The sequence below is a fragment of the Pleurodeles waltl genome, chromosome 11 (genome assembly GCF_031143425.1).
Source record: "Pleurodeles waltl isolate 20211129_DDA chromosome 11, aPleWal1.hap1.20221129, whole genome shotgun sequence".
NCBI lineage: Eukaryota > Metazoa > Chordata > Amphibia > Caudata > Salamandridae > Pleurodeles > Pleurodeles waltl.
In genome coordinates, this window is record NC_090450.1 from 306189871 (window position 1) to 306261959 (window position 72089).

The following is a 72089-nucleotide window of genomic DNA, read 5'->3' on the forward strand; positions in this document are numbered from 1 at the left end:
GCGGACGCAACCGCTGTGCAGCCTGTCATAGGTTAACATTGCTGGCTATGGCGGGCTTAGGCCCATGGCGATAACCGCCGACGGTGACAGTCCTGTACGTGGTGCCTATGACTGTCATTTTCTGCAGTCTTGTCCACTTGACTCCTGGCACTGATGCTAGCAAAATCTTTACTACGTGAGCTGCTGTGTACTGCCTCTGGGAGTCATCATGCCACGTCCTGCAGGTGATAGGGCCCCTGTTCTCACACACGAAGAGCTGGAAAAGCTAGTGGAGGAGGTCCTACCCCTGTATGAACAGCTACATTGGGCACCAGAGGTACAGGTGAGTCCAATGCCCCAGCCATGTGTGATTGGAGTTGTGTGTGAGACAGTGAGGTGGTCATGTGAGCTGTTGCTGCTATAGATGCATAAATGTGGCATACCGCACAGGCGTGTGGGCCAGGAGGATGGGTATGTGTGCCCACTTGCTGTTACAGTTGTGCTGTGTCAACTACTGTTGTTATGATGCATGTGTACATGACTTTCTCCTTTTATCTGTGTTATCCATGCAGATGAACGCCCATTAGAAGAAAGGGATCTGGTGTGCCATCGCCAGGCAAGTGCGGACCCTGGGGGTCCACAGCCTGTGGAACACCCATTCTTGCAAGAGGTGGGAGGGCCTGAGACGCTGGGCCTGGAAAACTATGGAGACCCAGCTGGGGATGTCCTCCCAATGAGGCACCGTGACCACTCTAATGGCCCACATTTTGGCAGTGGCCTACCCTGTGGTGGATGGGTGTTTGAGGACAGCATAGCAGCCACAAGGAGGTGAGTACTAACTGTTACGTGCCACTTGGCTCTGGTTGAATGCTGTTTGCTGTCTGACTGTACCTTCAGTGATGATGTAGTAGCAGACGGATGTTTCTAGACTAGCGGTAATCAATTGGTACCACCTTGCCAGTGTATGAGATGTAGAGCAGCCATCATGGTTTGCTATGTGTGAGTTTTGGAATCATGTTTCTTGACATCATTCTGATTGCATGTGGAAATGCTCAATGGCACATGTGCTGCACATCCTGCCCTTCCAATGCATGTGAGCTGGTGTTTCACCATACCCTTTTAACCTATGCTGGAACATCCCTCTGCATATGTCAGTCAGTGGCTCTAAGGTGTCTGACCACTCCCATTTGTGTGGATCGCCTGTTGTACCAACAGGTTAAGTCACTTATTTGGTACAGGCTCTGAACATTACCTTTTTACTGGTAAAGGTCTGGACTTCATGTGAGTCTGCCATCTCATGTACAACAAAGATCTGACCTGTCTCAGCCCGTACATATCTGTGCTTGTCATTAACTCCATTGTCCATTTATCTCCATTCAATGAGGTAAGTGAAGTTAGCAACAAAGGGACATTCTACTTTGGGGTTATACTTTGGGTACTCGTAATAGAATTGTATTTCCATGTGATTGACATGTGGGCATTTCATCTCGTTCCCAATGGGAGGGTGATAGAGAATATTAGTGGTTTGCCAGAGTCAGCGTCATACAATATGTGATGTCAATGGTATGTGTGGAAATGGCCTACCAATTCCTTTGTAACCTTGGTAATATGCTGCCTACATCAAGTCTCAATGGTTAATTGGGAGCACACCATGTGGAGTAGATCAATCTATGTTACTTTTGGCCAGCTGACGTATCCATTCAGATGAGGAATATGTATTGAATCACTTATGTGAACATGAAGTAATGGTCTGGCTGTACCACTATTTAGAAAGCAGGTATGAGTTGTAATGGAAGTATTTAATGCAATGTAATTCATGTGTACGTCATTTCTGTGTGACATTTATGTAGTCTGGTGTTAGGTACATTTAATCACATGTCAGGTATGATGTGAGTGATTTAGGTGTACTTATGTTGCCAAGTCTAGGAACTTTGACTGCATGTTAGGTGGAATGGTAGGTGGATTATGATGTCTTTGGTGGCTGCCTGGTGCGTAGTTGTTGTGACACTACACTTTGTGATTGGCTATGAATGTGTAATGGGTGATATGTAGGCCATTGTAGCTTGACATGCAAAAATGAACTGATGTGATGTATCTGTGTTTGGTGTGTGCTGATATTCCTCTGTGATTGTGTGAATGTCATGCCATGGCTGTTCTCCAGACATGTTTTCTACACAGCAGTTGTCACCTGAATGGGAGGGCCTCTTGCTGTGGCTTGATCTGTTCAGGTACCCCTGTTGACATATATGTGTTGGGGTCAGTCAGCAATGTGATATGTATGGCATGTGCTGTGTGGGATGTGAATCGGGTACTCTGCACTTTCAAGGGACATCAGTATTTGAGATGCACTGATCAGGTGTAGTTTCAGGACATGCATAATGTGTTGGGATCATTCACCTGCCCTTCTAATTGGTGATAGGAGTATGGAGAGATAGGATCTGGAATATGCATAATATATCTACTTCTGCAAAGGCATGAGTAGCAAGTAGACATGACTTTACAGGCTTCCAGATGGATTAATCCAGTTGTGCTATCTACTCTAAATTTGATGTGGGTAAGAGGGATGACCTGAAGGGGGGGATAGTATTAACATGATGTGACATGGGGTAGGATATGTATAATGCCAACTGAGATAGCCTAGCTTGGACCTGTTCACCTGCAGTACTGCATGTTTCCATGTGTGTATGTAAGGAATGTAATGACCCTTTCTCTCCCGCTCTGTCTCTGCCTCACTCACTCTCTATTTGCCTGCATTGGCAGGTGAAGGAGACATGGCACAGGTGAGTGGGGATGCTGCTGGTCACAATACCCGGAGTGCTGTGACCAGCGGCATCGAAGGACCCATTTGCCTGGACAGTGAGTGGAGTGCCACGGGGGAGACCGGAACATCATCATCATCAGAATCCTGCTCCAGTTGACACTCCCTGGCAGTGGCGGACCCATCTGGGACCACCCCAGCCCCATTGTTGTCTACCACCCCCTAAATACCTCCCTGTAGCTCCCCATCCAGTTATCTGTGCCCGTTCACCCAGGAGGGTGAGCATCTCCTTCACCGCAGGCACCTCTGCCCCTGCCCCAGTCAGCCATGCTGCCCTCAGTGAGGAGGCTATTGACCTCCTGAGGTCGATATCAGTGGGTCATTACACCATTGGGAATGCCATCCAGGGACTTGCAGCTCAAGTCTAACAGAGCAATGCATTACTAGAGGGCATTCATGGTGCACTAGCTGGCCTACAGAGATCCTTTTGTGGCTCTGGCCTCCACATTGATGGCAGCCAGTCACCCTTTGTCTTCCGTCCCCCCTCCACCTTCCTCTACTCAATCCCATCCCCCTCTTTCCCATCCCAGCCAGAGCGCACAGACAGACAAGCATGCATCCACCTCAACAGAGAAGGATACCACAGTCAAACACAAGCACCACAAGACCCACCACCGATATGCACACAGACAACACCCACCTGCAGACACACCGACAGCCACTACCTGCACAGACTCCCCCACCACTCTCACCTTCACAGACACTACACTTGACTCACCAGCAGACACCACACCAACATTCACATATCCAAGATAACTCTAATCCTACCTGCAGTTAGCACAATAGCAGACCCGCAGACATCCACCTTAGTCACCACATCCTCAGCCACCCAACACACCCACATGCAGCACATCCACCATACCTGCAGTCACCACCCCAACAGACAGTCATCCATCCAGCACAGCATCTCCCACCTCCTCCACCACCCTCCTCCCAAGATACATAAACACCCACAGTCACCCACCCAACAGACACCCAGCACACATAAGCATTCCTTTCTCACATCTGCACGCAAAGCATCCACTAAAACACCTCCTACAAGCACTCCCTCTCCCTCCACTTCTAAACCCTTTTTGCCATGACCGTCCCCATGTGTCTAAGAAGATTTTCCTCATAGAGTTGAATCTTTTCCCTACTTCTCTCCCACCCCGTGTGACCCCCAAAAGATCAGTTTCCTTCCCCAAGTCCAGCCCACCACTTCCAAGTCCTCCTGTGCCCCCTGCAAGTACTCATGTCCCTCCTCCGCCAAGAAGTTGACCCCTCCTACGTGTTCCCAGTCCTCCCCTAAGCCACGTCCGAAGACCCCATCTCCCAAGTCCAAGCCCAAGCCCAAAGACCCACCTCCCAAATCTAGGCCAAACCCCTATCACCCTCCCTCAGTCTCTGAGGTGCCTCCCTGCACCCTTCATGCACCTACTCGTGGAGGTCATTTAGGAGTCATGAGTTAAGTTGGGACTACCTGACATGCCAGCTGTGCATGTTGCACTTTGGACTTTGGGGCTGGCCTATGGCCTTTTATATTAGTAAATAATGCAATCACAAAATTCTATGTTTATTTATACATACATCTGGGTCAGCCAGTTGTAGGTTCCAACATTATCATCTTTGTCCTGCCTTTCATTCCTCATGGCTGTTATGGTCTTACTTGCTTCATATTGTGTGTGAGTATGTTATATGTGTTTGGTGGCTGTGCTACCTGTTGTGCCTGAGCTGCTTGTGTGGGTGGGTGCTTGCATTCCTCCGACAGTGATGGCTGGGTGTGGTGTGTTGTGCATGTATGTGTGTGGGACATACAATTAGGTTGCTTTGTGTGGTTTGATTGTGTTGGCTGTTGTGATTTGAAGTGTGGTGTGCCCTTGTGTGCTTGTACCGTGTGTGTGCATGTGTGTGGTGATTGGTATGTCTTAACCGCTGTGTGGAGTGTCTTCATGGTGTGACGTATGCCTCGTTGTATGGCTGTGTGATTGTATGTCTTGTTGCAATGGTGTTGTTACGTTGTGTTGTATATATGTATTGTCAGGTGGCGGTGTGAGTCGTGGCATTTTGATGGTGCATTTGAGATGTTACAGTTGTTGTGTAGTTGTGTAATTTGGTGTTGTTGTGTGCTGTTATGTTTGACAGTGCCGGTGCTGTGTGTCTGCAGCTCGGTATGTGTTCCGGTAGTGTATGTTGGCCATGGTGTGTGTCCTGGGTCTGTGCGGGTGTGTATTTGGCTGTGTGTGAATGTGCTTGTCAGTCTAGGAGTACATGTATGTGCGTGTCATTCTAGGAGTGCGTTCCGGATGTTGTGTGTGTGTCACGACCTTGCCCTTATTCAACAGTGACAGGTAAGTGTGTGCACTCAAGGTTGCTGCTGTTGTCCATGTCGCTGGTTCTTTAGTCGTTAGGCGGGCAGGAGCAGCGGGAAGATGTGTAGTTCCGGTTCCATGGCGGCTCCAGATGGGTGCTGTTTCCTGAAGGTGGGTGTTTCCATTTATACTGTTGGTTTCTGCCGGGGTTTCTGTGGTGGTGCGACCACGGCGGAAACCGTGGTGGTGTGCAACTTTGTAATCTGTCCAGCGGGGGAGTGCTAATATAGGTAGGAATGTTCAGAATAAGTTAATGAAGACATGTAGGAGGAAGAGGATTTATATGGCTCAATGTCAACAAGTAGGTTTATTTAGAGGAAGAAGCAGTGATATGAGATTGGTACAACAAGCTGAACGATATGGCAACTAGATTAAGGATATGTACACTGAATATTTGTGGTCTTAATAGCCCCCAAAAAAGGAAAAGAGTGGCAGCTGGGCTTAAACTACTTAAATCAGATTTATACTGCTTACAAGAAACACACATTGCATGGAGTAAGCGAGAGCTCATTCGAGAGCTTGGGTTAACACCTCTGGTTTGTACCCGGCAGTAGGTGTCGACATGTGGGGTGGCGATATTTGCTAGAAAGAGCAATGTTCATGTTTTTCGATCTCGAACAAGTAACGATGGGCGTTGGGCTCTTGCAGAGCTATCTGTGAATACATTTAAATTTACTCTTTGTACTATATATGGATCAGTTTTTGACGAGGTTGAGCCTCTGGATACATTGAATGTAGAACTATCCGGATGGCCCTTACCAATAATTGCTTGTGGAGATTTAAATATTCACTTAGAGGTAGGTAATAATAGTATGGGCGCTCAGAGCTTATATCAGGGCCGAAAGCCCAAAGTATGGAAAGCTTTAAGGAGGTTAGTTATGGAACATGGGTTGATAGATGTTTGGGAAAATATTAAAACTTCAGATCCAGGGTATACCTACTACTCTTTCCCGCACGCTAAATTAGTAAGATTGGATTACTTTTTTATATCACAAAATTTAATTTGAGGGGCTGAAATAGAATGCAAGCCCAGATTTTTATCAGATCATAATCCGTTAATCTTGTCTGTAGTAGCAAGGGGGCCATCTAGTCCACGGGATGTGTGGACATTTGACAGGAAATTGTTGGTTGACCCAGGATATATATCTAATATGAGAGTGTGGATTCATCAATTTTTTTACATTAATAGGAATACGGCAGATCCGGGGATGGTATGGGACTCATTTAAAGCTGTGGTAAGGGGTGAAACCCTTAGTTATAGTTTGGGAGTACAGAAAGCTAGGGGCAAGGAAATTGCAGAGCTTCAAGAAAGATTAATAACAAAAGAAAGGGAATTAGCCCTTAAAATTGCTAGCAAAGAAGAAGTTACTCTCACCCAGACCCAGGCGACGATTCTTAAGGCTTAAATAAATGCCTTTCTGAACAAAACAGTTGCAGCTGCTTATCAAAGTCATCGATCAGAACACTATGAATATGGTGAAACAACAGGAAAGTCCTAGCTAGGCGGGTTAGATAAAAGGCTGTTAAGCAGAATATTTTGAATATAATCGACAGTAACGGGCAGAAACATGTAGAGGTAGAAGGAATTCTAGAGGTCTTTAAGGGCTACTATCAGGATTTGTATAGAGAGGATATAATGTACTCTGAACAGTTGCAAAAAGAGGCCAGCAGATTCTTGGGGGAATTAAAAGGTACAAGGCTCTCTCCTGAGGAACAAAGTATATTAGATGCACCAATTCAGATTGAAGAGATAATTGCGGCAGTGAGTTTCCTGTCAACAGGGAAAGCCGCTGGGCCGGATGCTATACCACTTGAATTCTACAACGATTTTTAGCAGATATAAAAAGGGACATGCATAGTATTTTCTGTATAGTGCAGACAGGCCATGCGCCCCCAACGTGGGAATGTGCAAGTATTATAGTGTTAAAAAAAAGGATAAACCAGCAGAGCTTCCCAGTTCGTATAGACCTATTTCCTTGTTGAATGTAGACGGAAAGATTTATGCCAAGGTTCTGGCTAGTAGATTGGCAAATGTAATAGTCAGTCTGGTAAGGAAACAACAACATGGATTTATTCCTGGCAGATATACAATTGATCATATAAGAAGAAGAATATCCATGTTTGATCTTGCAGAATTGCATCAAACAACTCTAGGACTATTACTTTTAGACGCCGAGAAGGCATTTGACTTTGTATCATGGAAGTTTTTATGGGACACCATGCGCTGGAAGGGCATAGGGAGTGGGTATATTACAGCCATAAAAGCCTTATATGCAGCCCCAAAAGCTGGAATATGCATCGCAGGTTTGGAATCAGGTATTATTTCAATTTCAAGGGGGACTAGACAGGGATGTCCCTGCTCCCCCTTGCTCTTTGCTTTATACCTTGATTCTTTCTTGCTGAGATTAGAAGAATGCCAAAATATTAAACCTCTATTATATCATGGAGAAACATATAAGGTGTTTGCTTATGCTGATGATGTAGCTATAGTGACGAGCAACCCGGAGGAAGCTATTAAGGCAGTAGAAATAGAGGCAAGAGAGTTTGGAAGATACTCTGGATATAAGTTGAATTTTGATACGACACAGATAGTATGTTCTGAGAATGTTTTGCTAACAGACAAGCGCCTGGTATTGGAAGCAGTGTATTTGGGGGTTAAAATTACTCCTGTGGTTAATCGTCTGGTGGAAATTAACTTTGTTCCACTGTTAAGTAGAATAAAGAAGGATTTAGATAGAATGCATAATTTGCACTTATCATTAGAGGGTCGCTGCAATGTATTGAAAATGTTGGTTCTTCCGAAAATGTTATACTTATTTCAGGCTATTCCCCTTGAGGTTACCAAAAAGTGGCTTAAGATATTGGAAAAAATGGGGAATAACTTCTTATGGTGATATGCTAAAATGAGAAGGGCAATGAAGTACATGACACTTCCCAAGGACCGAGGTGGTTGGTCAGTCCCTAATTTCACACTGTACTATTATGCTTGTTGTCTTCAACATATGGATGAACTTATAAGGGGAAGTTCCAGTGGAGATGTAGAAGTAAAGCAAACTCCTATCTATGTTATGATGGTGGGTGGGGAGGCAAGCGGATGGTTATCGAAATTTGAGGAACCAAGCTATTTAAAAAAAGTAAGATTTAAGCCTTTCTTAGCCGCCTTCAAGGTGTGGGCTCAGATAAAACGGAGTATGGGACTGGGAAAGATTACGGCTTACACACCAATGAATTTCTCGTCTATTCCGAATTATATCTTTAGGGATCCCATACTAGCGTTTTGGCGTTCTAGGGGAATAATCAAAGTTGGAGATTTGTATTGCAAATCCGGATGTAAATCTTTTATGGAGTTGCAGTCCCAATACAGTTTACCTAGGACCCATTTTTTTTAGTTTTTGCAAATACAACATTTTCTTCATTCTCAGAAGTCTGACAGGTCAGGGATGTTGGAGATTCCAGTAGTTGAGGCTGTTAAAAGTGTTGCCAAGATTGGCAAGTTATATACTTTACTAACTGAGTTACAATCAGATGATATGGTACATCAGAATGAGCGATGGACTGTACGGTTCGGGTTGGCTGGGGAATGGATGGACCAATCTTTAGTTATGGCTGATACAACACTTCTCTCAGCTAATCTGAAAACCCAACATTACAAGACACTGATGGACCTATATTACACTCCTGCAAAGTTGAAAAAGTGGGGGAAATCCTCTGGAATTTGTACTCGTTGTGGGGAAGCTGAAGCTGAGATAACTCATATGTTTTTTGCATGCCCAATGTTGCGGGGAATTCTGAACAAGATAGAGGCATTCCTCAGGAAGATTACGGGTTGCAATGTTCAGGTAACTGTTATGCTAGTAGTACTGGGGGTTATGGACTCATCTGAAAGTATGGAGCCCGCACTGTATAAAATAAGGTGATTTTCATTTTTAACAATGGCAATATATCGTCTTTGTATTGCTACAGATTGGATCAAAAAAGAACCCCCCACGTTTGAGGGATGGCGCTCTAGATTACTTGCCATTTATAATATTGAATTAAGTCTTTATAAACTAAAGGGTCATAAGAAGAGGCATAGGGGGGAACGAATATGGGCACCATTGACTAGATGGTTGGAAAATCAAGATATATTGTAAAAGATATTAGCTGTTTTGATATGTGATGTATACAACTGTCTTCTTCCAGGCCTTCTTTCTCCTTCTTTGTTTCTTTTTTTTCTTCATGGATATATTATGTCTTCTTTTTCTTTGTATAGTCCTCCCCCTCTGACATATTAAAATAAAATAAAAATATTTAAAAAAAGTAATCTGTCCAGCAGAAACATGGTCACTGCCAGCCTGAAGGTGCCTTCCACTGTCCGTGGTGATCTGACCACCCTTGCGGCGCCAGTGGTGGATTGGCTGTATTCTGTTGTGTAGACCGCCATGGTCATGATTTGGCGGTCTTCTCTGCCAGCCTGTTGGAGGTACAACCGACAACATGGCGGTTCTGGAACTGCCAACATCGTAATGACCCCCTTTGTATGGAAATACAAATAAATTACCTCTCATTTATGGTAAAGCATTATGCACTAAGGAGTACAAGTATTCCTGTTGTGCTAAATTAATGGAGGCATGCTAGCTAGTGTGGCAGGTGCTTTTCTACTCTCTGCAGCTGGGGCAGCTGTAATAAACAATTATCATCTTCCTTCAATTCCACTGGCCCTGATTTTCTCCAAATGCCAATTCTACCTTCACGCCAAAGAGGCAAATGAATAATAATGATAGTGCATAACACAAGCAAAACCCTTTTGTGACTCTGCCATAGGTAGACTGTGGGAAAAACAATGCTCTGCAATACAGGGAAGAAAACCGAATATATAGGTTGTATTTGGTTGGACCATCTGCAAAACTAGAAATCAGGCAATCTATTCTCTGGTCTCGCCCTTCACCACAAATTATTTTTAAAAATGCACTTGCTTGGTAGTAAGGAAAGGAAGATTAACTTACTGTACTGCAGTGCAGGGTAAGTTAGAGGTATTAGGCCGGGTAGGTAGAGGTTTTGCTATAGAATAATGGGGTGTTCCTGATCAACTTGTGTCTAAGCTTTGGCATACTCATCCACTGTAGTTGACGAATGTCGAAAGGGAAACATTTGAACAGGCATGAATCCATTATTGAATCCACGAAGTTTGTAAATCACTTGTTCAGAAAAATGTGGCCCATGCCAAGAATTATTTTTTCATTTTTTGGTAGGCTGGAACAGAATTTAAGAAAGAATAAAGGAGTGAAATACTAGGAGGTGTCTGAGTGGGCAGTGGGAGAGAAAAGAAACACCTTGCATTGAAAACATTGTACATGCCTCATTAACTGAAGTGGAAGCACCTCAAACAGACAATACTGTTGTACTGGTGCATTGAACCATGCAGCAGTTAGTAAATGGGTGAGTTAATGCCACGCTCAGGGAGGTGATGAATGATGATGGGTGGGAGATACATATCTGCTTTGCTAAACAAATACAGTGAGTTATGGGAGAAGACAGAAAATTAAAATACTCCCCACTTTGAACCAAAGCTTTGATAACAAAGCAAACCAAGGAAAGTTGGTGAACACGCCCCTCCTTAGAAGAGATCCCTTATTCCTTCATCTAAGTAATTATCCATTCTTCCTTTCATTGTGCTATTCACCCTTTGATACCCACCATTTAAGCTTTACATTCTCTTATAAAGTCTTTCACCATTTCCAATTTATCCATCCATATATCCCGCCATCCATATATCCACCCATAATCCATCTATTCACCTATCTACCTTTTCAACCATCCTTTCACCAATCCATCCATTTACTCACACATATTTTTAATCAATCAGTCATTTATATAACGCAGCGTTGTCACCCCTGAGAGTATCTGGCCACTGGGGTACGATGTCTCCGTCAACGAGCCTGATCTTGAGTCTCTTTCAGAAGTCTGCCAGTGAGAAAGTGGGTCAAATAGGAAGGGGTAGATTGTTCCAGGCTTTGGGGGTGATGTAGGAGAATGAGCGGCCACCACTGCAGCTGAGATGGATTATGGTAGTGTGGGCAAGGGCCAGAGATGAGGAATGGAGGTGTCTGGCTGGCTGGTGGAAGTGTAGGTTGTGTGGCTGATGTCGTCTGGTCCTTGACTGTGGAGGGCTTTGTAGGTCTGCGTGAGGAGCTTGAAGTGGCATCTCTTTTAAATGGGAAGCCAATGGAGGTTTCTGAGTTGGGGGTGATGTTGAGGCATTTAGGAAGATCCTGAATGAGTCTTACTGTGTTGTTCTGTGTTGTTGGTAGTTTCTTTAGGAGCTGGGAGGAGGTGCCAGCATAGAGAGTGTTGTCACAGTCAAGGCGGCTAGTGATGAGTGCCTGGGTGATAGTTTTCCTGGTGTTAGCTAGGACCCGTTGGAAGATTCTGCAGAGCGTGTGAAGGGTGTGGAAGCAGTAGGAGAAAATTGCATTTATCTTCCCCTTCATGGTCAGTTCACTGTTGATGAAGATGCTTAGGTTGCCCGCATGGTCTGTGGGCATGGAATGGGTCCAAGTTTGGCTGGCCACCAGCTATGAGCCATACCGAAGTGTTTTTTCCAAAGATCAGGACATCCGTTTTGTTGGAGTTGAGTTGAGTTTGAGGTAGTTTGCTTACATCCAATTGGTCATGGTATTTCATAAGTTTGCTCTGGTGGTTGAGTGGTCTTCAGTGAGTGAGGATGAGCTGAGTAGGAGATGATGTTGAGTCTGTGGGATCTGGCGATGTCGGCCAGGGGTTCATGTAGGTACCTATCCACCCTTAACCCACCAGGCATCCTTTCACCAGATACCATTTTTATCACCCCTTCACCCACCCATGCATCTTCTACACCTATGCAATCATTCACCCACCCACACATCCTTTCAATCATACCATTTCACCCATCCTTTCTTTTAATCAACAATGCTTTGTTTCCCTTTTCCATCATCCCATTATTTGTAGTGTTCATTATGAGCTTTTGTCTGCTGAGTTGCAGATAGAAGAGACCATTTCAAACTCAACCCCTGCTGTAGCTGCTAAAGCAGGAGGTTCACATCTGACACCCTTGATGTGAGTATATTAGTAATTGTCAATTAGCAAACAATGCAATTACCAACCCCTGCCCCAGCTGCCACTGCTCCCCCCTCCAACTGCTGCCACTGGCTCCGGCACCGGTGGTCTGTGTGACTGGAAAAAACATTGCATTACACAAGGGAGAGCGGATGGGAGCAAGGGGAAAAAACCAAACCGTACTCGACTCCCATAAGAACACAATCACAAAAAAGGGGAGTACGGGGTTGTTTATAAAGTAGGGGGGTCAGTAGTGTACTAATTGTGACGCTAGACCACTCGTAGTCCTCAACTAGAGGTGAAAATTGGGTGGGCTGTATAGTGATGTTCGGTCTGGGGGGAAGGAGAGGAGCTGGGGAAAAAACAAGGAAAGGAAAGTTTCCTTTACGGACTAGGTGGTCTCACACACTATATAGTGTCATGCTTCATCATATGACCACCTAGCCCCACCCAGGTAGGACAGTGCCACCTGGGCGGACTCGACCTCACTGTTAAAAGAACAGGAGGGAGTGCGTAAATTGATCTTATTCCTGGAAATAGGGATCCAGCTATACTAGGGAAATAAAAACACCTACTCAGGTACCCGGGTAACTTTAATGGGGGTCCTGTGTGGTGTGGTTAAAAAGGATGGGGAACCAGTGTGAGAGCAATGACTCACAAGGTCACCTGTCTAAAATGGGGTAGCCGACATGTTTCTGCCCTTATGGTGGAGCTATGGAGAGTCTCTGGGCATTCATCAGGGCATTGGATCCCTGTAGTGATTCCTACTTAAACACTGCGAAAATAATCACAAGGGAAGGGAGGGCCTACCTTAACCAAGAAAATATCTGGGGAGGACCCTCACAGTTGAGGCTACTAGCCTCTGGTATCCTGGAGAGGGAGCGTCCCCTTATAGTAAGACTTGCATCAAAGGTGGGCGCTCTCTGTGCGCCTATACCGACCTCTCGTTCAGGACCGCTTGGATGAAAAAACATTGCACATTTTAGATGACAGATGTGCCTCCCTTTATTATTCTTTTGGAGCAAATTCAGAAAAATACACCACAATAGATCACTGCAGTTCTATCTTCTTCTATCATTCACTTTGGGAATTTTGTTGGTTAATGTTGTTAGGAGAGCCAGGCAGTGAAACCAAACAAAAATGTTTTGTGATGGAGAGTCAGATCTATGGTGACTCTAACCCACTGGAGCATAATGAAGGGGTGGAATAATTGGTCAATAAAATACCTATGGTGAGGCCTCGGTTTGCAAATGCAATGGGGCCGTCCTCATAGTACTTTTCAGCCATTCCTCACTGTCATTGAAAGTGCTGGTATGGTATACTACTCTATAAATGAATGATGATACAACATGGGAGGGAGTCCACCATGATAACTCTCTCATTTTACTATTTGAGCAAGAAAAAGAAAGCCTTCTCAACAAAATGCATATAAAAGCCTAATTGAGCATGCAGTCTTCATGGTAGAGTACTTCTCCCAAAATGTGTTTTCTTTGTCTTACAGTACCAGTCCACAGGGTATATAAGGGGAGAAGGAAAGCTTACTAAGAAAGCTGAGGAAAGCTACAGACTGGTGCAGAGAGAGGGATGTCAACTGGAGAAACATGAAATATAGAAAAAACTAGGATACTGCAGGCAAAGCAAGAATTTACCAAAGCTTAGATGGAACAAAGATGAGTAGACAAAAAATAAGACATGCACATTTGTTTAAAAAAGGAATGATTTTTCTAGATGGGAAGAGGTAAAAATTAGGGAAACAATAAAATACCAGGAGAACTTAATGAGGCTGGCAGATCGTCTCCCTGATCCACCTCAAAACTAGCCCTCATCTTGCCCACGGGGCCTGAGGTAAGGAATGAAGAAGGTAAAAAAATAGATTAGTGGTTCAGTTTATCTCCCCAAAAATATTTTGACAGGCAAAGGCAAATGCAGTAACATTGTACTTTTCTAAATCAGATTGCCGATAATACTAGTATTGAATTTACCTATTCTTAATTTCCAAAACTTAAACCCTATTCCAAGTTTCCTCAACTACGTTTAGAACTACTAATGCACGCAATGAATTATCGTTTTTTCTCAGCAACTTTGACAGGCCAACTCAGCCTCCATTTTCAAAGAATAGATTGTATTGTAGTGTAATAGTATTTACATAGCGCTTCCTACTCCTGTTGAGGCATCGAAGCGCTTTTCGTTGTATAACACGCTACTCTGGAACCCAACAAGAATTAGTGATGGATTAGTATCGGGAAATATGAGTACAGTTTTAGTATTATTATGAGTTAATTTGAGCCGCGGATATGAGAGTTTGTTAGTTAGGTTGACTGGAGTAATGGAGGGGTGGAGGAGGAAAGAAATCCAGAAGTGTTTATTGGAAGTATAGCCCTCATTTACTCAACCCAAAGGCTTGGGATGAGTAAAGGGGGATGGAGGAGGGAAGAGTCTGTGGAAGGGTTAGGGAGATCATAGTAGCAGGGTGAGATAAATGAGGGAGAATTTAGTAGGGTTGTGTGGGAGGTCATGGTAGTAGAGTGAGGTTTGGTGAGTTAGATGTGGAAGCGGAGGGAAGAGCTTAGGCAGAATTATTTAGGAGATGAAAATAGTATAAAGGATTTGGGATGAGTCAGAGTGGGAATGGAGGATAGTTTGATAGAGACATGACATATGATGATGGGTAGATAAGTGTGATAAGATGAGAGCAGGGATTCATGGATATCTAGTATAACAACCCACCCAGGAGCCATGCAATGACCCACGAACATGCCAAGCACAGAAACAACATATACACATACATATATAGATATATACATACACACATACACACACACATACAAACACACATGAAAACACACACATATATGTACATACAATACATAATTAGAACCGTGGGTAAATATACTTAGTCAAACAGGTTTAAAGAGTGTGTGTGTATTTTATTGTTATGACATAGTAGTGATACATATTTTCTAAAGAACTATACATATCTAGAAATAGACACATAATCAGAAAAAATACTTAGCAAATGCTGTCCATAGTAGTTTGAATATGGTGGTTATGAAGGAAAGAGCCAACTTTTGAGTAGTTTTCTGAAGACAAGAAAGTTATCTGTGGCTTTTATAGTTGGGGGTAATGAATTCCATAGTTTGGCTACTTGAACGGAGAAGGATGTACCACCTATAGTCTTTTTCTTGTATGGTGGTGTTCTAAGGCGGGTGCCAATCTGGAGAGGAGGTTTCTTTGTTGGATGTATTTGGTTATTTTGTTTCTGATAAAAAGCGGTCCTGTTCCATGTATAGCTTTGTGGGCGATACAAAGCAGCTTGAAAATGCATCTTCTGGCAACGGGTAACCAGTGTAGTGCTCTCAAGGCAGGGGAGATGTGGGCTTGTGGCTTTACACGTAATAGTAGCCTAGCTGCGGAATTCTGGATACGTTGTAGTTTTTTCATAATAGATAGAGATGATCCATGGTAGAGGCCATTGGCATAATCCAGTTTGGGTAGTACAAGCGAGATAGTAGCTTGCACCTTGTGTAGATATCCGAGGTGGGGGAAGATGCGTGTTTTAAATAATAGTCCAATGTGTCTGCCTTGGTTGTGTAGTGAGTTGCCAATTTGTTTGTGAAATCTTGAGTAGTGGGATGACTTCCTTCCATGCATGTAGGTTTTTGAAATTCATTGAGAATTTTATAAAATTCCTTGGTTGTAGATTGAGCATTTTGAATTCTGTCTGAGTAGTACCTATTTTTAGCTTTTTTGATTGATGATTTGTATATTCTGTTAAGTTTGTGTAGCTGCAGTTTGTCTTGACTGTTGTTTGTTTTGAGCCAGGTCCGCTGCAACTTTCTGATTTGTTGCTTTATCTTTTTAAGTTCTGTGTTTCTCCAAGGTTTTGGTTTTCTTTTGTCTTGTTTAGTTTTTCTGAGTGGTATTAGGATATCAAACGCTTCCTGTAGCCACTCGTAAAGTTTTGGCACAGAATTAATTGTATCTAGATCTGTGTTGGCTGTTAGTTGTGTTTCTAAGTCATCCAAATTGAGTTTGCTCCATGGTCGATAGGTTCATGTATGTAAGTAGTTGTGGGGTGTGTTGATTTGTGGAGTTGTATGTCGGAAAGTAATCAAATTGTGGTCTGACCAAGTGATTGGCGTGATGCTATGAATAGTAACTAGTTCAGGCTTAGCAAAAATGACATCTAGGATGTGTCCAGCGATGTGTGTGGGATTGCGTACAATCTGATGTAGGTTCAATGTGACTAGGCCAGTGGCTTTTGGATGGGGCATATTGGGTTTGTCAAACCAAATGTTTAGATTCCCCAAGAATGCATAGGTTGGAGTATAGTGTAATAAGGTTTGAGACTGTGTCTAGAAAAGCATCTGGGAATGTGGAGTTGTTAGCTGGAGGTCTGTAAAGGAGGAGAAAGTTACAGGAGGAAGTTGGAGTAGGGTGGCATCTGGTAAGGAGGGCTTCACAACCTTGTATGGAGATGTTGTCTGTTTTACTGAGGTTCATTGCCTGCTTGAATATAATAGCTAGTCCACCTCCTCTCTTGCCTATACGGTTTTGTGTGATGGTTTGATAGCCCGGAGGAACGGCTTTGTGCAACACTGGGGCCAGGTCATCTCTCAACCAGGATTCAGTTATGAATAGCAAGTCAGGTTGTGTGTCTGGGAGCAGGTTGTAGATGTGGTGCTTGTTTTTTGAGAGTGATCGAGCATTTATGAGCTAGCAGTTTAGAAAAGGTGTGTTAGTTGTAGTGTTGTTTTGTTTAGGCGAAGGGTAAGTAGTATCATATGAGCTTGAAGCAGGAGTGTTGCTAGTTGTGATAACTGTTTGAGACTCACAGTAGTCTTGCTTTTCAATATAGTGTTCCTCTTCCAGCAGGTTAGGGAGGCATTTTGTTGGGTCTGTGTGTGTGGGTGGTGGACTTGGTGGCTGAGATAGCCATGAAGAGTGTACTGTTTTTTGTAGGGTAGTCTTATTATGTAATAGCCAAGGGGATGCAAGGTTGCTAAGAGTGACATGTTTTTTATTTTGTTTGCATTTGTTTAGTGCGGATGGAGTATGGGTTAGGGGCGGTGGAGGAGCATGTAGACCACGATGTAAGGCTCTAAATTGTGTAATGGAGGAGCGGCGATTGAATGAAAGTTGCTGGGTTGGGGTGCTTGTGGTAGGTGTTTGTGAAGAGTGAGAAAGTAGGGGTGAAGATAGGATGGAATTTTTATTCTTTGTGTAGTCCTGAGGGTGGGAGTGGGTATGACGATAAATGTAATGTAAGTTTGTGTTGCTTTGATGTGCTGATGTGTGTGGTCTGTATTTTTTGTGTGGAATAGTGAGAGGGGATATTGGTGTAGTTGTTTTTGGTGAGGGCATTGTATGTGAGTTAGTGCTGGTGAGTGGAATTTGAGTGTTAGATGGGGTGTTGATGTGTTTTGGAGATTAATGTACGAGGTGTGTAAGAGGTGATGGATGTGTGTCAGGGGAGTTAGTGTTAGTTGTGATGACTGGAAGAGGTAATATGTGTGGTGGAGTGAAATGTGGGGATTGTATGGTTGTGTGTAGTTGGTGAAGAGAGGGGAAGAGTGTTTGTAGATGGTGTGTTTGAATACTGGGTTTGGGCATTGTTATGATGACAGGTGGTCTGTTTGGAGCAAACAGCGGATAGTGTTGTTGGTTAGTATGAGTAGAGAGTGTGTATCTGGAAGGCTGAGACTAAGACACATGTATACTGTAGTTTTGTGTTGTGTGGGTGATGGCAGGTTGTGTTAGTGGGAGTGGACAGCATAGTGTTTGCTGTGAGAATGAAGGTGTTTGACTGTAGTAGTTGTGGAGGATATGTGTATATGTGTTGTATAAAAGGTATTGTGTTGGGTAATGGGACATTGCAATCTGTCTGTGGTCTGTTTCTGATGCATGAGTTGGATGTCCTTGCAGAATATGTGTTTGCATGTTGAGGGATGTGTATGGGCTGAAACCATTCCTGGTCAATTGAGAATTGGGCAGCATTTCTGGCCCTAGTCCCTAGGCCCAACCTGTCCTGAACAGGCCCAAACAGGCAACTGCCCTTGTCCTCTCCGCCCTTTGCCTCGACGCACGGGCTGAGACGCCCTGAGTCCTAGGCTTAAACAGCCCTACTGGCCAATAAGAAGCTGGTCCTAACCCTAGCCAATCTAATTTCTAGCCCTGATTCAAACAACTAATGGGAGACCCAGCCCTAATCACCAATCATAGCCCTATTCCTGACCACCAATCACAGTCCCAGCCCTAAAACCAGCAGCCAATCAGAATCCCAGCCCTATCCACCAATCAGAACCCCAGCCCTGGAGCCAGCAACCAATGGAAAGACCATCTCCCAACAACCTATCACAACAACATATGCAACAACCAATAGGAACTTATATAAGGAGCAAGTTAACTGAAGTCCAGTCCCTGTGGGCGGGGAGGAGGCAGCTGCTGCTCTATTCAGAATCTCCTTGGAAAAAGACAGGCTGAATCCACACTTCCAAGCTAGTAGAGTCTACTTTCCAGGTAAGGGAGAGATTGTTTAAAAAACATACACTGGAATAATGCTGGACGCGCACTCTGAAATCGGGCTTTTTTAAAGGCGTATTAATCCATGTCGATGTACTGTCACAAGTAGTGATGTTGATCTCGGACGCATATCTGGATTATTGTGTGAAATTACTTAATAAACAGATTTAAAAAAATAGTGTGTGTTCTTCCCTTTAAATATGGTAAAACTGGCATAGACCTGATTGGACCATTTCATTTACTTTTAAATCCCTAGTTTATGGTACAATGGGTACCGAGGGCCTATAAATCAAATGTTACTTGTGGGTTGCAGCACTCATTGGGCCAAACATTAAAGAAGCACTATAAAAAAAAGTTATCAGTGTTGCCACTGCTTCCTTTTTTGCAGTTTTAAAACTAGCATTTTTACCTGGCAAAATAAACCTTTTGCTAGGCCTAAGCCTTCTTTTTAAAACTTACAAACCATCAAGAAATTAGGCCCTGACAGTTCATGGGGCACAGAGCATGGTATTTAAAAAGTAGGAAATGTGAAGTTATGTTTTACATGTCCTGGCAGTGAAAATCCCGCAAAGTCGTTTTTCGCTGTGGCAAGGCTAGCCTCCCACAGACTAACACTGGGTTACCCTATTACATTTAATAAGTGATAAGTTCAGTTTGGGAAACACTATATATATGCTTATTCGACTCTTTGTAATTTAAATTCCTCTTTAATGGTAAAGTTAGATTTTAAATTACTATTTTGAAAATGCCACTTTTAGAAAGTTGGCATTTTTATGTCTAAATTAAATGCGCCTTTCTGCCACTGTCCATGGTCACATGACTGTTAATGACTCTCCTGTGGTGCGATGTACATTCTTTCCAGATAGTGGCACTGCCCTGCTGTCAAAGCTGAAGGAAAACTGGGCCTGCTTGCCTTGAACCAAGGACCCCAGAAGTGACTAACAGGGTCAGTTGGTTGTTCTCCTGATTGAGGTACAAGGACACAACAAGCTTTCAGTGGCCTTTCCCTACAAATGCCCAACTGACCAGTGCCAAATGGTCCTGCCTGGACCCTGCTGCTGGCCTCTTCTGGAGTGAGTCCTAAGCCCCAGGTGGGGGTCCCCTGGTCCTGGACCCTTGGTTGGTGTTAATGTGTACACCTCCAACCTTAAAACTGTAAAAAACTGGATTTCAGGTGACGAACCAGAGGTTCTGAACTCTTTGCGGTAAAAAGAACTTCCACCAGTCTCCTCTTGAACACGGATGGACTTCTACTGAGACCAACATGGAAACTGATCCAACTGCTGACGAGACCTATCCAGATACAGAAAATGGACCTTGCAGCACAGAGCTATTTGCACCAACAACTGCCGTGTGTTCCCCTGTGCCCCAAAAAACAAAGTACCAATCATCGACCAGCCTTTTGCACCAACAATAGCTCCCTCCGGGTTCCCCACCAATGCAAATTTCTGATCAAGGCCTTGAACTTCAGCAATCCCCATTAACCAGTCCCTCTATGGATCCAGCCGGCAGCCGGACCTTCCAACGACCTCATTGATGCAAGTTTTTCACATGAAACATAGCTAAGTTAGAAGTTAAACTTTCCAACAGAGCAAACCTGGTCTGTGTATCCGCCCCACACTCTAGCTCGGTTCGCCATAACTTTTGACATTCTACACATAACTGGGAGATTGTGATTGGGACTGTATGAGTTACATAATGAAAGGCACAGAAAATGCTAACTCACTGATATTACTTACTACTCCCACAATCTTAGTAACAGGACACTGCAGTCTGCATGGGTTCTTAAATAATCAACTCACGAGAGCGCCACCAGTACAATTAGGTAGCGCCAAGCACCTGGCTAGCTCAAACTGGATCACATAATATTCATTGCAACCTAAACTTAACTTACCTCTGAGTATGAGCAGCATGCTATTTGAAAAAAAATAGCATTGTAAAAAATAAATAATTCCTCACTGAGTCCCAACACCTTAACAGCCAGCAGGTTCAGTTTGTGGTCCACCTACTGCTGGGTGCGCTGGACCCAAGTGTGCGGACGCTGTAGAAGGCTGGCCTGGTTTGTAGTGGGTACCTTGGGTACTGACACCTAATACCAGGTCCAGTTATCCCTTATTAGTGAAGTAGTGTTCTAGCAGCTTAGGCTTATAGAGGTAGCTATAGCTGAGCAGCTTAGGCTGAACTAGGAGACATGCAAAGCTCATGCAATGTTACCTATAGTTACACAGTAATTATACACAAGTAAAGACAATACTCAGTGTTTCCAAAAATAAAGGTATTTATTTGGGGTGGCACAATACCAAAAGGCAATACTCCTTCTGGAGGTAAGGATTATACACAATATATACACTAGACACCAAAATCAGACAAGTAAATAGTCACAGAACAATGCAAACAGTAGGAAATCCTATAGAATGCAATGGGAGAACATAGGTCTAGGGGCAACACAAACCATATAATAAAAAAGTGGAATGTGAATCATGAATTCCCCCCTAAACAAGTGTAGTGTGTGCAGAATCGCTGGGAGAGTAAGAATACAGTAAAGGTAAGGAAATTACCCCACCCCAGAGCCCAGAAAAGTAGGAGTATATTGCTGCAAGTTTCCTTAGGTCATACCACACCTTGTTTTTAAGATTTTGCAGCAGCCAACCAAATCTGCAAAGAACAACTGCTGGATTATTGGCCCTGAAGACCTGCAAAGGAAGGGGACCAAGTCCAGAAGTCAAAAGAAGTTCCATGAAGGACAGGAACCCCTGCCAACCGAGAAGAGGAGGCAAAAGAAGAGGCCCTGGTTAGTCGGACTGCAGAAATGCACCCTAGGAAGATGCCAGCAAGTTTGTGCATGATGCCAAAGATGTCCCACAGCATGAAGATTGTTGCAGACAAGATTTTGGGTTGGAAGGCGCCAACAAGCCTTGGCTACGACAAAAGTGCATTTTTCATCAAAATGGCACAGGATGGACCCAGGAGGGACCTGTTGGCCTCAACTCTGTGTGAGGAGCAAGAAGGGGCACTCAGCACTTTACAGAGCCCTCAGGATGCCAGCCACCACCCCCAGAAGCTGCAGGATCTGGGCTAAAAGGAGGTGCAAAATGCAGTTCATGCAGCACAACAAAAGAAGGTCCCACTCTGCCGGAGAACAACTCAGCGAGTTGAGCATCACAGGGTGCAGTGCTGGGGACCTGGGCCAGGCTGTGCAGAAAGGAATTTTGCAAAGAGTGCACAGAGGCCTCAGGAGGCGAAGAAGACACAATACACAGGGGTACCATCGTTCTCAGGGAAGGCAAGTTCTTACCTCCACCAAATTGTGTCAGCAGGACGTCAGGATAGTCTATGTTGATGGTGCCCACCCTCTGTGTCCTTAGGAGCATGCTTGTCACAGTGAATGGATTCCCAGGGTACTGGTCGTCGCCTTGGAAGGTGTCTGCTTGGAGCAGGGGAGTGACTCCCTCACTCCACGGGAGATTTCTTTGTTCCTTCTGGTGCAGGTTGAAGACCGGAAGTCCCCAGAGCATGCACACTGTGGAAACTGTTGCAGTTGCTGACTTGGAGCTGAGGTTGCTGAAGAAAAGTGTCTCTTGTTGCAGTTACAGCGTTCCTTGGAGCAGGCTGCAGTTGATCGGAGGTCAGAAGAGTCTGAAGTTGTTGCAGAGGATTCCTGAAGGAAACTTGCAAGCAGAATCCACAGAGAACCCACAGGAGAGACCCTAATGGCAGTCCTGGGTACCTAGGTACCACATACTAGGGACTTATAAGGGGGGTCCAGTGTGCCAATTGAAATTGGTAAATGAAGTCACTTGCCTACAGTGACAGATTTAAAAGCAGAGGGAGCATAAGCACTGAGGTTATGATTAGCAGAGCCTCAGTGACACAGTTAGGCACTAGACAGGCATACACATTAGGCCACAAACTATGAGCACTGGGGTCCTGGTTAGCAGGATCCAAGTGAGACAGGCAAAACACACTGACATATTGTTTTTTATCTATGAGCACTGGGGTCCTGGCTATCAGGATCCCAGTGACACAGTAAAAACATACTGACACACACTCACCAACATGCCAAATGTGGGGCTAATCATGCTGGAAAGAGGCTACTTTCCTACACAACCCCCCAAACAAAGGACAATAAGGCTAACGTTGGCCAATTGAGTCTTTATTGTCTAAGTGGTCATAAGTGCAGAGTACATGTGCAATAGAGTGGTTTCTCCCTTTATCATCTACTATATGGGTACTTCCTATGAGTATGGTTTAAAGTTGGGCAGTGGGATTGGTCCACTGGGCCTATGTCAAATGCAGGAAATGCTAGACAGGGTGGTGTCTCAATAAAGCCATAGCTGGGCAAAAACTTTGTCCACATGGCTGTAAGAGAGAACAGGGTTGCTGTTTCTCTTGAGTTGGAGCATGGCACGGCTGCTGTCCTATAAGCTCCACACCAGGACAGGGCTGCTGTCCTAAATGTTTAGAGGCAGTGCAGGGCTGCTGCACTAAAGTTTATCTGGGAGGGTTGGAGGGCTGCTCCATATTTACTAAAATGGTGCAGTTTTGCACATCTGGATTAGTAGTTCCACAGAGAGGTACTTTTACCTCTGGGAGCCATCTGTGGTAGCTGGTGGCTCCTTTGGTACAGGTTCCATCCCAGGACAGGTTTCTCCCACCACAGGTATGGTATCCTTAGTGGCAGGGTGGGGAAGGGATACTTTTTACCCTTCTTACCTGTTGGTGGAGAGGGATCCTGAGATTTCAGGCCTTTTTTCTCGCCCTTGCTTTTTCATTTCACCAGAAATGAGAGGAAGCAATTCCTCAGGGATACCCAGCATGGATGCATGGGTACTAAACTCTACATCAGCCCAACCTGAGGCCTCTAGGTAATTTCCTCAGAGACAGTCTACAGGTAAGCTAGGTGATACCTCCACCTGCTTAGGGCCAGTAACTCCACCCTAACTAAGTTGAACTACGGCTAAGGGGAAAGACTGAGTGGAGTTACTGGCATCAGTAACTTGGTACTTCTGTCCAAGGAGGTGTTGTGCAGGTGGCACCAGGTTTTCAGTCACCAAAGTGATACTAGCACGTGTCCCTATAGGCCTGGGCCTCAATACCATTTATTATGATTGACTGCCTGTACTTATCCATGTTAAGGGGACAAGCAGCCAGTGTGGCAAGACTAATGCCACCAGGTGTGACAGACACTGTCTTGGGACTCTCTACCACAGTTTCTATTATGGTCCCAAAAGTGAACCCAACTACGCTTTTAGTTTGCCTATTGCCAGTAGTCCCACCGCTATTACCACTACTGCTAGGGGTACTAGAGTCTGATGTCTTAGTGGTGGTAGGCTCAGGGGCTTTACCTGAGCAGGACCTATCCCCTGGCCAGTGGCCTTTATTTCTACACCCATAGAACTAAGGCGGTCATTATGAACATGGCGGGAAAGACTGCCGACCGCCGTGTTGGTGGTGAACAGAATCCCGCCGGTGGCGGCAAATGGAAACCCGCCATATAATGATTGAAAAACCCAACCCGCCAAAACTTCCCAGACCCCCACTCCCCCCCAGGACCCTGTCGGTGGAAATCCCGGTCCACCCTACACCACCACCGCCAAGCACACCCACATTCCGCCCTCCAAATAATGATGCACAATTTACCTCGGCGGACAGTGGATGCCGGACGACCATTGCCGGCTGTGACTGCCATGGGCGGCAAGTGGACTCAACAGCAACAAGTGCACACAATGGATAGGTCTATCAGCCACACACCTAACACACATCCAGAACCCAATAAAGCACCCCCAGACACACCCCACAATCCTTTGCAATTAAACCAGGACCAGAAGAGGGAGAGCACCAGAGCCAGACAGCGACCAACAGCATACAAGACACACATATCGGCCCACACAGAAGCATCCATACCCCATCTCCAGTCCCGACGCCATCCACCATCCCCACCATGTCCCCCCAAAAGATCCACACTTCACCGAAAGGGAGCTAAGGACCATGGTGGATGAGATCCTGAAGGTGGAGCCCCAAATATTCGGGACCGAAGTGCAGCACACACCCCTTACGTGGAAATTGGAGCTGTGACTGACCATTATCAAAAGAGGGAATGCAGTGGGCCACCATCCACGCACCAGGGATGACATTTGCGAGAGATGGAACGACCTGCAGGGGAAGGTCCGTGGCATGTCACCCAGGTACCACATCGTAGTGCAGAAGAATGGGGGAGGACCGCCACCAACACCACCTGACTATACCGACTGGGAGGAGAAGGTACTCGCCATCCTGCACCCAAAAGGACTCACTGGAGGAATGGACTCGGGTAAGTCTTCTACAATTACCCATATACAACACATCTGCAATGCATGCACCACCCTACCCAACCCACACCCACCTCGACCCACACCCCACCCAGCCATTACCCACGAAATCCACCACCCTGCATTATCCACAACTCACTACCAGGCCCACATCACTCCCACTGTGCACAGCCACCCACCCCTGCATGTACCCACAATGGAATAATACCCCCCGGCACAATGTATCCCCACCACTGCCACTAAATGAAATGTCCATCTCACAAAGGCACCCTGGAAGGCCACTGAAAGTCACACTAGCACAAAATTGCACAGTTCTGTACACCTCAAACCCTCAGGCATATGTAACAAACATGTCTATGTCCCCCAACAGACGCCACCACCCATGCAACCCTAATGGAGGGGACAAGGAGTGCCACAGCACTCAAGGGAGACAGAGGCACATCACAAGAGCTTAGCGAAGGACCCCTGGACACTGATGAGCAGGCAGGCCTCTCACACAGCCCTGGATGCTCACCATGCAGCAGCCCCACCCAGGAAACCACTGCCACCCCTAACATCCAGTCAACACCAGCAGGCCAGGGGAGGCATACCCACACCAGTGTACCCAGGGCACAGACAGGTAGAACACAGCTACAGAGGCCACAGTCTCCCACTCCCAACATGCAGGAAGGCGAGGGCCCCAATAAAAGTGGCACGTCAAGACCTGAGCAGGGGACACCGGCACAGGGGGCTAGGGGAAGTTCAAGTGCCCCAGTGGGTCAGGGGGTAGGGCACCGGATGGATTCAGCAGCCCAGGACGTCATTGCAGAGGTATTGGGGGCCTACCAACATACCCAAGACAGGTTGGCACAGATTGTATCCACCCTGGAGCAAAGTCAAAGGATGCAGCAGCAACAACACCAACAGGCCATGGAGCAGTGGAAAGAGCACAATGCCACAATGGCCACCATTGCTGGAGCACTGCTACAGTTGGTCAACAAACAGTCGGACACAAACACCGGACAAGAGGCCTCCACAACAGCCCTGGACAACTAGCAACAGATGACCCAAGCAGCAGAAACAGCACAGGAAATACCCTCCCAGGAATCACAAGGGCCAACCATGCCACCCCAAGAAGCTCCACAGTAGGCGCCCAAACGTAGTCTCAGGCCAAGATATGGCACTGGAAACCCAGCTAAGAACAAGCCCCACTCCAACAATTGACACTGCTACTACTGCAAAGCAACCAATTGAAGTACTATACTACAAATAGGACCCACCTATGACATACAACAGGGCTGCCCCCAAGTCGGTTTTGAGGACACCCAACCCTTACAACTTCCATCACTGTATATAGCACAATGCACTATATTCGACCAATAAAACACATTTCTCACCTGTAACACTGCCCCCTGTCTTCAATGTTGAACAAAGAGGAGTGTGGATGCAACTGGCAGAGAAAAACTTTATTGTCAATTTGTGCTTGGTGGTGGTAATTTGTGTTTCAAACTAGGCAAGGAGGGAATGCATATATTGTCTGTCAGTACCATGCAGAAGAGGTCCATGTTTCACCTATCATGACCAATCCCCCCTATATGACATGGCACACTGACAGTATCAGTCACTAACCACAATTACAGGCTTAAGCCCCAGACAGTTATTGGAAGTAGAGTTGTATCAGTTGGTTCCTGGAACTGACATCTTCCCCTTCCTCACCATCACTCTCCTCACCTCTCTGAGGTAGCTGATCAGGACCTATAGCACCCTCCACCTCCAAAAGGGGGATAGAATGTCTCACAGCCACGTTGTGCAGCATGCAGCAGACCACCACTATTCTACACACCTTACCAGCCCATAGGGAGCCCCCAGAGAAATGTAGATACCCGAATCTAGCCTTCAAGAGACCTATAGTATGCTCTATCACCCTCCTAGTATGTTCATGGGCCTCATTGTATTTCCTCTCTGCATCCGTCCTGGGATTCCTCACTGGTGTCAGGAGCCAACGCAAGTTTGGATAGCCAGAATCACCTAGAAAAAGGGTCAATACAGAGTCGTCATTGTAATGTTACACAGTCAGACAGGCAGGTTTTCTGCAATGTGTCAGTTAGTGACAGGCAAACTCACCTATGATCCACCCTCTGTCCTCTTGTAGTTGTTCCATCTTCTGTGGCACACTACTGTTCCTCAGAACAAATGAATCATGGACTGAACCCGTAAACATGGCATTCACATGGGAAATGTACTGGTCTGCAGTACATACCAATTGGATGTTCATGGAGTGAAAGTTCTTCCTGTTTCTGTACACCTGTTCACTCACTCTTGGGGGGGTGATAGCTATGTGGGTGCCATCGATGGCACCTATGACATGGGGAATGTTTGCAAAGGCACAGAAGTCAGACTTGATGGCAGGGAGGTCAGCACTTTGGGGGAATCGCACATGGGATTGCAGATGTTGTACAAATGCATTCAGAAATCTTGTCAGTACCTGGCTGAACATTGGCTGTGAGAAACCAGCACCCATGCCCACTGTCACTTGAAAAGAGCCTGTGGCCAGGAAATGGAGGGCAGAGAGCACCTGCTCCTCAGTTGGAATGGATTGCTGATTACGATTTCCGGGAGTCAGTGCAGGATCCAGTAATGCACATAGGTCCTGAATAGTTGCACGTGTGAGTCTGTGAGTGATAATGATCTGACGCTCCACCATGGTCCCAATATCCACAAGTGGTCTCTACACCAATGGTGCCCTTCCGAGCCACAAGGGTAGGTACCTATGAGGGGTTACAAAAAGGAGTGATGTGCACACATACATTGGCATATTTGCTAAATACATGCAGTGCATTGTTCATAGTAGTGTCTGTACAATAACTGCAACCTGACAGATGTACATGTACATCACTAGGAGGGAACAGAGTAAATCATGTGTGCTACTATACGCAATGGATAGAGGCCTAGGTGCTTCATGTGGCTAGCAGGCCCTGCATTGTGAGTAGTATGAATTTCAAGATGTGTCGGTGAATATCTGCCCACTGTAGTTCTGCCACTTCATTGTGAAAGTGACCTAATACCGCTAGCGGTTGACGTCACAGCGTACGGCGGTGTTGACCGCTGTTCGCACCCTCATTGGCTAACATGGATGCCAATGGGGAATCCTGGCATATTATGATCGCCGCCGACGGTGATGGTGCATACTGCCGCGGAACGTCCGTGCGTTCCTCATCGTTTGATCACTTGACTCCCTGATCTCGTGCGGACAGGTACTCCACTCTGTGTACTGCTGTTGCCTGCCTCTGGCTATGGATGTTCCACGTGGTGCAGGGGAAAGGGCCCCGGCCTTCACCCAGGAAGAACTGGAGAAGCTAGTGGAAGGGGTTCTGCCCCTGTACGGACAGCCAGAGGTACAGGTGAGTCTGGGTTTGGGGGGCACTGTGTGAGTAATGGATGGAGTGGATTGCACATATGTGTGCTCCTGTGAGCCAGGATGAGCCATGGTGCATGGAATGCTGTGTGTCACTGTCCTGCATGTCTGAGAGTACTGTCAGTCCTATGTTTGACAATCTGCCAGCTGTTCCCATTGTGCAAGTGCCTGACCTCTGTGTTCCATTTCTGTGTCACAGTACTAGGTCACCGCCCACCAGAAGAGGGCACATTGGCATGCCAGTACCAAGGAGGTACAGATCCTGGGGGTTCTACAACCGGCGGAGCACCCACTGTCGAAAGAGGTGGGAGGACCTGCGGCACTTGTAACGAAAGATTACAGAGGCCCATCTGGGAATGTCCTCCCAACGTGGAAGGGGTGCCCGTCGGGCACTGACCCCCCTCATGCATCGGATCCTGGCGGTGGCGTAACTAGATCTGGATGGGCGCTTGAAGGCTGCACAGCAGTCACAAGCGGGTGAGGACTCACAGACCATACTTCAGTCTGGAAGGATGAGTGTGTGTGCAATAGGGCTCATGCTGCTTAGAGCAGGGAATTTGACTGATGTCCATCTACTGTGTGTTCCCCAAAGGGTGTAGGGGCGTCCCTGTCAGCTCCAATACTATTTCAGGGGATGGGTGTAGGTCACTATTCTGCTCAGTAGTCAGTGGCATGGCCATGGGCATAGTGCACGGTGCTGCCCGTTGGGTGTGTCCGCTGGGTGGGTGTATGTCTGGCCATTGTGTATCAGCATTCAGCTATTTACACGTGTGTCTCCTGTTTTGTCTCCCCATCCCTGTTCTCTTTTGTTGGTTTGGTACAGCATCAACATCAGGCGAGGGAGCTGAGGCATCGGCAAGTGGGGAGGCAGTGGCCCACAGATCCTCCGAGGCAGAGACAACGGACGCCCAGTGGACCAGTGGGTGGGAGGGTGAGGGGACTTCCACGGGGAGGCTACTACCACAGGAGGTAGTGACTCTGAGACCTCCTCCAATGGGGTCTCCGGTGGTGGTGGACCCTAGTAGACACACCACTACCGTGAGATCTTCTGCCTCCCCCATACCATCACCGCCCTCCCTTCCGCTCCCACCGAGTTGCCCGTGCCCGCCCACCCAGAAAGGTGGGTGTCTCCTTCACCCCAGACACCTCCTCCCCTGCCTCAACCAGCCCTGCTGCCCTCACAGAGGAGGCTATTGACCACCTGTAGGAGGCTGGACTGGCTTGTAGTGAGTACCAAGGGGTACTTGCACCTTGCACCAGGCCCAGTTATCCCTTATTAGTGTATAGGGTGTCTAGCAGCTTAGGCTGATAGATAATGGTAGCTTAGCAGAGCAGCTTAGGCTGAACTAGGAGACGTGTGAAGCTACTACAGTACCACTTAGTGTCATATGCACAATATCATAAGAAAACACAATACACAGTTATACTAAAAATAAAGGTACTTTATTTTTATGACAATATGCCAAAGTATCTTAGAGTGTACCCTCAGTGAGAGGATAGGAAATATACACAAGATATATATTCCCAATAGCAAAAATATGCAGTATAGTCTTAGAAAACAGTGCAAACAATGTATAGTTACAATAGGATGCAATGGGGAAACATAGGGATAGGGGCAACACAAACCATATACTCCAAAAGTGGAATGCGAACCACGAATGGACCCCAAACCTATGTGACCTTGTAGAGGGTCGCTGGGACTATTAGAAAATAGTGAGAGTTAGAAAAATAACCCTCCCCAAGACCCTGAAAAGTGAGTGCAAAGTGCACTAAAGTTCCCCTAAGGACAAAAGAGTCGTGTTAGAGGAATAATGCAGGAAAGACACAAACCAGCAATGCAACAACTGTGGATTTCCAATCTAGGGTACCTGTGGAACAAGGGGACCAAGTCCAAAAGTCACAAGCAAGTCGGAGATGGGCAGATGCCCAGGAAATGCCAGCTGCGGGTGCAAAGAAGCTTCGACTGGACAGAAGAAGCTAAGGTTTCTGCAGGAACGAAAAGGGCTAGAGACTTCCCCTTTGGTGGACGGATCCCTCTCGCCTTGGAGAGTCGTGCAGAAGTGTTTTCCCGCCGGAAGAACGCCAACAAGCCTTGCTACATGCAAATCGTGCGTTTGGCGTTTTTGGACGCTACTGGGGCCCAGGAGGGACCAGGAGGTCGCAAATTGGACCTGAAGAGAGAGGGGACGTCGAGCAAGACAAAAGAGCCCTCACTGAAGCAGGTAGCACCCGGAGAAGTGCCAGAAACAGGCACTACGAGGATGCGTGAAACGGTGCTCGCCGAAGTTGCACAAAGGAGTCCCACGTCGCCGGAGACCAACTTAGAAAGTCGTGCAATGCAGGTTAGAGTGCCGTGGACCCAGGCTTGGCTGTGCACAAAGGATTTCCGCCGGAAGTGCACAGGGGCCGGAGTAGCTGCAAAGTCGCGGTTCCCAGCAATGCAGCCCAGCGAGGTGAGGCAAGGACTTACCTCCACCAAACTTGGGCTGAAGAGTCACTGGACTGTGGGGGTCACTTGGACAGCGTCGCTGGATTCGAGGGACCTCGCTCGTCGTGCTGAGAGGAGACCCAAGGGACCGGTGATGCAGCTTTTTGGTGCCTGCGGTTGCAGGGGGAAGATTCCGTCGACCCACGGGAGATTTCTTCGGAGCTTCTGGTGCAGAGAGGAGGCAGGCTACCCCCACAGCATGCACAAGCAGGAAAACAGTCGAGAAGGCGGCAGGATCAGCGTTACAGAGTTGCAGTAGTCGTCTTTGCTACTATGTTGCAGGTTTGCAGGCTTCCAGCGCGGTCAGCGGTCGATTCCTTATCAGAAGGTGAAGAGAGAGATGCAGAGGAACTCGGCTGAGCTCATGCATTCGTTATCTAAAGTTTCCCCAGAGACAGAGACCCTAAATAGCCAGAAAAGAGGGTTTGGCTACCTAGGAGAGAGGATAGGCTACTAACACCTGAAGGAGCCTATCAGCAGGAGTCTCTGACGTCACCTGGTGGCACTGGCCACTCAGAGCAGTCCAGTGTGCCAGCAGCACCTCTGTTTCCAAGATGGCAGAGGTCTGGAGCACACTGGAGGAGCTCTGGACACCTCCCAGGGGAGGTGCAGGTCAGGGGAGTGGTCACTCCCCTTTCCTTTGTCCAGTTTCGCGCCAGAGCAGGGGCTAAGGGGTCCCTGAACCGGTGTAGACTGGCTTATGCAGAATTGGGCACATCTGTGCCCAAGAAAGCATTTCCAGAGGCTGGGGGAGGCTACTCCTCCCCTGCCTTCACACCATTTTCCAAAGGGAGAGGGTGTCACACCCTCTCTCAGAGGAAGTTCTTTGTTCTGCCATCCTGGGCCAGGCCTGGCTGGACCCCAGGAGGGCAGATGCCTGTCTGAGGGGTTGGCAGCAGCAGCAGCTGCAGTGAAACCCCAGGAAGGGCAGTTTGGCAGTACCAGGGTCTGTGCTACAGACCACTGGGATCATGGGATTGTGCCAACTATGCCAGGATGGCATAGAGGGGGCAATTCCATGATCATAGACATGTTACATGGCCATATTCGGAGTTACCATTGTGAAGCTACATATAGGTAGTGACCTATATGTAGTGCACGCGTGTAATGGTGTCCCCGCACTCACAAAGTTCAGGGAATTGGCTCTGAACAATGTGGGGGTACCTTGGCTAGTGCCAGGGTGCCCTCACACTAAGTAACTTTGCACCTAACCTTTACCAGGTAAAGGTTAGACATATAGGTGACTTATAAGTTACTTAAGTGCAGTGTAAAATGGCTGTGAAATAACGTGGACGTTATTTCACTCAGGCTGCAGTGGCAGGCCTGTGTAAGAATTGTCAGAGCTCCCTATGGGTGGCAAAAGAAATGCTGCAGCCCATAGGGATCTCCTGGAACCCCAATACCCTGGGTACCTCAGTACCATATACTAGGCAATTATAAGGGTGTTCCAGTAAGCCAATGTAAATTGGTAAAAATGGTCACTAGCCTGTTACTGACAATTTAAAAGTAATGAGAGAGCATAACCACTGAGGTTCTGGTTAGCAGAGCCTCAGTGAGACAGTTAGGCACCACACAGGGAACATATACATGCACACCTATGAGCACTGGGGCCCTGTGTGACAGGGTCCCAGTGACACATACATATAGGCCACCAACCTATGAGCACTGGGATCCTGACCAGCAGAACCCCAGTGACACATAACAACCATACTGAAAACATAGTGTTTTCACTATGAGCACTGAGGCCTGGCTATCAGGATCCCAGTGAGACAGTGAAAACAGTGACAAACACCCTGACATACACTCACAAACAGGCCAAAAGTGGGGGTAACAAGGCTAGAAAGAGGCTACCTTCTCACACAACCCCCCCCCAAACGAAGGACAATAAGGCTAACCTTGGCCAGTTGAGACTTTATTGTCTAAGTGGTGATAAGTAGAGAGTAGCTCTGCAATAGACTGGTTACTCCCTTTATCATCCACTATATGGTTACTTCCCTGTGGGGGTGTAAACCAACCTGTTTGAAGTTTTTTAGCTAAGCAACAATGTGAAGATGTATTTTCAGAGTTTCTATAAGTAAGTTTTAGTTTAGAGCAGTGGGAATTGTCCACTGAACCTATTTGTAGTGATGGAAATGCCAGACAGGGATGCTGTCTCAGAAAAGCCATAGCTGGGCAAAAACTTTGTCCATCTGGCTGGAAGAGAGAACAGGGATGCTGTTTCTCTTGAGTTGGAGCAGGGCAGGGATGCTGTCCTATGAGCTCCACACTAGGGCAGGGATGCTGTCCTAAGTGTTGTGAGGTAGTGCAGGGTTTCTGCACTAAAGTTTCTCTGGGAGGGTTGGAGGGATGCTCCATGTTAACTAAAATGGTGCTGTTTTTCTCACCAATGTTAGTTATCCCACAGAGAGGTACTTCCACCTCAGGGAGTCCAGCTTTGGCAGCTGATGATTCCCTTGGAACAGGTGCCACCCCAGGAGAGGTTTCTCCCACCACAGGAATAGTATCCTGAATGGTAGGGTGGTTAGGGGATACTGTGATACCCTTTTTACCTGTTGATGGAGAGGGATCCTGAGTTTTCAGGCCTTCTCTCCTTTGCTTTTTCATTTCACTTGAAATGAGAGGGAACAATTCCTCAGGGATGCCCAGCATGGCTGCATGGGCATAAAACTCTACATCAGCCCAACCTGAGGCCTCTAGGTCATTACCTAAGAGACAGTCTACAGGTAAGCTAGGTGATACCACCACCTGCTTAGGGCCAGTAACTCCACCCCAACTAAACTGAATTATAGCTAAGGGAAGAAACTTAGTGGAGTTATGGACATCAATAATCTTATACTGTTGTCCAATGATGTGTTGTTCAGGAGGCACTAGGTTTTCAGTCACCAAAGTGAAACTGGCACCTGTGTCCCTGTAGGCCAAGGCCTCAACACCATTTATTGAAACTGTCTGCCTGTACTTATCCATTGTAAGGGGACACGCAGCCAGTGTGGCAAGGCCAATGCCACTAGGTGTGACAGAAACTGTCTTGGGACTGACTACCCCAGTTTCTACTATGGACCCAAAAGTGAACCCAACTACACCCTTTGCTTGACTGTTGCCAGCAGTCCCACCACTAGTACCACTACTGCTAGGGGCACTAGAGCTTGATGTATTAGTGGTGGTAGGCTCAGGGGGTTTACCTGGACAGGACTTATCCCCTGGCCTATGGCCTCTGTTTTTACACACAAAGCACCAAGGTTTTTTAATGTGTGCAGGTTGAGAAGAAGAGGAAGAATTAGTTTTATCCCCACCCTCTGAAGAGTGTTTAAGATTTGAAGTGGGATCTTTGGTTTTACCCTTATCCCCATGCTTATCTTGAGATTTTTCACCATCTTTCTTCTTATTGCCATCTTTGTCACCCCCTGTATGAACTTTTCTGTTCACCCTTGTTCTGACCCATTTGTCTGCCTTCTTTCCCAATTCTTGGGGAGAGGTCAGATCAGAGTCTACCAGGTACTGGTGCAACAAATCAGACACACAATTATTAAGAATATGCTCTCTCAGGATCAAGTTATACAGGCTGTCATAATCAGTAACTTTACTGCCATGTAACCACCCCTCCAAGGCCTTCACTGCCTGGTCAATGAAATCAACCCAGTCTTGTGAAGACTCCTTTTTGGTCTCTCTGAACTTTATCCTGTACTGTTCAGTGGTTAAGCCATAACCATCCAGGAGTGCATTCTTAAGAACTTGGAAATTATTAGCATCATTTTCTTTTACAGTAAGGAGCCTATCCCTACCTTTTCCACTAAATGATAGCCATAGGATAGCAGCCCACTGCCTTTGAGGGACATCCTGTACAACACAGGCCCTCTCAAGTGCAGCAAACCACTTGTTAATGTCATCCCCCTCCTTATAAGGGGGAACTATCTTGTGCAGATTCCTGGAATCATGCTCTTTTGCAGGATGACTATGGGGAATACTGCTGCTGCCACCATGGGTATCTAAACCCAACTTCTGTCTTTCCTTCTCTAATTCAAAAGACTGTCTATCCAAATCCAGCTGTTGCTTTTTAAGCTACAGTCTGGTTTGTTCCACCCTCAACTTATTGAGTTCCCTCTCTAACATTCTGTCATCAGGGTTGGTGGGAGGGACATTTCTAGAAACAGAGCTATGATGGGAATGAACAGAAGGAGACCTGTCCCTTACAGAAGCCAACTTAACAGCTTGGTTTACAGAAACATTACTACCAGTATGGTGAGAATAAATGCTTTTGCTATGATGTGAGACAACACTATTTATTTGGTGTGGCTCATCATCATTACCATCTATGCTAGATTGTCTAGTAATGGGCAGGCTAGGAAGTTTCTTCCCTGAATCTTTTCCTGGGGGAGTCCCTGAATCAGATTGGGAACTATTAGGTACTTTTTCAACAGATGGGGCACCTATGGCCTTATCCTGTTCTCTAAGCATGTTAAGTAACAGTTCCAAGGCAGGATTCTTCCCTACACTCAAACCTCTCTCTATACAGAGACTCCTTGCTCTTTTCCAGCTAAGGTTGTCATATGCAAGTTTGGACAGATCAACACTTTGGCCTGTGCCAGACATTTTTTTTGAGAGAGTTAAAGTGATAGAAAAAGAGAAAAAAGTTTTCAGAACTTTTTGGAAAGACAGAAAAAAACTTTTTAAACTTTTAAGAACTTTTTGAAAGTTTAGGAGTACTTTTCAGCACTTAGAAAAGAGTGAAAAGAGGAACTGCAAAACTTTTTGGCTATGTGTATATACACTGACCTTGTTTTGTATATTTTTCTCTTATGAAAAGTACAATGACAAGAGTGGTAAGTAGTCTCAAGCACTTATCCCACCACTGCACAACCAATGTAGGAGGCTGGACTGGCTTGTAGTGAGTACCAAGGGGTACTTGCACCTTGCACCAGGCCCAGTTATCCCTTATTAGTGTATAGGGTGTCTAGCAGCTTAGGCTGATAGATAATGGTAGCTTAGCAGAGCAGCTTAGGCTGAACTAGGAGACGTGTGAAGCTACTACAGTACCACTTAGTGTCATATGCACAATATCATAAGAAAACACAATACACAGTTATACTAAAAATAAAGGTACTTTATTTTTATGACAATATGCCAAAGTATCTTAGAGTGTACCCTCAGTGAGAGGATAGGAAATATACACAAGATATATATACCCAATAGCAAAAATATGCAGTATAGTCTTAGAAAACAGTGCAAACAATGTATAGTTACAATAGGATGCAATGGGGAAACATAGGGATAGGGGCAACACAAACCATATACTCCAAAAGTGGAATGCGAACCACGAATGGACCCCAAACCTATGTGACCTTGTAGAGGGTCGCTGGGACTATTAGAAAATAGTGAGAGTTAGAAAAGTAATCCCTCCCCAAGACCCTGAAAAGTGAGTGCAAAGTGCACTAAAGTTCCCCTAAGGACAAAAGAGTCGTGTTAGAGGAATAATGCAGGAAAGACACAAACCAGCAATGCAACAACTGTGGATTTCCAATCTAGGGTACCTGTGGAACAAGGGGACCAAGTCCAAAAGTCACAAGCAAGTCGGAGATGGGCAGATGCCCAGGAAATGCCAGCTGCGGGTGCAAAGAAGCTTCGACTGGACAGAAGAAGCTGAGGTTTCTGCAGGAACGAAAAGGGCTAGAGACTTCCCCTTCGGTGGACGGATCCCTCTCGCCTTGGAGAGTCGTGCAGAAGTGTTTTCCCGCCGGAAGGACGCCAACAAGCCTTGCTACACGCAAATCGTGTGTTTGGCGTTTTTGGACACTACTGGGGCCCAGGAGGGACCAGGAGGTCGCAAATTGGACCTGAAGAGAGAGGGGACGTCGAGCAAGACAAAAAAGCCCTCACTGAAGCAGGTAGCACCCGGAGAAGTGCCAGAAACAGGCACTACGAGGATGCGTGAAACGGTGCTCGCCGAAGTTGCACAAAGGAGTCCCACGTCGCCGGAGACCAACTTAGAAAGTCGTGCAATGCAGGTTAGAGTGCCGTGGACCCAGGCTTGGCTGTGCACAAAGGATTTCCGCCGGAAGTGCACAGGGGCCGGAGTAGCTGCAAAGTCGCGGTTCCCAGCAATGCAGCCCAGCGAGGTGAGGCAAGGACTTACCTCCACCAAACTTGGGCTGAAGAGTCACTGGACTGTGGGGGTCACTTGGACAGCATCGCTGGATTCGAGGGACCTCGCTCGTCGTGCTGAGAGGAGACCCAAGGGACCGGTGATGCAGCTTTTTGGTGCCTGCGGTTGCAGGGGGAAGATTCCGTCGACCCACGGGAGATTTCTTCGGAGCTTCTGGTGCAGAGAGGAGGCAGGCTACCCCCACAGCATGCACAAGCAGGAAAACAGTCGAGAAGACGGCAGGATCAGCGTTACAGAGTTGCAGTAGTCGTCTTTGCTACTATGTTGCAGGTTTGCAGGCTTCCAGCGCGGTCAGCGGTCGATTCCTTATCAGAAGGTGAAGAGAGAGATGCAGAGGAACTCGGCTGAGCTCATGCATTCGTTATCTAAAGTTTCCCCAGAGACAGAGACCCTAAATAGCCAGAAAAGAGGGTTTGGCTACCTAGGAGAGAGGATAGGCTACTAACACCTGAAGGAGCCTATCAGCAGGAGTCTCTGACGTCACCTGGTGGCACTGGCCACTCAGAGCAGTCCAGTGTGCCAGCAGCACCTCTGTTTCCAAGATGGCAGAGGTCTGGAGCACACTGGAGGAGCTCTGGACACCTCCCAGGGGAGGTGCAGGTCAGGGGAGTGGTCACTCCCCTTTCCTTTGTCCAGTTTCGCGCCAGAGCAGGGGCTAAGGGGTCCCTGAACCGGTGTAGACTGGCTTATGCAGAATTGGGCACATCTGTGCCCAAGAAAGCATTTCCAGAGGCTGGGGGAGGCTACTCCTCCCCTGCCTTCACACCATTTTCCAAAGGGAGAGGGTGTCACACCCTCTCTCAGAGGAAGTTCTTTGTTCTGCCATCCTGGGCCAGGCCTGGCTGGACCCCAGGAGGGCAGATGCCTGTCTGAGGGGTTGGCAGCAGCAGCAGCTGCAGTGAAACCCCAGGAAGGGCAGTTTGGCAGTACCAGGGTCTGTGCTACAGACCACTGGGATCATGGGATTGTGCCAACTATGCCAGGATGGCATAGAGGGGGCAATTCCATGATCATAGACATGTTACATGGCCATATTCGGAGTTACCATTGTGAAGCTACATATAGGTAGTGACCTATATGTAGTGCACGCGTGTAATGGTGTCCCCGCACTCACAAAGTTCAGGGAATTGGCTCTGAACAATGTGGGGGCACCTTGGCTAGTGCCAGGGTGCCCTCACACTAAGTAATTTTGCACCTAACCTTTACCAGGTAAAGGTTAGACATATAGGTGACTTATAAGTTACTTAAGTGCAGTGTAAAATGGCTGTGAAATAACGTGGACGTTATTTCACTCAGGCTGCAGTGGCAGGCCTGTGTAAGAATTGTCAGAGCTCCCTATGGGTGGCAAAAGAAATGCTGCAGCCCATAGGGATCTCCTGGAACCCCAATACCCTGGGTACCTCAGTACCATATACTAGGGAATTATAAGGGTGTTCCAGTAAGCCAATGTAAATTGGTAAAAATGGTTACTAGCCTGTTAGTGACAATTTAAAAGTAATGAGAGAGCATAACCACTGAGGTTCTGGTTAGCAGAGCCTCAGTGAGACAGTTAGGCACCACACAGGGAACATATACATGCACACCTATGAGCACTGGGGCCCTGTGTGACAGGGTCCCAGTGACACATACATATAGGCCACCAACCTATGAGCACTGGGGTCCTGACCAGCAGGACCCCAGTGACACATAACAACCATACTGAAAACATAGTGTTTTCACTATGAGCACTGAGGCCTGGCTATCAGGATCCCAGTGAGACAGTGAAAACAGTGACAAACACCCTGACATACACTCACAAACAGGTCAAAAGTGGGGGTAACAAGGCTAGAAAGAGGCTACCTTCTCACACCACCTGAGAGCCATCTCTGTAGGGCAGACAACCATCGTCAATGCCATCAAGGGTCTGGCATCAGAGGTGCAGCAGACCAATGCCTATCTGGATGGCATTCACAGTGCCGTGTCTGCCCTACAGAGATCTTTTCAGGCTCTGGCCTCCTCTCGGACGGCAGCCAGTCCCCCTGGCCATTCCGTCTGCCCTCCAACCTCTTCTACCCCTTCCAGCACTCCACTCCCTTCACCCGTCCAAAGCACACAATCAGATCCGCTTACAGGCACATCAACACACAAGAAGCACTGTTCAAAACACAAGCACCACACCTCCCACCACAAGCATTAACACAGCCAACAGACACCGCACACACAACAACATCCACTTCCCCCAGTGTGCCCACATCTTCCGCCTCCCTGTCTGTCCCCTCTACATCCACACCCTCATGCACTGCACCTTCACTCACTGTTACTGCTCCTCTTCCTGCACTCACCACAATAGCAGACAGCCATACATGCACCCCACACACCACACCTGCACTCACCACCTCTACTGTAGTTGACACATGCAGCACACTCACCAGACTTGCAGACATCCACCCAACATACATCCACACTAGTTATCTGTCTTCTCCCACTGTGCCCACCCCATCCCAAAACACACAAACGCACCAAGACACCCACCCATCAGACATCCACCACACCACAGCATGCTGAGCAGTCACCTGCATCCACTACACGCACACCTACACCTCATACATCAACTCCCTCTACCTCCACTCCCACGCCCTCATCCACGCCCCCCCCAATTGCTCTCAAGAAACTTTTCCTCTCCTGTGCAGACCTTTTCTAACCCACTGGCCCACCCTGTCTTGTCCCCAAACGTGCCCACCTCATTGCCCTTTGCGCTCATTCCACATCACAGCCCACCCCGGTCCAGCCTTCCCATTCCCGTGCCCCTTCCCCAGTGAAGAAGAAGGCCCGCTCAGAACCTAGGCCATCCAGCTCCACCCGAGCCAAACAGCCCCCACCCCCTTCAAAGGAGAAGCCCACCCCCTCCAACCTCCTCCTCACGCAAGTCAAATTCCCACCCCCGTCGAACCCCCCCACACCTCTGCCCCCATTCCGTGAGGTGCCTGGATCCCCATATGGGGCCCCGTTCTGTGGAGTACCCAGCACTTGTGGGAGTCAGGTGTGGCCAGTTGTGGCTAAGGACAATGTGAACTTTATGGACTGGCCATTGGCCATGTTGGCATTGTTTAGCTCAGTGAGCTACTAATTAAAGTTTCTGTGTGGCCTGTGTTTGGGCTGCACGCAGTTCCACCCTGGTGTTTGTTTTAATTTTTGTTGAGTGTGGGGCTATTGTATGTACTATGGTCAAGTTGCAGTGGCCTTCTGTCGGGTGCGTACCTCTTGGTGTGGGGTGTCTGACTTGTGCTGCTGGGAAGGGTTGGGGGGCATTGCAGAGTGGGTGGAGTGGGTGGGTATTTAACTGTGCCCTTTCCTCCCTTGTGTCGTAGGTTGCGGTACTTACGTCTTTGTCGGCGGTCTCGGTCGTGTAGGTATATGGCAAGGAGCAAGGCTGGCATGATCAGCAGCTCTCTGTCCATGGCTGCCACTGCACGTTTTGTGGAACTCTGGTGAGTCTTTCCTTCTATTTGTTTAATTTCCGCCTGGCTTTGTGTGGCGGTGGTTCCCGCCCCGGAACTGGCGGCGGAATGGTGGTTCATAATTTGATGGGCGGGTTGGGCCTTTCCGACGGCCTGTGGCGGACTCTGCCGTCGTCAGCGGGACTCCTTTCCTGGCGGTGGGTGGTGCAAGGGATGCGTTTGTTTCGTTTGGATCATTATTTGGCGGTCTGGCCCGCTCCTCTGTTGGCGGTTGTAGGAAAGTACCATCTTGCCTGGCATGTTACCCCCATATTTCACTGTATATATGTTGTTTTAGTTGTATGTGTCACTGGGACCCTGCCAGCCAGGGCCCCAGTGCTCATAAGTGTGCCCTGTATGTGTTACCTGTGTTATGACTAACTGTCTCACTGAGGCTCTGCTAATCAGAACCTCAGTGGTTATGCTCTCTCATTTCTTTCCAAATTGTCACTAACAGGCTAGTGACCAATTTTACCAATTTACATTGGCATACTGGAACACCCTTATAATTCCCTAGTATATGGTACTGAGGTACCCAGGGTATTGGGGTTCGAGGAGATCCCGATGGGCTACAGCATTTCTTTTGCCACCCATAGGGAGCTCTGACAATTCTTACACAGGCCTGCCACTGCAGCCTGAGTGAAATAACGTCCACGTTATTTCACAGCCATTTTTCACTGCACTTAAGTAACTTATAAGTCACCTATATGTCTAACCTTTACCTGGTAAAGGTTGGGTGCTAAGTTACTTAGTGTGTGGGCGCCCTGACACTAGCCAGGGTGCCCCCACATTGTTCAGGGCCACTTCCCCGGACTTTGTGAGTGCGGGGACACCATTACACGCGTGCACTATACATAGGTCACTACCTATGTATAGCTTCACAATGGTAACTCCGAATATGGCCATGTAACATGTCTAAGATCATGGAATTGCCCCCCCAATGCCATCCTGGTATTGGGGAGACAATCCCATGATTCCCCGGGTCTCTAGCACAGACCCGGGTACTGTCAAACTGCCTTTCCCGGGGTTTCACTGCAGCTGCTGCCAACCCCTCAGACAGGTTTCTGCCCTCCTGGGGTCCAGCCAGGCTTGGCCCAGGAAGGCAGAACAAAGGACTTCCTCAGAGAGAGGGTGTTACACCCTCTCCCTTTGGAATAAGGTGTCAGGGCTGGGGAGGAGTAGCCTCCCCCAGCCTCTGGAAATGCTTTGATGGGCACAGATGGTGCCCATCTCTGCATAAGCCAGTCTACACCGGTTCAGGGATCCCTCAGCCCTGCTCTGGCGCGAAACTGGACAAAGGAAAGGGGAGTGACCACTCCCCTGACCTGCACCTTACCTGGGAGGTGCCCAGAGCTCCTCCAGTGTGCTCCAGACCTCTGCCATCTTGGAAACAGAGGTGCTGCTGGCACACTGGACTGCTCTGAGTGGCCAGGGCCAGCAGGTGACGTCAGAGACTCCTTCTGATAGGCTTCTTCAGGTGTTGCTAGCCTATCCTCTCTCCTAGGTAGCCAAACCTCCTTTTCTGGCTATTTAGGGTCTCTGCTTTGGCTAATTGCTTAGATAACGAATGCAAGAGCTCATCAGAGTTCCTCTGCATCTCTCTCTTCACCTTCTGCCAAGGAATTGACTGCTGACCTCGCTGGAAGCCTGCAAACCTGCAACAAAGTAGCAAAGACGACTACTGCGACCTTGTAACGCTGATCCTGCCACCTTCTCGACTGTTTTCCTGGTGGTGCATGCTGTGGGGGTAGTCTGCCTCCTCTCTGCACTAGAAGCTCCGAAGAAATCTCCCGTGGGTCGACGGAATCTTCCCCCTGCAACCGCAGGCACCAAAGAACTGCATCACCAGTCCTCTGGGTCTCCTCTCAGCACGATGAGCGAGGTCCCTTGAACTCAGCAACTCTGTCCAAGTGACTCCCACAGTCCAGTGACTCTTCAGTCCAAGTTTGGTGGAGGTAAGTCCTTGCCTCCCCACGCTAGACTGCATTGCTGGGAACCGCGTGTTTTGCAGCTACTCCGGCTGCTGTGCACTCACCGAGGATTTCCTTTGTGCACAGCCAAGCCTGGGTCCCTGGCACTCTAACCTGCATTGCACGACCTCCTGAGTTGTCCTCCGGCTTCGTGGGACCCTCTTGTGCAACTTCGGGTGAGGTCTGGTTCACTTCACTTCATAGTGCCTGTTCTGGCACTTCTGCGGGTGCTGCTTGCTTCTGAGTGGGCTCCTTCTCTTGCTGGGTGCCTCCTCTGTCTCCTCACACAATTGGCGACATCCTGGTTCCTCCTGGGCCACAGCAGCATCCAAAAATCCTAACCACAACCCTTGCAGCTAGCAAGGCTTGTTTGCGGTCTTTCTGCACGAAAACACTTCTGCACAACTCTTCACGATGTGGGACATCCATCCTCCAAAGGGAAAGTTTCTAGCCCTTGTTTTTCTTGCAGAATCCACAGCTTCTACCATCCAGTGGCAGCTTCTTTGCACCCACAGCTGGCATTTCCTGGGCATCTGCTCACTCCCGACTTGATCGTGACTCTTGGACTTGGTCCCCTTGTTCCACAGGTACTCTTGTCAGGAAATCCATCGTTGTTGCATTGCTGGTGTTGTTGTTTCTGTCAGAATTCCCCTATCACGACTTCTGTGCTCTTTGGGGAACTTTGGTGCACTTTTGCACCCACTTTTCAGGGTCTTGGGGTGGGCTATTTTTCTAACCCTTACTGTTTTCTTACAGTCCCAGCGACCCTCTACAAGGTCACATAGGTTTGGGGTCCATTCGTGGTTCGCATTCCACTTCTAGAGTATATGGTTTGTGTTGCCCCTATCCCTATGTGCCCCCATTGCATTCTATTGTGACTATACATTGTTTGCACTGTTTTCTATTGCTATTACTGCATATTTTGGTATTGTGTACGTATATCTTGTGTATATTTGCTATCTTCATACTGAGGGTACTCACTGAGATACTTTTGGCATATTGTCATAAAAATAAAGTACCTTTATTTTTAGTATATCTGTGTATTGTGTTTTCTTATGATATTGTGCATATGACACTAGTGGTACTGTAGGAGCTTCACTCGTCTCCTAGTTCAGCCTAAGCTGCTCTGCTAAGCTACCTTTTCTATCAGCCTAAGCTGCTAGACACCCCTCTACACTAATAAGGGATACCTGGGCCTGGTGCAAGTTGTAAGTACCCCTTGGTACTCACTACAAGCCAGTCCAGCCTCCTACATTGGTTGTGCAGCGGTGGGATAAGTACTTTGCAACTACTTACCACTTTTGTCATATTGTACTTTTCATAAGAGAAAAATATACAAAACAAGTTCAGTGTATGTACACCTAACCAAAAAGTTTTGCTTTTCTCCTCTCACTTCTTTTCTAAGTGCTGAAAAGTACTTCTAAAACATTCAAAAAGTTCTTAAAAAGTTAAAAAAGTATTTTTTCTGATACTTTAAAAAGTTATGAAACTTTTTCTTTCTTTTTCTGTCCCTTAAACTCTTGTCTATCATGTCTGGTACAGGCCAAACTCTTGATCTGTCCAGCATAGCTTATGACAACCTTAGCTGGAAGGAAGCAAGGAGTCTCTGCATAGATAGAGGTTTAGGGGTAGGGAAGAATCCCTCAAGACAACTGTTGGTTAATATATTCATTGAACAAGATAAGACCTTAGTTGGCACTTCTGGTGAGAAATTAGCTGATGGTTCCCACTCAGCCGGCGCAGCGGAACGGACCGCCGTGTTCATAATGAGGGCCTAAGGCTTTTTCTGATTGTGTGAAGAGTTTGAAGAAGATGAAGTAGTTTTATCCCCACCCCCAGAGGAGTGTTTTTGACCTGAAGAAGGATCTTTGGGCCTTATTTATACTTTTTGGTGCAAAACTGCACTAATGCAGTTTTGCACCAAAAAGGTTTGCACCGGCTTGCACCATTTTTAGCATCAATTGGGCACCATATTTATGAAATGGTGCAAGCCGGTGCAAAGGGTAGGCTAGCGTAAAAAAAAATAAAAAAATGACGTTAGGCAGGTTAGAGTCAAAATAAATAACTCTAACCAGATTAGCGTCATTTTTTACGCTAAGGGGCATATTTATTCTCTGTTTGCACTGAATTAATTCTAATTCGGTGCAAAACTAACTCCATATTTATACTTTGGGGCTAGGCCCGTCTACCGCCAAATTTATGGAGTTGAAGTCATTTTTTGGAAGTGGAAACCTAGCTTCCCTTAATGAGATGCAAGGTAGGCATTCCCGTGCAAAAACTTACTCTATGGCCTCAATGCCATATTTATACTCCCATGCAAAAATGGTGCAAGGGAGAGAGGAGGGGTCAAAAAATGGTGCATTTCTTAAAGCCTGGGTCAGGGCAGGCGTTAGGGGACCTGTGGGACTATTTCCTTGGTGGCACACCATGGAATAAGCCCACAGGTGCCCTCTCCAGGTCCCAGGTGCACCCCCACCCACACCAGTGGGACTGCGGAGGATGGGGGACCCCATCCCAGGTAAGTACAGGTAAGATTGCATTTTATTTTTGAAAGAGCCATAGGGGGCCCTGAAATGGGCCCCCACACATGGCACAGGGTGCAGTGGCCATGCCCAAGGGACCCTTGTCCTCAGTGCTGGCCATTGGGGTCGTGGGGATGACTCCTGCCTTTTCTAAGGCAGGAGTCATGTGCCATGGTAGGTTTAGCACCATAAAATGACGCTAATCTGGTTAGAGTCATTTTTTTTTACTCTAACCTGCCTAAAGTCCTTTTTTGGGGCTAAACCCTCTTCTTCTATACCGCCAACCGCACCCAACTAAAGTCATTTTTTTTTCACTCTAGACTACCCTTTGCACCGGCTTGCACCATTCCATAAATATGGTGCCCGGCTGGTGCACAGAAATGGTGCAAGCCGGTGCTAAACTTTTTGGTGCAAAAACTGAGTTAGTGCAGTTTTGCACCTAAAAGTATAAATAAGGGCCAATATTTTGTAAGTTTGCGCCACTTTTGCATAAAAAAATGATGTTAATGTGGCACAAAAAAAGTATAGATCAGGGCCGTGATGCTAGATGGGTCTGGCACCAAAGTTTAAATATGGAGTTAGTTTTGCACCGAATTAGAGTTAAATAAAGGATGCTAATTCAGTGCAAACAGAGTTTAAATATGCCCCAGAGTATCAATATGCCCCTAAATATGGCATTAAGGCCAAAGAGTCATTTTTTGCACGGGAACGCCTAGCTTGCATCTCACTAACGCAAGGTAGATCTCCACTTTCAAAAAGTATAAATATGGAGTTAGTTTTGCACTGAATTAGAGTAAAAAAATGATGCTAATTCGGGGCAAACAGAGTATAAATATGCCCCTTTGTGTTTACTTTTATCCCCATGCTTGTCCTGAGATTTTTCACCATCTTTTTTCTTGCCAACCTTGTCACCCCCTGTATGAGCTTTTCTGCTCTCGCTTGTTCTGACCCATTTGCCTGCCTTCTTTCCCAATTCTTGGGGAGAGGTCAGATCTGAGTCCACAAGATACTGATGTAACAAGTCAGACACACAATTATTCAACATATGCTCTCTCAGAATCAAGTTAGAAAGGTTTTCATAATCAGTCACCTTACTGCCATGTAACCAACCATCTAGGTCATTCACAGAACAGTCCACAAAGTCTGTCCAGTCCTGTGATGACTCCTTTCTGGTCTCTCTGAACATAGGTCTGTACTGTTTAGTGGTTAAGCTCAGACCATCTAAGAGTGCATTTTTTAGAACCTGATAATTATCCGCATCATCCTCTCTGACAATAAGAAGTCTGTCTCTACCTTTGCCAGAGAAGGATACCCAAAGGATAGCAGCCCACTGTACATGAGGGACCCTCTGAACTTTATATGTCGTCTCAAGTGTAGCAAACCACTTGTTGATGTCATCACCATTCTTGTAAGGAGGGACACATTTCTGCAGATTCATAGAATCAAATGAGGGTTCCCTAACATTTGTATTCCTAACACTGCTGCTGCCACCATGGGGAACTAACCCCAAACCCCTCTAGGGGTGAAGGGAGCCCTACTTGTGTGTGAACCCTTACCACTACCAGTTATACCAGGGGGCTTGTTGACAGATAGGTCTGTGGAAGGACCCTTTCCAGGATTGTCATCTTGCTCCTCTGAGCTTTCCTGTTTGGATTTATCCTCTACCTCTTCCTCAGTGCTGATTCCCTGATTATCCTGAAGGAGGAGATTTAAGAGATTTAAGAGGTACTCCTTATTGGGGTTATTCCCAATCCCTAAATTTATTTCAATGCAGAGATCCTTCAAACTTTTATAGTTTAAATTGTCATAGGTTGTCTTGACAGCTCTAGGGGTGGTTTCTACAGAAGACATATTGAAAGAAAAATGTTTAGGAAAGTGAGTAAAAAGTTAGTAGAATAACAGAGCTAACTTTTTAGAGAAAAGAAGAAAACTTTTCAGAAAATTGTTTCTAGGTATATATTATATATGCTCTAAGTATTGGATCAAGCTTTTCTTGTGAAATGCACAGGTACCAAAGTGGTAAAGCGATTGCAAGTACTTATCCCACCACTGCACCACCAATGTAGGAAGCTGGTCTGGTTTGTAGTGGGTACCTTTGGTACTTACACCTAATACCAGGTCCAGTTATCCCTTACTAGTAAAGTAGTAGTGTTCTAGCAGCTTAGGATGATAGAGGTAGCTATAGAAGAGCAGCTTAGGATGAACTAGGAGACATGCAAAGCTCATGCAATACCACTTATAGTTACACAGTACTTATACACAAGTAAAGACAATACTCAGTGGTACCAAAAATAAAGGTATTTATTTGGGGTGACACAGTACCAACAATATCTTAGAGGCAACAATCCTTCTGGAGGTATATATTATACACAATATATACACTAAACACCAAAATTAGACAAGTGGATAGTCATAGAACAATGCAAACAGTAGGAAATCCTATAGAATGCAATGGGAGAAAATAGGTCTAAGGGCAACACAAACCATATACTAAAAAAGTCGAATGTGAATCACAAATTCCCCCCTAGACAAGTGTAGTGTGTGCAGAATCACTGGGAGAGTAAGAATACAGTAAAGGTAAGTAAATTACCCCACCCGAGAGACCAGAAAAGGAGGAGTAAAGTATTGCAAGTTTCCTTAGGACACACTACACCTCGTTTTGGGGATTTTGCAGCAGCCAACCAAGTCTGCAAAGAACAACTGCTGGATTATTGGACCTAAAGACCTGCAGAGGAAGGGGACCAAGTCCAGAAGTCGAAAGAAGTTCCAGGAAGGACAGGAGCCCCTGCCAACCCAGAAGAGGGGGCAAAAGAAGAATTCCCAGTTAGTCGAAGACTGCAGAAATACACCCTAGGAAGATGCCAGTGAGTTCTTGAATAATGCAAAAGATGGCGCATGGTGTGAAGATCATTGCAGATGAGATTTTGTGTTGGAAGGTGCAAACAAGCCTTGGCTATGACAAAAGTGTGTTTTTCATCAAAATGGCACTGGATGGACCCAGGAGGGACCTGGGGGCCTCAACTCTGTGTGAGGAGGAACAGGGGTCTCTCAGCACTTTAAAGAGCCCTCAGGATGCCAGCCAGCACCCCCTGATGCCACAGGATCCAGGTTCAAAAGAGGTGCAAAATGCAGTTGATGCAGCACAACAAAAGAAGGTCCCACGCTGTCGGAGAACAACTCAGCAAGTTGAGCATCACAGGGTGGAGTGCTGCGGACCTGGGCCAGGCTGTGCACGAAGGAATTTTGCAAAGAGTGCACAGAGGCCTCAGGAGGCGAAGAAGACGTAATACAAAAGGGTATTGTTGTTCTCAGGAAAGGCAAGGTCTTACCTCCTCCAAATTGTGTCAACAGGACCTCAGGACAGTTTATGTTGACGATGTCCACCTACTGTGTCCTAAGGAGCATGCTTTTTGCCATAAGGGGAGTCCCAGGGTACTGATCGTCACCTTGGAAGGTGCCTGCTTGGAGCAGGGGAGTGACTCTGTCACTCCAAGGGAGATTTCTTTGGTTCTTCTGGTGCAGGTTGAAGACAGGGAGTCCCCAGAGCATGCACACCATGGAAACTGTTTCAGTTGCTGACTTGGAGCTGAGGTTGATGAAGAAAAGTGTCTCTTGAAGACACTTTGTTGCAGTTACAGTGTTTCTTGGAGCAGGCTGCGGTTGATCCGATGTCAGAAGAGTCTGAAGTTGTTGCAGAGGATTCCTGAAAGAAACTTGCAAGCAGAATCTGAAGAGAACCCACAGGAGAGACCCTAAATAGTCCAGAGAGTAGGGATTGGCTACCTTATCAGGGATGGACCTATCAGGAGGGGTCTCTGATGTCACCTGCTGGCACTGGCCACTCAGAGGCCATCAGAGTGCCCCCACATCTTGCAAAGCAAGATGGCTGTAGTCTGGGACGCACTGGAGGAGCTCTTGGCACCACCCCTGGGTTGGTGATGGACAGGGCAGTGGTCATTCCCCTTTCCTTTGTCCAGTTTTCCTCCAGAGCAGGGAAGAAGGGGTCCCTGAACCAGTGTTGACTGGTTTATACCAGGAGGGCACCATCTGCGCCCTTCAAAGCATTTCCAAAGGCTGGGGGAGGCTACCTCTCCCCAGCCTGTAACACCTATTTCCAAAGGGAAAGGGTGTAACACCCTGCTCTCAGAGGAAATGCTTTGTTCTGCCTTCCTGGGACTGGGCTGCCCAGACCCCAGGAGGGCAGAACCCTATCTCTGAGGTGGCAGCAGCTGTAGCAGCAGTGCAAGCCTCAGAGAGCTGATTTGGCAATACTGGGGTACATGTGGAGTCCCAGGCTGCATGGAATTTGCTCCCCAATACCAGATTTGTAATGGGGGGACAATTCCATAATCTTAGACATGTAACATGGCCATATTCCGAGTTACCATTGTGAAGCTACATATTGGTATTGACCTATATCTAGAACATGCGTGTAATGGTGTCCCCGCACTCACAAAGTCTGAGCAAATGGCCATGAACTATGTGGGGGCACCTTTGCTAATGCAAGGGTGCCCCCACACTTAGTAACTTTGCACCTAACCTTCAGCAAGTGAAGGTTAGACATATAGATGAGTTAAAAGTTACTAAAGTGCAGTGAAAATGGTTGTGAAATAGTGTGTGCACTATTTCACGCAGGCTGCGATGGCAGTCCGGTGTAAGAGTTTGTATGAGCTCCCTATAGGTGGCAAGGGAAATGCTGCTGCCCATATGGATCTCCTGGAACCCCAATGCCCTGGGTACCTAGGTACCATATACTAGGGACTTATAAACGGGGTCCAGTGTGCCAATTGAAATTAGTAAATGAAGTCACTGGCTTACTGTGACAAATTTAAAAGCAGAGAGAGCATAAGCACTGAGGTTCTGATTAGCAGAGCCTCAGTGACACAGTTAGGCACTACACAGACATACACATTAGACCACAAACTATGAGCACTGGGGTCCTGGCTAGCAGGATCCCAGTGAGACAGGCAAACATACTGACATATAGGTTTTTATCTATGAACACTGGGGTCCTGGCCAGCAGGATCCCAGTGACACAGTAAAAACACACTGACACACACTCACAGACATGACAAAGTGGGGGTAACCATGCTAGAAAGAGACTACTTTCTACAGATACACACATCAGCTCACTCTCCCTCACAGCAGTCCATGCTGATGCAGGGTTGGCCTCTCCCAGGCCTGCTGCCTGCATTGGGGGGAGGTGGTGCCGCATGTAAAAAACAGGTGCGGCTGCCTCCTCGTCAGAAAAAATTTCTTTGTCTCTCCTTGACTCTCCAACACGCCCTTGTTCTACCATTGTGCTGGGTGGGGAAAAATAAATACATAGATAAAGGAAGGAATGAGAAGATGTAAGGAAGAAATATGGAAGCAAAGAGAAACACAAACAAGTACAAAAAAGTCACAAAACCTCCCCCAGTATCATAAAATACCCAAACACACAATAATAAAATTAAGGTAAATGAGGGACTGGGGGAGAGGGATGGGGGAGAATTACACAGATGAAATTAGAATTAGAAAATCAGGCCCAGCACATCCACAGAACAGGAGAAACAAAATGGCTGCACCCATGCAGACCATGTGGTGCTGTTTGCGCTGCTATAGCAGCACAGAAGCACGCTTTGTACTACTAACTTGCAAAAAAGTAGCACAAACAGACAGACATAGACTGGCCTGCCCGCTTGCTGAGATTTTTTTTTTACACTCTGTAGAATTCCACAGAGCAGACTCTGTGAGTTCTGCCCAGGCCTACTCCCCCCAAGCAGTCAACCCCAGGATGTGCACAGCTTTTGGCCATGCACTTTGGAGGTTGGCCACAGGGCTTGTTGTGCTGCCAGGTCCTGCAGCCAAACCCCTAGTGGGCTGCCTGCCCCATGTCACGCACAGCCTTTGGTGTGCACAGTTTAGGGTTGGCCTTTGGTCTCTCGGGGACCATATCCATCAGGGCCAAAACATATATATTAAGGGGAAAGTGATATGCATCCCCCCTTAATTGGCACCATGGACCCCATCCCTGGGGCTAGTTCCAATAAAAAGGGAAGGGTGCCGTGGGGCCCCTTACACAAGCCTTAAATGGCCCTAGGGACCCCCATCTCCGTGACTGTATGTAATTTAAAAGGGGAGGGGGCCATGCACTACCCTCTTTGAGTTTTCTCAGTCCTCAGCCCTCTGGGCTAAATACACCTTAAAATGTGAGGGCCCCTTCCCTAGAGCCTCATCAGACCCTGAGGACCCCATCCTCAATGCCTATTAATAATTTAAAAGAGGAAGTAAGGCATTCCGTCACTTCCCTGAGTCTTCTTGAGCCCCGAGGCCTCCATTCACTGAAACCTGTAAGAGGATGGCCTGGTTTGTAGTGGGTAGCCTAGGTACTTACACCTTATACCAGGTCCAGTAATCCCTTATTAGTGAAATGTAGGCAGTATTCTAGCAACTTAGGCCGTCTAAAGGTAGCTGTAGCACAGCAGCTTAGGCTGAACTAGGAGACATGCAAAGCTCCTGCAATACCACTATAGTTACACAGTACATATACACAATAAAAGACAATATTCAGTGTTACCAAAAATAAAGGTACTTTATTTTAGTGACACAAGGCCAAAAATATCTTAGAGACAATACTCCTTCTGGAGGTAAGTATGATACACAATATATACACTAGAGACCAAAATCAGGTAACTGAATAGTCATAGAATAGTGCAAACAGTAGAAAATACAATAAAATGCAATAGGCCAAGGGACAACACAAACCATATACTAAGAAAGTGGAATGCAAATCACAAATACCTCCCTAGGCAAGTGTAGTGTGTAGACAGGCGCTGGGAGTGTAAGAAAACACCAAAGGTAAGTAAAGTACCCCACCCCAGAGCCCAGGAAAGTAGGAGTAAAGTACTGCAAGTTTCCTCAGGACACACTACAATTCGTGATAAGAGTTATTGCAAGAACCAAGCAAGACTGCAAGCAACAAATGGTGGATTCCTGGACTTGAAAACCTGTGAAGAGAGGAGACCAAGTCCAGAAGTCGCAGAAGATTCCAGGAAGGACAGGAGCCCCTGCCAACCTAGAAGATGGTGCAAAAGAGGATTCTCCAGTTCGAAGAAGTCTGCAGAAGAGCACCAAAAAGATGGCTGTGGGTTCCTGCATGGTGCAGGAGATGGCACACATCGAGAATTTGGATGCAAGCTGTTTGCATCGCTGGATTCGTCCAACAAGCCTTGGTTCAAGCAAGGTCATGGTTTGCATCAAAATGGCACTTCCTAAACCCAGGAGGGACCTGGGGGCCTCAACTCAGACCGAGGAGGCAGAGGGGGCTCCCAACACTGGAGAGAGCCCACAGATGACCAGGCAGCACCCACGGAAGCCACAGGACATGGGGACAAATAAGGAGCAAATTACGTTTGGTGTAGCACAACAAAAGAAGGTCCCATGCTGCCAGAGAAAAACTCAGCAAGTTGTGCATCACAGGATGGAGTGCTGTGGACCTGGGCTACACTGTGCATGAAGGATTCTTGGAAGAAGTGCAGAGAAGCCCAAGGAGCTAGAGATGAGACGTGGTGCACATGGCTACTGTTACAAACTGGGAAGGCAAGCTCTTACCGCCTCCAAATTTGGACAGCTGGACTGTAGGACAGTCTGTGTTATGTTGGTCCACCACCTGTGTTCCAGGGAGAGGAGAGGAGTCCCAGTGAACCGGTCGTCATCTTGGAAGGTGCCTGCAGGAGCAGGAAAGTGACTCTGTCATTCCACGGGAGATTCATTCGGTTATTCTGTTGCAGGGTGAAGACAGGGAGTCCTCAGAGGGTGCAAACCTTGGAAACTGTTGCAAATGCTGGCTGGAGTTGAAGTTGTAGGTCGCAGGAGTCATCCTGGACACTTTCTTGCAGTTACAGCGGTTCCTGGAGCAGACTGCTGTTGATCCTTTTGTCAGAAGCTGAAGCAGAGGATGCAGAGGATTCCTGGAGGAGTCTTGCAAGCTGAATCTGAAGAGGAATCCACAGGGGAGACCCTAAATAGCCCTGAGAGGGGGATTGGTTACCTACCCAGTCTGCACCTATCAGGACAGGTCTCTAATGTCACCTGTTGGCACTGGCCACTCAGAGATCTCCAGAGTGTCCCCACGCCTTGGAAAACAAGATGGCTAACACCAGGGACACACTGGAGGAGCTCTGGGTATCACCCCTGGGGTGGTGATGGACAGGGGAGTGGTCACTCCCCTTTCCTATGTCCAGTTTCATGGCAGAGCAGGGACTTGGGGTCCCTGAACCGGTGTAGACTGATTTTACAAGGAGGGCACCATCTGTGCCCTTCAAAGCATTTCCAGAGGCTCTGGGAGGTTAGCCCTCCCAAGCCTGTAACACCTTTTTCCAAAGGGAGAGGGTGTTACACCCTCCTCCCAAAGGAAATGCTTTGTTCTGCCTTCCTGGGACTGAGGTGCTCAAACCCAGCAGGGCAGAACCCTGTCTGTGAGGTGGCAGCAGCTGTAGCTGCAGTGCAAGCATCAGAGAGCTGGTTTGGCAGTACTGGGGGTCCATGTTGGAGCCCCCAGGATGCATGTGATTGGCCTCCCAATACCAGATTTGGAATGTGGGGGAAATACCGTGATATTAGACGCCTTACATAGCCATATTCACAGTTATTGTGAAGCTACATAGAGGTATTGATCTGTATGTAGTGCACGCGTGTAATGGTATTCTCGCACTCACGAAGTCCGGGGAATTTGTTCTGGACACTGTGGGGGCACCTTTGCTAGTGCACCTAGCCTTCAGTAAATAAAGGTTAGACATATAGGTGACTTATGAGTTACTTAAGTCCAGTAAAATTGGCTGTGAAATAGTGTGTGCACTATTTCACGTAGGCTGCAGTGGCAGTCCTGAAGAAGGGTTTGTCTGAGCTCCTTATGGGTGGCAAAAGAAATGTTGCAACCTGTAAAGATCTCCTGGAACCCCAATGCCCTGGGTACCTAGGTACCATATAATAGGGACTTATAAGGGGGGGTCCAGTGTGCCACTTGGAATTGGAAGATGAAGTCACTAAACTATAGTGACTAATTTGGAAGCAGAGAGAGCATAAGCACTGGAGTTCTGGTTAGCAGAATCTCAGTGACACAGTGAAGCGCTAGTGACAACACACACATTAGGCCACAAACTATGAGCACTGGGGTCTTGGCCAGCAGGATCCCAGTGAGACAGGCAAAATATACTGACAAATAGGCAGAAATTGGGTATAACATGCCAAGAAAGATGGTACTTTCCTACACAACCCCACCAAACGACAGAAAATAAGGCTAACTTTGCCCAGATGAGTCTTCATTATCCAAGTGGAAATATTTGGAGAGTCCTTCTGCATTGGAATAGGTACTCCCAAGTCTATGTTCCACTGTACAGTCCATCCCCTATAGGGAAATGGACCACCTTGTAGGAAAGTACCATCTTGCCTGGCATGTTACCCCCATTTTTACTTGTATGTATGTTTGTTTTTGCCTGTGTCACTGGGATCCTGCTAGCCAGGACCCCAGTGCTCATAAAGTGTGCCCTATATGTGTTCCCTGTGTGGTGCCTAACTGTATTACTGAGGCTCTGCTAACCAGAACCTCAGTGTTTATGCTCTCTCTGCTTTTAAAATTGTCACTGCAGGCTAGTGACTAATTTTACCAATTCTGATTGGCACACTTGAACACCCTTATAATTCCCTAGTATATAGTACCTAGGTACCCAGGATATTGAGGTTCTAGGAGATCCCTATGGGCTGCAGCACTTCTTTTGTCACCCATAGGGAGCTCAGACAATTATTACACAGGACTGCCACTGCAGCCTGAGTGAAATAACGTCCACGTTATTTCACAGCCATTTTACAATACACTTAAGTAACTTATAAGTCACCTATATGTCTAACCCTCACTTAGTGAAGGTTAGGTGCAAAGTTACTAAGTGTGAGGGCACCCTGGCACTAGCCAAGGTGCCCCCACATTGTTCAGGGCAATTTCCCCGGACTTTGTGAGTGCGGGGACACCATTACACGTGTGAACTACATATAGGTCAATACCTATGTATAACTTCACAATGGTAACTCCGAACATGGCCATGTAACATGTCTAAGATCATGGAATTGTCCCCCAATACCATTCTGGTATTGGGGTGACAATCCCATGCATCCCCGGGGCTCCGGCATGGACCCCGGGTACTGCCAAACTAGTTCTCTGGGGTTTTCTCTGCAGCTACTGCTGGTGCCAACCCTCAGACAGGTTTCTGCCCCCCTGGGGTCTGGGCAGCCCAGTCCCAGGAAGGCAGCACAAAGGATTTCCTCTGAGAGAGGGTGTTACACCCTCTCACTTTGGAAATAGGTGTTAAGGGCCTGAGAGGAGTAGCCTCTCCTGGCCTCTGAAAATGCTAGCCATATGGTGCCCTCCTTACATAAACCAGTCTACACCGGTTCAGGGATCCCCCAGCCCCTGCTCTGGCATGAAACTGGACAAAGGAAAGGGGAGTGACCACTCCTCTGTCCATCACAACCCCAGGGGTGGTGCCCAGAGCTCCTCCAGTGTCTCCCAGACCTCTGCCATCTTGAATGCAGAGGTGTGAGGGCACAATGGAGACCTCTGAGTGGCCAGTGCCAGCAGGTGACGTAAGAGACCCCTCCTGATAGGCTCTTACCTGGTTAGGTAGCCAATCCTCCTCTGAGGGCTATTTAGGGCCTCTACTGTGGGTTTCTCGTCAGATAACGAATGCAAGAGCACACCAGAGTTCCTCTGCACTTCTCTCTTCAACTTCTGCCAATGATTGACCGCTGACTGCTCCAGGACACCCGCAAAACCACAACAAAGTAGCAAGAAGACTACCAGCAACATTATAGCACCTAATCCTGCTGGCTTTCTTGACTGTTTCCTGACTGTGCATGCTCTGAGGGCTGTCTGCCTTCACCCTGCACTGGATGTCAAGATGGAATCTCCCATGGGTCGACAGAATCTTCCCCCTGCCAACTAAGGCACCAAACTTCTGCATCACCTGTCCTCTGGGTCCCCTCTCATCTTGATGAGCATGATCCCTGGAACACAGGAGCTGGATCCAAGTGTCCCCGACAGTCCAGTGGTCCTTCTGTCCAAATATGGTGGAGGTAAGTCCTTGCCTCCCCACGCCAGACAGTAATCCTGGGTACTGCATGAGCTGCAGCTGCTAGAGCTTCTGTGCACTTTTGCAAGACTACTTTTGTGCACAGCCCAGGTCCCCAGCACTCCGTCCTGCATTGCCCAACTCGCTGAATTGGACTCCGAATTCGTGGGACCCTCTTTTGTTGTGCTGAGACAACCGCTGTGCTCAGATTTTTTGACTGCCTGTTCTGGTGCTTCTGCGGGTGCTGACTGCTTCTGCATGGACTCTCTCTGTTGCTGAGCGCCCCTCTGTCTCCTCCTCCAAAGGGCGACCTCCTGGTCCTTCCTGGGCCCGGGCAGCACCCATTTTCTTTAACCATGACTCTTGCAGCTAGCAAGGCTTGTTTGCGGTCTCTCTGCATGGAAACAACTCTGCTTCCCCGAGCACTCCGTAGGACATCTTCTGACCAAAGGAGAAGTTCCTGGCACCTTCTGTTGTTGCAGAATCTTTGGCTTCTTCCACCCAGAGCCAGCCCTTTTGCACCTTCATCTGGGGTTTAGTGGGCTCCTGTCCCCCCTGGACACTTGCGTGACTCTTGGACTTGGTCCTCTTCCTTTACAAGTCCTCAGCTCCAGGAATCCATCTTCAGTGCTTTGCAGTCAGTTGTTGCCTTTGCAGAATCCCCTATCTCGACTTTACTGTCTTTCTCGGGTTGTAGGGTAACTTTACTCCTACTTTCCAGGGTCTTGGGGTGGAGTATCTTGGACACCCTTAGTGTTTTCTTACACTCCCAGAGACCCTCTACACACTACAGTAGGCCTGGGGTCCATTTGTGGTTCGCATTCCACTTTTGGAGTATATGGTTTGTGTTGCCCCTAGGCCTATTGTCTCCTATTGCATCCTATTGTATTCTGCAGTGTTTGTACTACTTTTCTTACTGTTTACTTACCTGATTTTGGTTTGTGTGTATATTTTGTGTATTTTACTTACCTTCTAAGGGAGTATATCCTCTGAGATATTTCTGACACATTGTCACTAAAATAAAGTACCTTTATTTTTTAGTAAGTTTGAGTATTGTGTTTCTTATGATATAGTGCTATATGATATAAGTGGTATAGTAGGAGCTTTGCATGTCTCCTAGTTCAGCCTAAGCTGCTCTGCTATAGCTACCTCTATCAGCATAAGCTGCTAGAACACTACTAATCTACTAATAAGGGATAACTGGACCTTGCCCAAGGTGTGAGTACTGTCAGGTACCCACTATAAGCCAGGCCAGCCTCCTACAGTTACTTCCTCTGTCTGATACAGCTTCATTAGGGAAACCCACCCAGGAAAATATTCCCAAGAGGGCTTTTACCACTGCAGGTGCTGTAGTGGTCCTTAAGGGGATTGCTTCTGGGGACCTAGTGGCATGGCCCACTACCACAAGGATGAATCTATTGCCAGAAGCTGTTGGAGAGTCACTGGCAGTGGGATTAAGGGGGTCTTTTGGATGTCACCAGTCTTGCCACTGGCTTGCAGGTTACACAGGAGCAACAAAACTCCCTAGTGTCCTCTGACATAGGAGGACAGCAAAAATGAGGAACAAGTCTGTCCCATGTTTTACTTTGCCCCATACGTCCATCAATGGAATATCATGTGCCAGAGTTAGCACGAATTCCCTATACTGTAAAGGGATGACCAGTCTCCTGGTGGCACCAGGTTTAGTGTCCCTTGCCTCAGTATAGAAAATATTATTTTCCCAGTAAAGTCTGTGGGAATCACTGATATCCCCATTTTGCTGTTTGACAGCTTGCTGTCTGAGACCCTCTAGTGTGGGACAGGTCTGCTGTGCCACACTCAGTTCCTCCCTGGCAGGCCCCCTGCACCCAAGAGCTCAGCTGTGTCAGCTTCAAGCTCCTTTGGTGTAGGTTCTGCACAGGGAGTTGACTCCTCCTCATCAAAAGGGAAATCTTCTGGAGAGGGAGGGATAGTGGACAAAGGTTTGCCCTTCCTACCCCTAGTTTTTGGGAGCACTTGGCCCATTGTTCCAGGATCCAAGTTTCCCGGTCCTCTTTGCTTCTTGGCCTGAGCCCTGGCAAGAGCAAAGATATGCCCTGGAATGCCCAGCATTGCCACATGGGCCTCCAACTTCACTTCAGCCCAAGCTGAAGTCTCCAAATCATTGCCTAAGAGACACTCTACAGGTAGGTCAGGGGATACCACAACCTTCTTTGGACCAGTACCGCCCCCCTTAGTTGAGATTCACAACAGCCATGGGGTGGATAACAGTGTTGTTATGAGCGTCTGTCACTTGGTACTGATGATTAAGTAGGTGTTGTTCGGGGGCAATCAGTTTCTCCATCAACATAGTGACACTGGCACCTGTGTCCCTGTAGGCCTCAACCTGAACACCATTTACTAGGAGTGGTTGCTTGTACTTATCCATATTAAGGGGACAAGCAACTAAGGTGACAAGGTCAATGCTACCATCAGAGACTAAAACAGCCTCAGTGGTCTCCCTAACTAGACCAACCCCCACTACATTACCAAATGTGAGCCTAGCTACACCCTTTGATTGCCTATTAGTAGTGTTTTCCCACCACAACTGGTATAACTAGGGGCACTAGTGGAAGCAGTGAGGGTTGTGGTGGTCGGAGGCTTGGTGTTTCTCTTGGGACAAGCGTGGTCACTTGCCCAGTGGCCTTTTTGCTTACATAAATAATACCAAGGCTTTTTCTGCTGATTTGAAGAGGATTTGGACCTACCTCCCCCAGAGGATTTTAGTGGGCCTGATGAAGACTCTGAAGATTTTTTATCTCTGTCCCCACCCTTCTCATGAGACTTACCATGTGTGCCTCCAGCCACTCCCAAGCCTCTTCCGGGCTGGAGTCCCATTCAAGGCCTTCTCAATAGACTTGGATCATGACGGCAGATACGTTATAGTGGAGGCCAGACTGCAAGGTAGACTCATAGTGCTGAGTTGTGTATATGCCCCTAACCAGGAGCAGACCCCATTTTGGCAGACTTTCTCCGGGTGCTTGGCCAGGTCCTTGAGTGGGTGGTTTCTGATTGGGGGGGACTTTAACTGCATACTAGAGACTGAGATGGATCGCTCCCTCCCTCTCCTGCCTGGGGTGACAGCACACAAGATGGCAAAATATCTAAACAACTGGACGATGCACTAGGGGTTAGAGGAGGTCCGGCAGGTCCACCACCCCGTGGTAGGAATTACTCCTTCTATTCAGGGTTCCACCAGCTACACACCAGAATAGATCGGGTGCTGTGCACCGGCTCCATCTCCCACCCACGAAATAGTATGTTCCGAATACCTATGCCATACTTTATCAGACCACAGCCGTTGCTTATCACCTGGTGAAGCGTGGGAGCGAGAGCACCTACTCTGTCATGGAGGCTTCAGCCGAGGGCACTGGAGGACCCGGTGTATAGGGAGGGACTCAGATCTTACCTTTCGGAGCACATTAGTATCAATAAGAGCTCCACCGAATAACGCCAAATAGAGTGGGAGTCTCTAAAGGTGGTGACGCATGGTCAATGTCTGGAACAATCAGTAGGGATCAGACGTACGCTTGTGTGTGAATTAAACCAACTGGAAAAGGAACTACATGATAGGGAGGTTAAACAGATCACAGATCTGACGGCAGAGGACAGACTCCTTAAAACGAGGGAATCGTTTAATCAAACAGTGGAAAGGCTACGGTGCCATGATTACCGGCAGCATATGACGTCCATACAAGAGGAAGAGGGTAGATCGGGCAGGCTACTGGCCTGGTTGGTACGGGACGAGGGGGGTCACTCCAATCACGAGTGTACGGTGGGACGGATGGGGATCACGTCTATGTCTCATCCAAGATAAATGACGTCTTTAAATCCTACTACACATCCCTCTATAGACAACCTGAGGAAGACCTTCCGCTGTCGCTAGACCACCACCCATGGTCCCTCCCACTGATCACCCTGCAACCAGAGGACAGTGACCTTCTGGGGGAGCTGCTCACCCTGGAAGAGGTGAAAACCGCTATTACACAATTAGCCGCGGGCAAAACACCAGGCTCGGATGGACTCCCCACGAAGTTCTACACGACATATGTGGATGTTCTGGCTCCCGTGCTGGTTGACCTCTACACCGAGGCTTAAAACGGAGGCACTTAAATTGAGACTCCGTGGGAAGCACTGGTGGTTCCTCTGCCCAAGACCAGGTCACAAGAAGCTTCAGTGACTGATTTCAGGCCACTATCCATGCTGAACTGCGACTTCAAAATTCTTAGCAAAGCCCTGGCTAATAGGCTACTACACCATGTCCCTCACCTCATTCATGAGGACAGAACGGTTTTATACCTGAGCAAAATACCTCCCTGAACCTGAGACGGCTATTTACACTATTAAACCTGCCACACGATGAGCAGCACCCTGTGGCTGTGCTTCTCTCAGTGGACCTCAAGAAAGCATTTGATTCATGATGGTGGGATTATCTGCGGGCAGTGATGACCTAAATGGGGCTGGTTGAGAATTGGATACAATGGCTTGAGCTTCTGTCCTCTCTCCCAGTGGAGAGAGTGCGGGTGGGTGGGGTGGGGTCAGCCACTTATCCTATATTCCATGGCACTAGAAAGGGTTGCCCTCTTTTACCATTGCTGTTCGCACTGGCTATTGAGCCCCTGGCAGCACAGTTTCGAGTGGAGAGGCCTGGTAGAGGGGTGCCTTGGGGTCAAGTAGAACATATTATATCGCTTTATGCAGACGACCTACTGATTTACCTACGGGATGGCGTATCAGGTGTTCCTTGGGCACTCACACTGCTTGAGGGATTCAGTAACTCATCTTGTCTCCAGGTGAACAGAAGAAAGACATACGTTTTCCCATTGACTGAGGGTGCAGAGCGCCCCTCCTCTTGTCCTGTTGATATTCCTTGGTCCCCCCTTCCTTTCAAATACTTGGGCATACAGGTCTTCCACAATCCACGTGATCTACGTGACGGGAACCTTAGTACAGCACTCCGATCCTTACGATACTGTGTGGCCTTTTGGCGCTCCCTTAGGCTCTCAATGATGGCCTGAGTGGCATTGTCCAAAATGATTATGTTACCCCACCTACTATATTACTTTGCCAACCTTCCAGTGGCTATACCAGCGACATGGTTTAGGGACTTGAACGCGCTCCTTAGGGGGCTCCTGTGGGATGGGGGTCGTCAACGGACATCCCCTTCCACCCTTCGCCAACCCGCGCTGGAGTGCGGATTGGCAGTTCCAGATTTTGAATTATATTATTTGTCATGCCAACTCCAGTGGGTGGCTAGATGGCTGTTGGGGACGCACCAGCTGAACCTGACCATACCCCGTGGCGAAATAAAACCGGACCTCCTCCTGGTTGGCCTGCTCAGCGCCAGGAGTGTCCTACCTAAGCAGACCATTATTCTGACGGCAGCCATCTCTTGTTGTAGAAGGTGTCTGAAGTGCACTGGAGTGACTGTACCTTACTCCCCTGGGGTGCCACTGACTGGAATACCATTGGGGATGTCGGGTCGCACCTTGATGCGAAGTCAGATGGGAGCTTGGACCCAGGTGGGAGTACTGACTTTGGGAGACCTCTTCCGTGAGGGAATTCTATGCCCTTCGTGGAACTGATGGAGGAGGGTGGGGTCCCGGGGGCGCAGTTCCTGACGTATCTGACACTGGTTCTGGCTGTGAGGAGGTTATGGCCTACAGTGAATGCAGAGCCGGAGACACATGTCATATTGCACCATCTACTGATAGCGGGGGAAGACACTCATTTGATCACCAAGCTCTACAGGGCTCTTACTGCGGCTACCCTGGTGTCTTTACAGACTCTACGGACGAAATGGGAGGAGACAGTGGGCAAGGACCTGACAGACGTAGAATGGCAGAGAGTACTAGCATACCCCCGGAGAGTATTTAGAAATACACGCTTCTGATACATTCAGTATAATTATGTACATAGAACGTACCTCACTTCACACAGGCTTAGACTAATATACGGTGGTGAGCCCAGGAGCTGTCCCAGATGTAAAGCTGTAGACCCGGATTTTCATCACCTGGTCTGGGAATGCCCAGACATACAGAGGTGCTGGAGGGGAGTATTGGAGGACCTTGGGGAAACACTTGGCACACAACTGGACCTAGACCCCTTCCTGTGCCTGCTGGGTTTGCATGCAAGGCCAACCTCCAAGAGAGTGGGCAGCAGGTTCTTGGACCTCGCCCTGGTCCTATTCAGGCGTCGAATCACTATGGCCTGGAAATCCCCAGCGGGCCCGCATTTAGTGGATTGGAGGTGGGACATGTCAGTGTGGGCCCAGGCCTAATTACAGGCACTGCAAAGGGAGGAAGCCCGGGAGTTCGGACACGACCCATAGCCCCATTGTCGACCGAGATTTTGGAAGTCTGGGAGGTTCAGAGACGAGAACCACGAGGGGCGCAGGAGCCTGAGGTGGAAGTGGCACCACTGGAGAGGGACCTCGATGACGCTTAAGGGAGTGAAAGAGGAGTGGGGGAACATAGATATTTATAGTACACACACCTGAGAGGTCTGGCTACTCTCCTACATGAGGGGGAAGCCCAGAGCCGACTATACCAACACCAATGTATGTGACTCGACCATACGACCAACTTGGGGATGAAGCTGAGTCCTGCCAGGAATAGACCACACTACTACATTAGAACAGGGGCTGGGCGGAAGCCTAACGTGACTCTCCCGGGAGGGTGACCTAAATACATATGCATAACTCAGTCCCATCGTGTCACTACCTATTTCTCCAGCGCACTGTTTATATGTTTTCTCTATTGTTTTTCCATTGTTGACTAAGTTTATAGTTTGTATGGGAATACCTGAGATGATAGGGAAAGCCAAATGACTGCACTAGAAAAAGGACAACAGGATCAAGCAAGGATAAAATGATGTATTGTACATATTGCTTGATTGTATAAAGTCCGGAAGAGTATTGAAATGATTAAGTTACTGTATATCACCCAATTATAATGTATAAACTTGAATTGCCGTCCTGAACTGAGGGACACACCCATGTACCAACTGTTACTCAACTACAGAAAATACCAATAAACAAAGTAAAAAAAAAATAATAAAAAAAAAAAAATATATATATATATATATATATATGCATAAACCAAATAAAGAGGAAACTGTTCTCTTCTGATATATGAACCTTTGTTAAGTAAGAATCTTGCTGCACAATGAGAGATCTTTCATTGCCTTGGAATGCAGTCAAATTTAACCAGAATGAGTTCAATATCTTTACCATTTTCTGATGTCAGAAAGTCCACTACAAATCCTACTGTTTCATTTATGTGTTCTTCCTGTCCATGTCAATTGTCACATAAAATAACACAATATTGTTTATACAGATGTCATTTTTTTTCTTATCCACTTTACCTGAAATAGATTTCTCTACATTTTGTGATTTAGTCGCTAAACCTATGCTAATAGGCATGTTCAGCCCATGACTTTCTGTCTTATATTTACAAGGGAGATGTGCAATTTCATCTTTTTACAGAAGTAGTATATATTTGTGCATGTTTTGTAAGAGTTTAAAAATAATAAACCACAGGCTGTTATTACGAAAGAAGATAATGCATTACTTCAGCTAGTGAATGAATGTTAGGAAACAATGTACTTGTATTATGTTTCTTTAGTATAATCTCTTCTTTTTTTGTCAAAATGCCAAGTCGAATATCTTGTAATATCTTGGCATATTTTTCATCATTAGCTTGCCTTATATTCTGTGTTAGTTCTGTATATTTAAAATGCAACCAAATGCTAATATGTCCTATACTTGCTGAAGATTTCTGTTTCCTCCACAAAAGGTTTTGAAAATTGGTTCATGTTTTACATGTATTAGTTGTAATAAAACAATGACATCTTTCCCCTCCAAGGAGGACGTCATAAGATGGCCTGAGTACTTCTTGCATTTACACATAAACATGCTGACTTAATCTATGATTACATTTTTCAGTTTTTTAAAACTCATCCAAGTTCTAGACTTGTATCAGTATTTAATTTCAAGTATTCCAATGTGTTATTATGCTTCACAGACAGTAAAGATAGACTATGTGAAGTAATTTCTTTGATATTATGTGCTGATATTCAGTGGGAGCAGTAACTACGCAAGATACATATGAAGTTGTAGCTTTTTTGTACAAAAGCAGTTATTACTTTTATAAGAATGCTTTTAGCAGTTCAGCTTGGCCACTCACATATTGTAATGTAGGTTCAAAAGTAGTACATTAAAATAATCAATTTTTGTGTAGAAGTCCATGATCTACTGACTGATTAATATAATGGCATATCTCTATTTGTTCTGAATTTGATTGTGATACTGTGTAATCCAAAATTTGAACATCGTTGTTTTACTTCATCTATTGCAAGCTTAACTTCACCCATGACAATTATAACTTCATTATCAATAATTGGTTATCCAAGTTGGTTACCAGTCATGAAATTTGAAGGATTGTTAGTTGATTCAAATTGTGTTGAATTTCTGCATGAACCTTATTTTCTTCTGCTATTACTTGTTCTCACATTTCTAAGGCAGTCGGAAATTGTGGCACTACAATTTCATTTTTTACAGACATTAAATGCATCTCCATAGAAATGAAATGGTTCTATAATCTCTTCTTATTTGTAGCATGGTTTAAATAGTTTGAGAAGTACTAGATGGTAGAATTATTTTTTTTCTCTTGTGTCACAACTCAGTTTGCAGTGATTAATATGAGTAGGTTTAGAACCACATATGAAACATCCATTGAGTCCTTTAAACTCAACCTTTTCCAGCATTGACATCTTCTCCCATATTATTTCGATACGTGTAGAACTGAGTAGCGTCTTAGAGCAATATATTGTTTAAAAAGGGGCTTCTCTTTGGGTAATACAAGTCCAACATATTGGTTTAAAAAATATCTTTTTTAGTGTAATCAAAATGTGCACAATATTCAATTCCAGGTAGGCTCCTCAAAGCTCTATAGCGCAATGAAGACAGTTCTAAACTAAGCCACATTTTTGCCCGTGATTTACCATATAAGCTTGAAGAACTCAAACGGTCACATGCTTCATAGCTACTGGCCTCCTGATGAGATAACATTTGGACGCTAAATCATTACATTTCTTTAATAAAAGATTGCTCAGCAATTATTTCTTCCCATTGGTCTTTAATTTCAGTCTTGTCAGATTTTATAATATGAGAACTAATGTAACTTGCATCCGCTATAGAGTTAGCTGAGCAAATAGTAAATCCATGTTATTATCCCATGTATGTAGAATTAACGGATTGTGGTCAATGATCCATTGTGAGTCATGCAATCTACGAAAATTGCAAGTAATCTTTGCTGAGTTCCCAGTAACAGCATGTCTTACAAATGACATGAAATTGTTCACTCTTTCTTTATGTAGAATTGGTCTGGGAAATCTAAAGTGACATTTATAGTAAGGTTTGGATTTGTTCCAATATTTTCTTAAATAGTATCTACCTCACTTCTGTGTTTGATAGTGTAACACTTGGTCAAAGAGTTTCTGGTTTTGTGTTTTTTTGTTTGTGATGTCGCTAGTGACGTAACATTCAATTAAAATGTAGAACAGATTCATCGGAGTCATATCCAAACTTGGGACAACCCTATAGTCCCACAGGGACCAGGGTCAGTTTTACCATGTATACAATTTGTTGTTGTGCTAGTTTAACATGTGGGATACCCTACAACCTGTTAGGGGTCCATCAATCAAAGTAATAATACACTAATTCAATAACAACTTATTACTTGTCTTATATCCAAAAAAACAAGAGACTGAGAGGGTTCCTGCTGCTAGTATGCATTCCACAAAATAAGTGCAGGCAATGCAGTGCTCAATTGAGTGCATATACACGTAAAACATATATATGAGACACTGTACAAAGCCCTTGGTTCATACTCAGTCTGTGAACCAAGGGGGAGAAAATGTTGAAGTTTAGACCCTGAAAGAATGAAGGGGTCTCTTCAGGACTAAGGCCCTCATTACAACCCTGGCGGTAAATGCCGCCTACCGCTGTGCTGACGGCTGCCAACATACTGTGACCGTGGCGGTATACTGCTACGGGTATTATGACCCACACATAGAATTCCACCACAATACAGACACCCACACAAGTCCGCCAGACCAAAGGTCAATGATAAACTGGCGATAGCCAAACCCACACCGTTACGCCAACAGGAATACACCCACAGTATCACAACACATGAATCACAGTGACAGTCATTCAAACGCAGTAAACCATTGGTGGTACACAGTGCCGCACTCAAAATACACACACACTTACAAAACAACACCACACTGGACAATTCAAAATACACACACCTGACACACATACACACACCACACCCACACACTCATACCACTATAAAACACACACCCAGAATACCCATAACCTCTTACAATGCAAAAAAGATAGCTAACTGAGAGAGACAAGCCAGGAGCACCCACTCAATCAGAGGCACAAAACACCATCACCCATACACCATTCACGCACATCACAGCATACACCACAACAAATCACCCCACACACCACCCCACACATCCTCACCCATATCACTCATACCACATCCATGGCACCCCAAAGACACCCCAGGTTTTCTGAGGAGGACCTAAGGGTCATGGTGGAGGAAATCATCTGGGTAGAGCCACAGATTTCTGATCACAGGTGCAGCAGACATCCATTGCAAGGAAGATGGAGCTATGGCGGAGAATTGTGGACAAGGTCAACACGGTGGGACAGCACCCAAGAACCAGGGATGACATCAGGAAGAGGTGGAACGACCTACAGGGGAAGGTGCATTCCGTGGTATCAAGACACCAGATTGCTGTACAGAGGACTGCCGGTGGACCCCCACATCCTCCCCCACAACTAACTACATGGGAGGAGCAAGTCTTGGCTGCCATGCATCCTGAGGGCCTCGCTGGATTTGCAGGAGGACTGGACTCTGGTAAGTCAAATCTTAACTACTTCATCCTCCCCACCCTACCTGCATTCCATCACAAACTCCAATCCTCACCCCATCACTCAACCAACTCACATATACCCCAGTAGCACAACCCACCCATCCCAATACAAAGCCCTGCATGTTCCCCCAATGCATGGACATCCACCACAGACCTGCATGGACACCCATCACCACATCATGCCCATTAGAGAGACTCCCCCAGCCCACAAAATCACCACTCACGCAAGGCCAAGCCGACAGGGGAGTCCCAATCACACTGGGAAACCCACCCATGCACAAGATGGCACAGGCAGATGCATTAACAATGCATTTCCATCCCAACAGGACCCCTACCCAACGTCACCAGAGAGGAGGTGCCAGCTACATCCAGCCCCCTGCCAGAAGAGACCCACAGTGATGACAGCTGCTCTGCACGCCTGGATCAGGATGACCAACCTGGCCCATCAGGGATTTCTGGACAGTCGGTTCCCCTGCCACAGTCCCAACCCACCACAGAGCCTCCCCCCTCAGGAAACACCAGCACAGCACCCACCCAGTGGGCCCATGCCACTGTCCCCAGGACACGTCAATCAGCAGTGTGTCCACCACTACAGGGACCCCAGGCAACCCCACAACCCCAAGAACATCAGGGACCTGGGGTCAGTGGCAGTGGACACATGGTTCAGGGGACAGAGGCACAGGACACCAGGGAAGCTGGGAGGACTGCTGTGCGACGGGGGGACAGGCCAAGGGAATCGACCCTCCACGAGGCACTCTCAAACATCATGGGAGCATACCACCATTCCCAGGAGACCATGGGCCAGGTACTGGCAAAGTTGCAGGAGACCCGGCGGCTGCAGGAGAGACAGTACCTGGGGATCAGGGAGGACCTAACATAAATATACACCATCCTGGTCACCATTGCAGGAGTGCTGGCTGACATTGGCTAGACCATGAGGGAGGCAGTGGCACAACAAAGGGCGCCTGACACTAGCCAAACAGAGGAACAGCCTTCCACCTCCGCTGGCGCTAGTGGACAGGCGGCCCGCCACAGGATCAACAGGCCACCAGCACCCCGTCCCCTGCAAAAGGAGAACCACCCTGCAAACAGTCCCTGCGATCCAGGCAGAAGACAGAGAATATTGCCAAGACCCCCACCAGGATAGAAGACTCTCCTGATTGTTACCCTTCTGTCCAATACTGGCACCCTATCCACCTTAAACTGCCATTACTCCCCTTCCTATGCCCCCTTGGAAAATGTGCCTGTGATACCAAGAGACTGAACTCCAAGTGAACATTCCTCCACCATCACCCCAGCCCATTGCAGATGCCCCTATACTTATTGGCACAAAAATAAACACCCTGGAAACAAATATCATACTGGAGTCAGTGTAATGATTCTCAAATGTATTAGTACAACATTACCAAAGCATTGCAGCGTACATGTTCAGTGAAATATACTACAGGATGACCTTTGGTGGGCAGCAGTCCATATAGCAGGATCCAGAATGAGGCACACTGATCTGAAAATAGAGAATCCAAAGGGAACAGTCAGTGTCCATAGACAGAGGGTAACAGGTTGCCATGTACAATGTCCAAAAGATTACTGAAATGTTAAGTGGAGTTACAGTCTCTTACATGTGTGTCACTGGAAGTACTGCTGTATTATGTTTGTTCTGTTGTCAACATCTTCTTCCTCTGCCTCCTCTTTGTCACTGTCCAAAGGCTCCACCGCTGCCACAAGACCATCTCCACGCTCATCCTCCTGCAGAAAAGGCACCTGTGGTCTCAAGGCCAGGTTTTGCAACATACACCATGCCACGATGATCGGGCACACCTTCTTGGGTGAGTAGTACAGGGATCTACCAGTCAAATAGAGGCACCGGAACCTGGCCTTCAGGAGGCTGAAGGTTCTCTCAATAATCCTTTTTGTACGCCCATGTGCCTCATTGTAACGTTCCTCTGCCCTTGTCCTGGCATTCCGCACTGGGGTCAGTAGCCATGAGAGGTTGGGGTAACCAGAATCACCTGTAAATGTTGAGGGACAACTGTTAGACACACACTAACCCTTAGGGACAACCCCATACCCAGACACATACTGTGTGGGGACCTTGGGCTCACCTATTAGCCACACCCGGTGCCTTTGGAGTTGGCCAATCACATATGGGATGCTGCTATTCATCAAGATATAGGCATCATGCACAGAGCCAGGATATTTGGCATTCACATGGGAGATGTACTGGTCCGCCAAACACACCATCTGCACATTCATCGAGTGATAGCTTTTTCTATTCCTGTAAACCTGTTCATTTCTCCGGGGGGAGACAAATGCCACATGTGTACCATCAATGGCACCAGTGGTGTTGGGGATATGTCCCAGGGCATAAAAGTCAGCTTTCACTGTGGCCAATTCATGCACCTGGGGAACCCGATGTAGCTGCGCATGTGTTTCAGCAGGGCAGACAACATGTTAGAGAACATTGGTTGAGACATCCCTGATGCCAGGGCCACTGTAGTTTGAAAGGAACCACTTGCCAGGAAATGGAGCACTGACAGGACCTGCACTAGAGGGGGGATTCCTGTGTGTTACATCAGGTCTAGCTCCAATTGGGCACACAGTTCTTGGATTGTGGCACAATCAAGGCTGTATGTGATGATAATGTGTCTGTCCTCCATTGTCGACAGGTCCACCAGGGGTCTGTACACCAGAGGATGCCCCCATCTCTTATTCTGCCTCAACGGTTGTAGCTTATGGAAGAGAACGGTGAGCAGAGGGTCATATTTGCAGATAGATTGCACTACTGTTGCTGAATTTATGTCACAGAAGCAGTATGTGAAGTCGAGAGTCAGTTGATGTGCCAATGTCTGCTGTGACCCAGTTAGGTGCCATGCCATATGCCCCCCTGAAATGGCGGCTGCCTGACCTGTGAGGAGGGACAATTGGAAATGAGGTAAGTGCGCTGGCATTGTGCGGCATCGCGGTAGGCGGTCGATGACAACCGCGCAACTTTGCATTGGTTATCATTGGGCCCTATGGGTTCCAGGAGCCAATGGCGATGTACGCCGGCAGTGACGGTACACACTGCTGCGGACGTCACCATCATTTTCTATCTCTTCACTCACTTGCTACCTGACCCTCAACAGGAGAGGACCTACACCGCAAGTGCTGCTGTGACCTGAGTCTGGAAGTGACAATGGCTCATGTGTCTGGGGAAAGGGCCCCTGCCTTCACTGCAGAAGACTTGGGGAAACTGGTGGATGGGGTCCTACCCCAGTACACATTACTCTACGGTCCTCCAGACAAACAGGTGAGTACACTGCGAGTATGATGCTTGGGCAATGCATGTTTGGAGTAGTGTGGATGTAAGGCACATGTTGGGTGGTGCTGAGGTATCCTGGCCTGAGTGCTGCATGAGAGGTGGTCAGGGCATGTGTGTCAGGGCATGGCTGGGAACTGGTGGGCAATGAGTATGCCGGTCCGGACGGGTGAGTAATTTCCTTTTCTGCTGTCTTTTCCCTCCAGGTCAGCACCCACCCAAAAAAAGGGTATTTGGCATGCCGTCGCCAAGGAGGTGCGTACCCTGGGTGTCTATCACATGCAGAGAACCCACTGCCACAAGAGATGGGAGGACATGTGCCGCTGGACCAAAAAAACATTGGAGGCCCAGCTGGGGCTGGCCTCCCAACGTGGAAGGGGTGCCTGTTGCACAATGAACCCCCTGATGTTTCGCATCCTGGTGGTGGCCTATCCGGAGTTGGATGGGCGCTTGAGGGCATCACAGCAGCCACAAGGGGGTGAGTACAGATTCAGAAAGCTGACTTAGCGTGCTTTAGGAGCCAACTGGGGGGGGAGGCTGTGGGTGCCCTTAGGCGAGGGTGATCATGGCAGGGTAGGTCACTTGTGTGCAGGCTCAGAAACATCCCTACCCCAATGGTACAAGTGGCCATCTAATACTGGGCAGGATCCTGTGGGTGTCAGGTGTGCAGATGCTGGCGTTAGGCATTGTACCCCATGGGCTGGTGACTACTTTAGTGACTGGTTGGGCATGGCCTAGTGCATAGGGCTGCTCCCTGTGTGTTGTGTATGCCAACAATAGTGGTGTTGCTGGCATTGACCAAGTGTATCCTCTGAATCTCCCCCCTCTTTGTTTTGTCACCATGTCCTTATGTGCATTAGCATCATCTGGCGGAGGAGCAGAGGCACCAGCGACGGAGGGAGATGCATCCCACAGGGGCCTGGAGGCCGAATCCACCAAGGGTGAAGGCACCAGTGGGACGGAGGGCGAGGGGAGCTCCACGACGGGGACAGGAGGGGAGACCACTGACAGCGACTCCTCCTCTGACGGAAGCTCCCTGGTGGTGGTGGACACCTCTGTGCCCACTCCAACATCAGGTACATCCGCCACCCCCCTACCAGCACCGCCCTCCCAGAAACCCCTCAGCGTGTTTCCCATTCCTACTCACCCAGGAGGGTGGGCATATCCTTCACCCCAGGCACCTCAGGCCCTGCCCCAGTCAGCCATGCGGCCCTTAGTGAGGAGGCTATTGACCTCCTGAGATCCTTCACTGGAGGGCAGTCAACCATTCTGAATGTCATCCAGGTTGTCGAGAGGCATTTGAAACAAACAAATGCATACCTGGAGGGCATTCACTCTGGCGTGGTGGCCCAACAGAGAGCATTTCAGGCCCTGGCCTCAGCACTGATGGTAGCCCTTGTCCCTGTGTCCAGCCTCCCCTCTCCAACTTCCACTACCCAGACCCAACCCCCTCTACCTCACCGTATCCCATGCACACCTTCAGACCAGCATGCACCCCAATCAACACACAAAAGTGGCACAGGCAAACATAAGCACCACACTTCATCTCACAGGCACTCACAAAAGCACCATGCCCATGCAAACACACCAACATCCACTGGCTCCACTGTGTCCCCCTCCTCCTCATCGTCCACCTCCCTCCCAGTAGCATCTCCACTC